This window comes from Lagenorhynchus albirostris, chromosome 13, assembly GCF_949774975.1.
Source record: "Lagenorhynchus albirostris chromosome 13, mLagAlb1.1, whole genome shotgun sequence".
NCBI classification, from domain to species: Eukaryota; Metazoa; Chordata; class Mammalia; order Artiodactyla; family Delphinidae; genus Lagenorhynchus; species Lagenorhynchus albirostris.
This window is the reverse complement of record NC_083107.1, coordinates 64,499,508-64,571,596: the sequence shown is the minus strand read 5'-3', so window position 1 is coordinate 64,571,596 and position 72,089 is coordinate 64,499,508. Positions and strand designations below refer to the sequence as shown.

The window sequence follows — 72,089 nt, the reverse complement described above, 5'->3', positions numbered from 1 at the left end:
GCAGGGAGAGGACTGGGGTTGGCGGCTTGAACATAGCCTGAACGGGTTAGTGCACCACAGCTAGCCGGGAGGGAGTCCGGGGAAAAGCCTGCACCTGCCCAAGAGGCAGGAGACTTTTCCTTCCCTCTTTGTTTCCTGGGGCGTGAGGAGAGGGGTTTAAGAACGCTGCTTAAAGGAGCTCCAGAGACGGGCGCGAGCCGCGGCTAAAAGCGCGAACCCCAGAGACGGGCGCGAGCCACGGCTGAAAGCGCGGACCCCAGAGACGGGCGCGAGCCACGGCTGAAAGCGCGGACCCCAGAGACGGGCGCGAGCCGCGGCTGAAAGCGCAGAATCCAGAGACGGGCGCGAGCCGCGGCTGAAAGCGCGGAATCAAGAGACGGGCGCGAGCCGCGGCTGAAAGCGCGGAATCCAGAGACGGGCGCAAGCCGCGGCTAAAAGCGCGGACCCCAGAGACAGGCATGAGACGCTAAGGCTGCTGCTGCCGCCACCGAGGGGCCTGTGTGCGAGCACAGGTCACTCTCCACACCCCTCTTCCGCGGAGCCTGTGCAGCCCGCCACTGCCGGGTTCCCGGGATCCAGGGACAACTTCCCCGGGAGAGCGCACAGCGCGCCTCAGGCTGGTGCAAAGTCACGCCGGCCTTTGCCACCGCAGGCCCGCCCCGCACTCTGTGCCCCTCCATCCCCGCCAGCCTGAGTGCGCCAGAGCCCCCAATCAGTGGCTCTTTTAACCCCATCCTGTCTGAGCAAAAAACAGACGCCCTCCAGCGATCTACACGCAGTGGCAGGGCCAAATCCAAAGCTTAGCCCTGGGAGCTGTGAGAAGAAAGAAGAGAAAGGGAAATCTCTCCCAGCAGCCTCAGAAGCAACGGATTAAAGCTCCACAATCAACTTGATATACCCTGCATCTGTGGAATACCTGAATAGACAACCAATCATCCCAAATTAAGGAAGTGGACTTTAGGAGCAAGATCTATGATTTTTTCCCCTTTCCTCTTTTTGTGAATGTGTATGTGTATGCTTCTGTGTGAGATCTTGTCTGTATAGTCTTGCTTCCACTATTTGTCCTAGGGTTCTATCCGTCCATGTTTTTTTTTTTAATTTTTTTTCTTAATAATTAATTTTAATAACGTTATTATACTTTACCTTCGTTCTTTCTTTCTTTCCGTCCTTCCTTCCCTCCTTTAGACAACGAATCATCCCAAATTGAGGAGGTGGTCTCTGACAGCAAGATTTAGGATTTTTCCCCATTTACCTCTTTTAGTGAGGGTGTATGTGTATGCTTCTGTGTAAGATTTTGTCTGTATAGCTTTGCTTCCAACATTTGTCCTAAGGTTCTTTCCGTCCCTTTTTTTTTTCTAAATAAGAATTTTTTAATTCAATAACTTTATTATACTTTATTTTATTTTTACTGTATCTTCTTTCTTTCTGTCTTTTTTCCTTCTTTCCCTCCTTCCTTACTTCCTCCCTCCCTCCCTCCTTTCTTTCCTTCTTGCCTTCTTTCCTTCTTTGCTTCTTTCTTTCTTTCTTCCTTCCTTCCTACCCTCCTTTCCTTCTTTCTTTCCTCATACTTCTACTAATTCCCTCTACTTTTTCTCCCTTTTATCCTGAGCCTGTGGATGAAAAGCTTTTGGTGCTCCAGCCAGGAGGCAGGGCTCTGCCTCTGAGGTAGGACAGCCAACTTCAGGACACTGATCAACAAGAGACCTCCCAGCTCCACATAATATCAAACGGCGAAAATCTCCCAGAGACCTCCATCTTAACACCAGCACCCAGCTTCACTCAACGACCAGTAAGCCACAGTGCTGGAAAACCTATGCCAAACAACTAGCAAAACAGGAACACAACCCCACCCATTAGCAGAGAGGCTGCCTAAAATCATAATAAGGCCACAGACACCCCCAAACACACCACCAGACGTGAACCTGCCCACTAGAGAGACAAGATCCAGCCTCATCCACCACAACACAGGCACTAGTCCCCTCCACCAGGAAGCCTACACAACCCACTGAACCAACCTTAGCCACTGGAGACAGACATCAAAAACAGGAGGAACTACAAACCTGCAGCCTGCAAAAAGGAGACCCCAAACACAGTAAGATAAGCAAAATGAGAAGACAGAAAAACACACAGCAGATGAAGGAGCAAGATAAAAATGCACCAGATCTAACAAATGAAGAGGAAATAGGCAGTCTACCTGAAAGAGAATTCAGAATAATGATAGTAAGGTTGATCCGAAATCTTGGAGATAGAATGGACAATAGATTGGACAAAATGCAAGAATCAGTTAACAAGGACCTAGAAGAACTAAAGATGAAACAAGCAACGATGAACAACACAATAAATGAAATTAAAAGTACTCTAGATGGGATCAATAGCAGAATAACTGAGGCAGAAGAACGGATAAGTGACCTGGAAGATAAAATAGTGGAAATAACTACTGCAGAGCAGAATAAAGAAAAAAGAATGAAAAGAAATGAGGACAGTCTCAGAGACCTCTGGGACAACATTAAACGCACCAACATTCGAATTATAGGGGTTCCAGAAGAAGAAGAGAAAAAGAAAGGGACTGAGAAAATATTTGAAGAGATTATAGTTGAAAACTTCCCTAATATGGGAAAGGAAATAGTTAATCAAGTCCAGGAAGCACAGAGAGTCCCATACAAGATAAATACAAGGAATAATACGCCAAGACACATATTAATCAAACTGTCAAAAATTAAATACAAAGAAAGCATATTAAAAGCAGCAAGGGAAAAACAACAAATAACACATAAGGGAATCCCCATAAGGTTAACAGCTGATCTCTCAGCAGAAACCCTACAAGCCAGAAGGGAGTGGCAGGACATACTGAAAGTGATGAAGGAGAAAAACATGCAGCCAAGACTACTCTACCCAGCAAGGATCTCATTCAGATTTGATGGAGAAATTAAAACCTTTACAGACAAGCAAAAGCTGAGAGAGTTCAGCACCACCAAACCAGCTTTACAACAAATGCTAAAGGATCTTCTCTAGGCAAGAAACACAAGAGAAGGAAAAGACCTACAATAACGAACCCAAAACAATTTAGAAAATGGGAATAAGAACATACATATCGATAATTACCTTAAATGTAAATGGACTAAATGCTCCCACCAAAAGACACAGATTGGCTGAATGGATACAAAAACAAGACCCTTATATATGCTGTCTACAAGAGACCCACTTCAGACCTAGAGACACATACAGACTGAAAGTAAGGGGATGGAAAAAGATATTCCATGCAAATGGAAGCCAAAAGAAAGCTGGAGTAGCAATTCTCATATCAGACAAAATAGACTTTAAAATAAGGACTATTAAAAGAGACAAAGAAGGACACTACATAATGATCAAGGGATCGATCCAAGAAGAAGATATAACAATTGTAAATATTTATGCACCCAACATAGGAGCACCTCAATACATAAGGCAAATACTAACAGCCATAAAAGGGGAAATCGACAGTAACACATTCATAGTAGGGGACTTAAACACCCCACTTTCACCCATGGACAGATCATCCAAAATGAAAATAAATAAGGAAACACAAGCTTTAAATGATACATTAAACAAGATGGACTTAATTGATATTTATAGGACACTCCATCCAAAAACAACAGAATACACATTTTTCTCAAGTGCTCATGGAACATTCTCCAGGATAGATCATATCTTGGGTCACAAATCAAGCCTTGGTAAATTTAAGAAAATTGAAATTGTATCAAGTATCTTTTCTGACCACAACGCCATGAGACTAGATATCAATTACAGGAAAAGATCTGTAAAAAATACAAACACATGGAGGCTAAACAATACACTACTTAATAATGAAGAGATCACTGAAGAAATCAAAGAGGAAATCAAAAAATACCTAGAAACAAATGACAATGGAGACACAACGACCCAAAACCTGTGGGATGCAGCAAAAGCAGTTCTAAGGGGGAAGTTTATAGCAATACAAGCCCACCTTAAGAAGCAGGAAACATCTCGAATAACCAACCTAACCTTGCACCTCAAGCAATTAGAGAAAGAAGAACAAAAAAACCCCAAAGCTAGCAGAAGGAAAGAAATCATACAAATCAGGTCAGAAATAAATGAAAAAGAAATGAAGGAAACAATAGCAAAGATCAATAAAACTAAAAGCTGGTTCTTTGAGAAGATAAACAAAATAGATAAACCACTAGCCAGACTCATCAAGAAAAAAAGGGAGAAGACTCAAATCAATAGAATTAGAAATGAAAAAGGAGAGGTAACAACTGACACTGCAGAGATAAAAGAGATCATGAGAGATTACTACAAGCAACTCTATGCCAATAAAATGGACAATCTGGAAGAAATGGACAAATTCTTAGAAATGCACAACCTGCCAAGACTGAATCAGGAAGAAATAGAAAATATGAACAGACCAATCACAAGCACTGAAATTGAAACTGTGATTAAAAATCTTCCAACAAAGAAAAGCCCAGGACCAGATGGCTTCACAGGCGAATTCTATCAAACATTTAGAGAAGAGCTAACATCTCTCCTTCTCAAACTCTTCCAAAATATAGCAGAGGGAGGACCACTCCCTAACTCCTTCTACGAGGCCACCATCACCTTGATACCAAAACCAGACAAGGATGTCACAAAGAAAGAAAACTACAGGCCAATATCACTGATGAACATAGATGCAAAAATCCTCAACAAAATACTAGCAAACAGAATCCAACAGCACATTAAAAGGATCATACACCATGATCAAGTGGGGTTTATTCCAGGAATGCAAGGATTCTTCAATATACGCAAATCTATCAATGTGATAAACCATATTAACAAATTGAAGGAGAAAAACCATATGATCATCTCAATAGATGCAGAGAAAGCTTTTGACAAAATTCAACACCCATTTATGATAAAAACCCTGCAGAAAGTAGGCATAGAGGGAAATTTCCTCAACATAATAAAGGCCATATATGACAAGCCCACAGCAAACATCATCCTCAATGGTGAAAAACTGAAAGCATTTCCACTAAGATCAGGAACAAGACAAGGTTGCCCACTCTCACCACTATTATTCAACATTGTTTTGGAAGTTTTAGCCACAGCAATCAGAGAAGAAAAGGAAATAAAAGGAATCCAAATTGGAAAAGAAGAAGTAAAGCTGTCACTGTTTGCAGATGACATGATCCTATACATAGAGAACCCTAAAGATGCTACCAGAAAACTACTAGAGCTAATCAATGAATTTGGTAAAGTGGCAGGATACGAAATTAATGCACAGAAATCTCTGGCATTCCTATATACTAATGATGAAAAATCTGAAAGTGAAATCAAGAAAACACTCCCATTTACCACTGCAACAAAAAGAATAAAATATCTAGGAATAAACCTACCTAAGGAGACAAAAGACCTGTATGCAGAAAATTATAAGACACTGATGAAACAAATTAAAGATGATACAAATAGATGGAGAGATATACCATGTTCTTGGATTGGAAGAATCAACATTGTAAAAATGACTCTACTACCCAAAGCAATCTATAGATTCAATGCAATCCCTATCAAACTACCACTGGCATTTTTCACAGAACTAGAACAAAAAATTTCACAATTTGTATGGAAACACAAAAGACCCCGAATAGCCAAAGCAATCTTGAGAACAAAAGAAGGAACTGGAGGAATCAGGCTCCCTGACTTCAGACTATACTACAAAGCTACAGTCATCAAGACGGTATGGTACTGGCACAAAAACAGAAAGATAGATCAATGGAACAGGATAGAAAGCCCAGAGATAAACCCATGCACATATGGACACCTTATCTTTGATAAAGATGGCAGTAATGTACAATGGAGAAAGGACAGCCTCTTCAATAAGTGGTGCTGGGAAAACTGGGCAGGTACATGTAAAAGTATGAGATTAGATCACTCCCTAACACCATACACAAAAATAAGCTCAAAATGGATTAAAGACCTAAATGTAAGGCCAGAAACTATCAAACTCTTAGAGGAAAACATAGGCAGAACACTCTATGACATAAATCACAGCAAGATCCTTTCTGACCCACCTCCTAGAGTAATGGGAATAAAAACAAAAATAAACAAATGGGACCTAATGAAACTTCAAAGCTTTTGCACAGCAAAGGAAACCATAAACAAGACCAAAAGACAACCCTCAGAATGGGAGAAAATATTTGCAAATGAAGCAACCGACAAAGGATTAATCTCCAAAATTTACAAGCAGCTCATGCAGCTCAATAACAAGAAAACAAACAACCCAATCCAAAAATGGGCAGAAGACCTAAATAGACATTTCTCCAAAGAAGATATACAGACTGCCAACAAACACATGAAAGAATGCTCAACATCACTAATCATTAGAGAAATGCAAATCAAAACTACAATGAGATATCATCTCACACCAGTCAGAATGGCCATCATCAAAAAATCTAGAAACAATAAATGCTGGAGAGGGTGTGGAGAAAAGGGAACCCTCTTACACTGTTGGTGGGAATGTAAATTGATACAGCCACTGTGGAGAACAGTATGGAGGTTCCTTAAAAAGCTACAAATAGAACTACCATATGACCCAGCAATCCCACTACTGGGCATATACCCTGAGAAAACCATAATTCAAAAAGAGACATGTACCAAAATGTTCATTGCAGCTCTATTTACAATAGCCCGGAGATGGAAACAACCTAAGTGCCCATCATCGGATGAATGGATAAAGAAGATGTGGCACATATATACAATGGAATATTACTCAGCCATAAAAAGAAACGAAGTTGAGCTATTTGTAATGAGGTGGATAGACCTAGAGTCTGTCATACAGAGTGAAGTAAGAAAGAGAAAGACAAATACCGTATGCTAACACATATATATGGAATTTAAGGGGAAAAAATGTCATGAAGAACCTAGGGGTAAAGCAGGAATAAAGACGCAGACCTCCTAGAGAACGGACTTGAGGTTATGGGGAGGGGGAAGGGTGAGCTGTGACAGGGCGAGAGAGGGTCATGGGCATATACACACTAACAAACGCAGTAAGGTAGATAGCTAGTGGGAAGCAGCCGCATGGCACAGGGATATTGGCTCGGTGCTTTGTGACAGCCTGGAGGGGTGGGATAGGGAGGGTGGGAGGGAGGGAGACGCAACAGGGAAGACATGTGGGAACATATGTTTATGTATGACTGATTCACTTTGTTATAAAGCAGAAACTAATACACCATTGTAAAGCAATTATACCCCAATAAAGATGTTAAAAAAATAAATAAATAAATAAAGTGATGAAGGAGAAAAACCTGCAACCAAGATTACTCTACCCAGCAAGGATCTCATTCAGATTTGATGGAGACATTAAAACCTTTACAGACAAGCGAAAGCTGAGAGAGTTCAGCACCACCAAACCAGCTCTACAACAACTGCTAAAGGAACTTCTCTAGGCAAGAAACACAAGAGAAGGAAAAGACCTACAATAACAAACCCAAAACAATTAAGAAAATGGGAATAGGAACATACATATCGATAATTACCTTAAAAGTAAATGGACTAAATGCTCCCACCAAAAGACATGGATTGGCTGAATGGATACAAAAACAAGCCCCATATATTTGCTGTCTACAAGAGACACACTTCAGACCTAGAGACACATACAGACTGAAAGTAAGGGGATGGAAAAAGATATTTCATGCAAATAGAAATCAAACGAAAGATGGAGTAGCAATTCTCATATCAGACAAAATAGACTTTAAAATAAAGACTATTAGAAGAGACAAAGAAGGACACTACATAATGATCAAGGGATCGATCCAAGGAGAAGATATAACAATTGTAAATATTTATGCACCCAACATAGGAGCACCTCAATACATAAGGCAAATACTAACAGCCATAAAAGGGGAAATCGATAGTAGCACATTCATAGTAGGGGACTTTAACACCCCACTTTCACCCATGGACAGATCATCCAAAATGAAAATAAATAAGGAAACACAAGCTTTAAATGATACATTAAACAAGATGGACTTAATTGATATTTATAGGACACTCCATCCAAAAACAACAGAATACACATTTTTCTCAAGTGCTCATGGAACATTCTCCAGGATAGATAATATCTTGGGTCACAAATCAAGCCTTGGTAAATTTAAGGAAATTGAAATTGTATCAAGTATCTTTTCCGACCACAACACTATGAGACTATATATCAATTACAGGAAAAGATCTGTAAAAAATACAAACACATGGAGGCTAAACAATACACTACTTAATAACGAAGTGATCACTGAAGAAATCAAAGAGGAAATTTTAAAAATACCTAGAAACAAATGACAATGGAGACACGACGACCCAAAATCTATGAGATGAAGCAAAAGCAGTTCTAAGAGGGAAGTTTATAGCAATACAATCCTACCTTAAGAAACAGGAAACATCTCGAATAAACAACCTAACCTTGCACCTAAAGCAATTAGAGAAACAAAAAAACCCCAAAGTTAGCAGAAGGAAAGAAATCATACAAATCAGATCAGAAATAAATGAAAAAGAAATGAAGGAAACGATAGCAACGATCAATAAAACTAAAAGCTGGTTCTTTGAGAAGATAAACAAAATTAATAAACCATTAGCCAGACTCATCAAGAAAAAAAGGGGAGAAGACTCAAATCAATAGAATGAGAAATGAAAAAGGAGAAGTAACAACTGACACTGCAGAAATACAAAAGATCATCAGACTACTACAAGCAACTCTATGCCACTAAAATGGACAACCTGGAAGAAATGGACAAATTCTTAGAAATGCACAATCTGCCAAGACTGAATCAGGAAGAAATAGAAAATATGAACAGACCAATCACAAGCACTGAAATTGAAACTGTGATTAAAAATCTTCCAACAAACAAAAGCCCAGGACCAGATGGCTTCACAGGCGAATTCTATCAAACATTTAGAGAAGAGCTAACACTTATCCTTCTCAAACTCTTCCAAAATATAGCAGAGGGAGGAAAACTCCCAAACTCACTCTACGAGCCCACCATCACCCTGATACTGAAACCAGACAAGGATGTCACAAAGAAAGAAAACTACAGGCCAATATCACTGATGAACATAGATGCAAAAATCCTCAACAAAATACTAGCAAACAGAATCTAACAGCACATTAAACGGATCATACACCATGATCAAGTGAGGTTTATTCCAGGAATGCAAGGATTCTTCAATATTCGCAAATCAATCAACGTGATACACCATATTAACAAACTGAAGGAGAAAAACCATATGATCATCTCAATAGATGCAGATAAAGCTTTCGACCAAATTCAACACCCATTTATGATAAAAACCCTGCAGAAAGTAGGCATAGAGGGAACTTTCCTCAACATAATAAAGGCCATATAGGACAAACCCACAGCCAACATCGTCCTCAATGGTGAAAAACTGAAAGCATTTCCACTAAGATCAGGAACAAGACAAGGTTGCCCACTCTCACCACTCTTATTAAACATAGTTTTGGAACTTTTAGCCACAGCAATCAGAGCAGAAAAGGAAATAAAAGGAATCCGAATCGGAAAAGAAGTAGTAAAGCTGTCACTGTTTGCAGATGACATGATACTATACTTAGAGAATCCTAAAGATGCTACCAGAAAACTACTAGAGCTAATCAATGAATCTGGTAAAGTAGCAGGATACAAAATTAATGCACAGAAATCTCTTCCATTCCTATACACTAATGATCAAAAATATGAAAGTGAAATCAAGAAAACACTCCCATTTACCACTGCAACAAAAAGAATAAAATATCTAGGAATAAACCTACCTAAGGAGACAAAAGACCTGTATGCAGAAAATTATAAGACACTGATGAAAGAAATTAAAGATGATACAAATAGATGGAGAGATATACCATGTTCTTGGATTGGAAGAATCAACATTGTAAAAATGACTCTACTGCCCAAGCAATCTACAGATTCAATGCAATCCCTATCAAACTACCACTGGCATTTTTCACAGAACTAGAACAAAAAATTTCACAATTTGTATGGAAAAACAAAAGACCCCGAATAGCCAAAGCAATCTTGAGAACGAAAAACGGACTTGGAGGAATCAGGCTCCCTGACTTCAGACTGTACTACAAAGCTACAGTAATCAAGACAGTATGGTACTGGCACAAAAACAGAAATATAGATCAATGGAACAGGATAGAAAGCCCAGAGATAAACCCACGCACATATGGTCACCTTATCTTTGATAAAGGAGGCAGGAATGTACAGTGGAGAAAGGACAGCCTCTTCAATAAGTGGTGCTGGGGAAACTGGACAGGTACATGTAAAAGTATGAGATTAGATCACTCCCTAACACCATACACAAAAATAAGCTCAAAATGGATTAAAGACCTAAAGGTAAGGCCCGAAACTATCAAACTCTTAGAGGAAAACATAGGCAGAACACTCTATGACATAAATCACAGCAAGATCCTTTTTGACCCACCTCCTAGAGAAATGGAAATAAAAACAAAAATAAACAACTGGGACCTAATGAAACTTCAAAGCTTTTGCACAGCAAAGGAAACCATAAACAAGACCAAAAGACAACCCTCAAAATGGAGAAAATATTTGCAAATGAAGCAACTGACAAAGGATTAATCTCCAAAATTTATAAGCAGCTCATGCAGCTTAATAACAAAAAAAACAAACAACCCAATCCAAAAATGGGCAGAAGACCTAAATAGACATTTCTCCGAAGAAGATATACAGACTGCCAACAAACACATGAAAGAATGCTCAACATCACTAATCATTAGAGAAATGCAAATCAAAACTACAATGAGATATCATCTCACACCAGTCAGAATGGCCATCATCAAAAAATCTAGAAACAATAAATGCTGGAGAGGGTGTGGAGAAAAGGGAACCCTCTTGCACTGTTGGTGGGAATGTAAATTGATAGAGCTACTGTGGAGAACAGTATGGAGGTTCCTTAAAAAACTACAAATAGAACTACCATATGACCCAGCAATCCCACTACTGAGCATATACCCTGAGAAAACCATAATTCAAAAAGAGTCATGTACCAAAATGTTCATTGCAGCTCTATTTACACTAGCCCGGAGATGGAAACAACCTAAGTGTACAACATTGGATGAATGGATAAAGAAGATGTGGCACATATATACAATGGAATATTACTCAGCCATAAAAAGAAACAAAATTGAGCTATTTGTAATGAGGTGGATAGACCTAGAGTCTGTCATACAGAGTGAAGTAAGTCAGAAAGAGAAAGACAAATACCGTATGCTAACACATATATATGGAATTTAAGGAAAAAAATGTCATGAAGAACCTAGGGGTAAGACAGGAATAAAGACACAGACCTACTAGAGAATGCACTTGAGGAAATGGGGAGGGGGAAGGGTAAGCTGTGACAAAGCGAGAGAGCGGCATGGACATATATACACTACCAAACGTAAAATAGATAGCTAGTGGGAAGCAGCCGCATAGCACAGGGAGATCAGCTCCGTGCTTTGTGATTGCCTGGAGGGGTGGGATAGGGAGGGTGGGAGGGAGGGAGCCGCAAGAGGGAAGAGATATGGGAACATATGTATACATATAACTGACTCATTTTGTTGTAAAGCAGAAACTAAGACACCATTGTAAAGCAATTATACTCCAATAAAGTTGTTTTTAAAAAAAGATGGATATTGCAAAACTACAGGACAGTAAAATCATACGTTTATTTATTGGCTTTTGAAAGAGTTTAAACCACCTAAGTCACTATTTAATTGCAAATTTCTCATTAGCAGTCTTTTCTCCTTCTGAACATGACAGAACCAATGTTGCTCTGTATGAAGATAAGTGTTTGGGATGAGGGGAAGTTGTGACTTAATATATTTTCCATGCTGAACACAAATGTCATCTCTACTACACCTTCATTTTATCAAATAGGTTCAAGATAAGGGCCTCAGCCAGATTCCTCCCCCACAGAGTGAAAAAAACAGTTTCCACCCAATGCCCAGGAAAATCAGTGTGTATCTGAATTGTGACACAGCACTTAAGCTCTGGCTATTTTTCTCCTGCAGGAGTTCTTCAGAAATCCAAATGGCAGCCCCTAAATGGCAAGAGTCATGTCTAATTCAACAATATCCTCCCACCCCTTACCATTTTTCACATCATAAATACTCAAAAATGATTGCTGAGTGCATGAGCATGTTCAGGCCTTAAATTCACACCTATCTGGGTAGGCTCTGCTGGGTCTCTCTTGTAAAAGTCTGCTGTGCTTTACAAAGAAAAAAAGACTTCTGATCCTTAAAGGGACAAGTTAAGACCAGCTATGCAACACCTTGGAAGGCATTTAACACTGGGTCTTAGTGTCTGCATCTGTGATACAAAGGGGTGGACCTAGCTGATGTCTTTTTTTTTTAACTATTTTGTTTTGTTTTGATTGTTTTATTTTACATTTTTTTGCCTGTTTTTATCTTTTATTTTACTTTTTATAATTTTATTACTTTATTTTTAAAAATTTTTTATTGGAGTATAGTTGATTTACAATGTTGTGTTAGTTTCAGGCGTACAGCAAAGTGAGTCAGTTATACACGTACATATGTCCACTCTTTTTTAGATTCTTTTCCCATATAGGCCATTACAGAGTATTGAGTAGAGTTCCCTGTGCTATTCAGTAGGTCCTTATTAGTTATCTATTTTATATGTAGTAGTGTGTATATGTCAATCCCAATCTTAGCTGATGTCTTAAATGTGCTTTGGCTCTTTAATTCTGAAAACAAAACATTACAGCACCTCCTACAGGCCAGTAGGAAAACATTCCCACCAGGAAAAGCCACTGTCATATTTTAGCCCCTAATTTCAAAAACCACTCCACAGAAGCCTAAATTAACCATATTTTTGCTGCACTCCAGTTTTAGGAGAAAGGGGAAATACGTTTAGGGATGAGCAAGGCTCCAGACCTTTACTGTATTCCTTCTGCATACAAATTCTGGACCTAAACAGAGAAATCGAGTTGAATAGCCATACAGCAGAGAATACCTCAGTTATCAAGAAAATATTTAAAATTACATAAAAGTTATTCTACCCTATTTTTAAATTAAGGAGGTCCACGATCATGTTAACTTGAAATGACAGTAGAATTTCTTAAATTTCCAGACATGCGTTTCCTAAGTAAATCAGGGTTGGCCTAAATAAAATTCTAGAGAGCACCCTCTAGTGGCAAAAAAATGCGATTGCTGAATAGCAGTTTCGTCCTGAGATTGCACACACTGGGCAAATAGTAGCTACCATTTGTTGAGCACTCATTACATTTCAAGGATGTTTTACATAGTAATAAGATAAAGGATTTAATAAAGGCACTTTTCAATGTCATGGAGAGAACAGGGAGTCTTTTATTTCACAGAGGCCAAGCTACACTTTAAGATTTATTTCACTGTGTTTTTCCCAATCCCCCGTGTATGCCTGAACACGAGGAGGGGCATCCAGCCTTAGCACATTCTCCTGCGCCTTTACTGCACCTGCTTGGAGTTCTTAGCTGTGTGACAAGCTCTATAAGTCATATTTCTCTTTTATTTTCAGCTCAGAGCCCTGAATTTCAAGTTGGCAAAATGAAGAGAGAAGAGAAAAAAAGGAAGCAACACTTGGAGGAAAAAAGAAATAAAGGGGGAACAAACACAGCTCAACACTTTATGAAAATCTTCGTGAGTCTGGGGATCTTTTAATTCAAAAAAATTACTTAACATCCATGATTTGAGAGGCATTTAAACAGCAAAACATGTATATATATGATTATATTTTTCAGTAATGTACATCATCTTCAGATCTTTTGAGTGTCCTGTGTGTTTTATCCTAGTGAATTTCTGCACTTAGCACTACATCTGATAAAACTGGTGCTCATTCTCAAAGGGGTTTGCTAAATATTACCAATGCTGAGTACAAACCTAGACCTACATAGACAAATATCATCATACATTCTAATTATGAATGTTCAGCCCCTTCCCTAAAGAGCCCAAAGTCTCAGCACCCATGCAAGGGTGACCCCTCCACAAGGTTGCAAATTCTGATGTCTATCAGCTGATCAGTCCCAGCTCTTAGCTGGCTCCATGGGTCCAGATCCTCCAACTTTTTAAAGGACACTAGAGAATGCAGAAACCTCCTAATTTTTAAATTTTGGAAACTTTGAATGTAAACAAAAAAAGAAAACCAGACTGGGGCTTCCCTGGCGGCGCAGTGGTTGGGAGTCCGCCTGCTGATGCAGGGGACATGGGTTTGTGCCCCGGTCCGGGAAGATCCCACATGCCGCGGAGCGGCTGGTCCCGTGAGCCATGGCCGCTAAGCCTGTGCGTCCGGAGCCTGTGCTCCGCAACGGGAGAGGCCACAACAGTGAGAGGCCCGCGTACCACAAAAAAGGAAAAGAAAAGAAAAGAAAAGAAAACCGGACTATGTGAGAAACACTGTCAGAGCCAAACAAAGCAGGTTTTCTGCCTAAAGGTGTCCCTCCGGTTGCAATTTTCAGCCTCTGCTCCCAGGACTTTTGAGAACTGATGTTCAAGGCACCCCTAGGGAACGCCTTCTTGATCAGATCCTGAGGACTGTGATGCAGAAACTCCAGAAGGGAAGAGTTGTTGGGTGCTTCTGAGATGCTTTACCATCATTGTACATGTCTTGTCCAGGCAAACAACATGTGCTCTTATTCGGCGATTTCCTTATCCGACACTCATTATTTGGATATTCCCACCAGTTTCTAAGAATATAAGAATTTGTGGTCTATTGTAAAACACTTTTCTGCTCTTTGTAGTCAACCAGAGTCATCTCTTCTTCTCTGTGGTCATTAAAATCTGACCTTCAATAAAACCCACACCAGTTTTCTGGATTAGCCTATGATATCTCTAACAGGGATTGTGGACTCTTCAGGAAGACAGAGGAACTAAGACAATGCACAAATTTGAAATGGGGTCAATGCGTTGTTGCATTTTCAGCAATATGAAGACAGAGCTCCCCTATTAAAAGTCTACGTAATCATTTCACATTTTTCACAGTTAACTAAGGAAAACCCACGTGAGTGGGTTTTCATTTGGAAGAAAAATTGCTCTGGGTCCGTGCAGCTTCAGAATTTAAATCGCTGCGGATCTGTATACGTGTCAAATGTGCACCTTTAATAAATTCTATAAGCACTGCCCTCAACTCAAAACTTTCTCAACTACCGAGCTGTCTTAGATGGATACAGAGCAGGTATAAAGCCACCTGTACTTGGGTCTTTCAAAGAAAAAAATACATAGGGAACTTTGCACTTTCTAGGAGGAATAGCTAAGTAGATGTCTTTGCGTAAAAAAAAGGGCCTTGTTGAAGCTTCAGTAGGAGATCTGGACAGGGAGGATGGGAGGAAACACTAAGGGGGCCCATGCAGAATCCTCAGGCCAGCTGCCAGAACACCAGAGGCCTCCTATTACATATACACGATGGGACTTTAAAAAGTTATAGGTTCAGGGCTTCCCTGGTGGTGCAGTGGTTGAGAGTCCGCCTGCCGATGCAGGGGACGCGGGTTCGTGCCCCGGTCTGGGAGGATCCCACATGCCGCGGAGCGGCTGGGCCCGTGAGCCATGGCCGCTGAGCCTGCGCGTCCGGAGCCTGTGTTCTGCAACGGGAGAGGCCACAACGGTGAGACGCCCGCATACCGCAAAAAAAAAAAAAAAAAAAAAAAAAAAGTTATAGGTTCAGCAGCTTGATGGTTTTCAAAAGGATTGTGGGAGCTTTGTTCCCTTTTTATTTGGTTTCTTTAAAAGATGACTGGAATGAGGGCTTTCCGAGACTTGGGGTAGTCCTCAAACATCTTGAGGTAGAATCTAAAAGACAAGAGAGGAATAATTATAAATACAACCAAGCAGTGGTCAATGACTGAGGTTTGATCTGTTTGGAATCCCTGTTACAAACCAGCCTGCAGTTGTTCAGGGTCTGACTCTTCCAGATGGCCATCTATTTATCTTCTTTCTCCCTCCTGCATCCTATCTCTTGTAGATGTTGAAGCTTCTCATGTTGAGAAATAAAAAGTAATAGCCAGAGGACAGCAGTGGTGGCTGTACAATATGATGAGTGTACCTGATGCCACTGGATTATACACTTAAAATTGTTAAAATGGTAGATTTTGTTATGTATATTTTACCCAATAAAAAATACATCATAGCCAGAAAGAAGTACTCAGTGGATTCAACTGAGAAATACAGGGAACCAGAGACCCCAAAGAGCATAGGCAACGTTAACCCTAGAGAACTGGTCATGTTCCCAGGAAAAATATCCCTTCGTGAGGCCTGGGAAACGCCAAAAAAATGTTACCTTGTATTATAGGTTGAATTGTGTTCCCCCCAAATATATGCTGAAGTTCTAACCCCCAGTTCCTGAGAATGTGACCTTATTTTGGAAATAGGGTCACTGCAAATATAATTTATTAAGATGAGGTCATACTGGAGCAGGGTGGGCCCTTAATCCAATATGACTGGTGTCCTCATGAGAAGGGGAAGAAGAGACACAGAGACACACACACATGGGAGAAGGCCACGTGAAGACAGAGGCAGGGATTAGAGTGAGGCCGCTATAAGCCATGAACACCAAAGACTGCCGGCCACTGCCAGAAGCTAGGAAAAGACAAGGAAGGATTCTTCCCTCGAGCCTCCAGAGAGAGCATGGCCCTGCCCACACCTTGATTTCAGACTTCTGCCTTCAGAACTGTGAGAGAATAAATTTCTGTTCTTTAAGCCACTCGGTTTGTGGTCATCTATTTCGGCAGCCCAGGGAGACTAATACATCTTGTAAAAAGGCTTTCCCTTTAAGTGACCAGGCTGTTCTCTTACCTAGTTGAAGCTGGCAGCTCTCAAGTTATAATTAAGATGATACACTCTGTTCAAGTACCATAGTTTGAACTGAGGGACAAATAGTATTAATATGTCACAGGAGGTGGCTGGTTTTCCGTGCTGTGATCTGGGGTCTGCTGAGCTGCCTCTCACAAACTGCAGTAAGCCCTGTGAAAAGATGCCCTCCGCCCTTCCCTCTGAAGCAGGCTGCCATAATAGGACAGGGCCTCAGTTTGGATTCTGCTGTTGTACTAGCTAGAACCCTCTGGTGGGATTGCTATCCCTCCCTGACCAAGCCCAGTGCAGGCCACCCTTCTCAGGGCCCCTCCAACTGCTGGCTGATGCCCTGTCCTCTCCCCTGCCCCTCTGACTCTGGTGGGCAACAGGCCTACCTGAATGGGGGAGAACTATTACACTGACCCCCTTCCAGGCTGGGGACCCTCCGGCGCCCTTCCCCACCAAGCAAAGGAGGGGGTAAGAATAGATCATGAGGAGTTGCTGTTTCATTCATTTCTCACAGGTCTCTGCATAAATTCCACTCCAAGGAAAAGAACACATTCTTATTTAAACCTTCAAAACTTTGAAATTCATCATTAGCGGGACTAAAACACCTATGCAGGAGTATAAGGGGTTCCTTCAGGGTCCTGGTTCCAAGCCCGTTCTCTCTTTGGGCATCCATCCCCTCTGTCACCAGTAACCACAGGCTTTCTCTTTCCTCCAGCCCCATTTCAGCAAAGGGATCTGACTTTACAGCCTGATAGCAACTTAGTATGTAACCCTTTCCCTTCCAGTGATACTTTTCCTTAACTCTTTTATCCCCACCCCATCCCAGGCTCAGGGATTGGGAGGGAGGGAGGGAGGAGTTAGTAAAGCTTTAGGCTAGACCTACAGGGGAATGGGTCTAAACCCCTGCAATTCCCAGCATTCCCCAACAGATGGCACAGTCCTGAAACTGCACCACACAAGTACATAATTGTTGACCCTATCTTCCCAGGAAGCCAGCAATAACATTGGTAATGATTTATGGAGGGTGGAGGTAGAGGAAGGAGGAGAGTACCAAAATAAGCCCTGGTATTACACAGATTCCAAGAAAATAATCCTAGAGTTTCCAGGGCTCTGTGATTACCTGAACAGTTAGCACCAAACCTAGAATTAAAAATAGTAGGCACACTAGGTACAGGGCTAGTACTTTTCCCCAGCGGTTATCCATCCTGGCTGTACCTCAGAATTACCTGTGAAGCTTTGGAAAGTGCAACCTGGGCTCCCACCTATGGAACACACTTGGAGAGATGTGGCAGAAGTGAATTGAAGCACGGAAATGGAATCTACGTCTTGTACCTCCTCTTACCTGTAGCCCACTGCCAAACAGCAGCCATTGCCAGATAAGCCTGATAGGAGGGCACAGAGCCGGGGTCAACTAACTCATGTGGACACCGAGTGCTTCTCTCTGGGAAGCCTTCTTCAACAAGGGGGCATGTGGCTTCCCAAGTCACTTTGGTGCTCCTATCTACCTGGGTTTGGTTTTGCTCATAGGAAGAAAAAAAATTGTTACTGTTACTGTCATCCAGCTAAATTTCAACTTCAGTGAAAATCCAAAAGGTCAGAATTCATCCGTCTGGATAATTGTATCAACCTTACCTTGTAAAAAAAAAAAAAATCTCTTCCGTGTCTATATCTGACTCCGTGTGTTAATAAAACCCTATTTGGAGAAGAAAGCTACATGGATGCTGCCACCTTATTTGAAAAGTTTACCTATGGTGGTGAAAAGCTCGCAGCCCAAGGAAACAAAGTGAGAAAAATGCAAATGCAAGTGCTGGGAGGGACCAAGTGGCCAGGGCATAGCCGATCCATTCAATGATCTCGCCAAGGAAATTGGCTCCAGAAACGTACGTGAACAAGCCACCTGCGTGCAGAAGAATCAACAAGTCAATCATCAGTCCTAGATCAGTGCTGCATTAAAACCCCTGTGCTTTGTTCCAAAATACATAAGGGAACCTAGGATGAATGTGGGGCTGGAGACTGCCTTCAGAGTAATGGGAGTTTGGTGGAATCCTCTTGGGGAGAAGGGAAAACAGCATCAGCATCCTGTAGCCCTCAGAACATCTGGGAATGTTCTGAGGAGTGGCCCCAACTGCTGGATGGGCTCCATCTAAATCTCCAACAACTGCTGGGCTACTGGCTCTGGACAGGACAAGGATGAGGTGCAGGAGGTTGGGGATGGTTTTGTTCTATTAAGCAACATTTCCAGCTACTACTCACTTTCTCACTCCTTCCCTGGACACCCACACAGCACGTCCACCATATACAAGTTAAAAGAACACACCACGTGAAAACAATAACAACCTGAACTGATGTGAGAATTAGTCAGATTCTCCTCTGGCATTTGCCCTCCCACTTCTGCAAAGCAGTACACTCGTTCGAGTTTAAAGTACAGAGTGGGAGCTGCAAGGGTTTTGCCCTACTGGAGGCTGGTGAAGTCTGTTTCTATTGATTTTAAAGATTTCCTTTTCTATCCAACCTCTATTTCTGACCTCAAAACTGTATCTAGAAATTAACACATTTATAATGTTAGGAAATATATCTACACTCAATATTTCTGCCCCACACTAAACTGGGAAAGTTCCACCCCAAACAATTTTTTCTTTCCATACTTATACAAAGAATATTTTGTTTTTAAGTCATTATCTAACATAACTTAACAGTTGGAGACTAACCTTGGCAATTTCACTTTTAAGAGCTTTCTCTGCTCTTCTCTATTTGTCTAGTTACTGAATGAAGACTTAAAAAATCAAAGCCCCTTAAAGCTATCTTCCTGAAGGATGATATTGCATCAGCAGTTCCTGACCTGTAACTCCCCAGGAGTTAACACTGGCCTACTGCAAAGGGTCTATAAATAGTCTGTGAATATAGCAAATGGTGTATCTCAACCTACAGTATTATTTTTGTTTGATGTAGGTACTGAAAGGATGTTAGCAACATTCAAATTCATTTAAGTGTTACCGAATTCAAAGTAGCTTTGTCATTATTTTTTTAATCAGTGGATATTAGTCTGTGCCAACATCACGTCGTAATTCAGTAATTTTTAAATGTAAATAAAGAGCTGTATTTACATCAAAAAGGGTGAGAGCCATTGACCTACACAAATACCCACCTAAAGATGTTGAAGGATGACTTGGACGAATTCACTCCCACCTGCTTATACTTGTCAACCTCACAGCTTGGTTACTTGGGAACAGTTAGGACTTCAAATATTCTGTACCTTTATCCCTGAAAATGCACTTGTACTTGTTAGACTTCCCATCCTAATTTTTGATTAAGTAAATATGGTTCCCTACACCTTTTAGAACACACGAGTGGCAGGAAATAAACAAATACTACCCCCTGACTACTCACTAGGTAAGTCTAGTGAGACTTATTGAAGAGGACCAATTTGTTGGTCATGCATGATTAGGCTTCATTTGCTAACCTAGGATCGACACTCCGTACATATGATTGTTAATTTTTTGTGTCAAGTTGACTGGCCATGGGGTGCCCAGATACTTGGTTGACCATTATTTCTGGGTGTGCCCGTGAGGGTGTTTCTGGATAAGATTAACATTTGAATCAACAGACTGAGTAAAGCAGATTGTCCTCCCCAGGGGTGATGGGCATCCAATCCACTGGAGGCCTGAATAGAACAAAAAACAGGGCAAGGGAGAATTCACGCTCTGTTTTTGAGCTGGGACATTGGTCTTCTCCTGCATTAGGACTGGAACTTACACGGAAGCTCTCCCAGTTCTCAGGCCTTGGGACTCAGACTGGAAATTGCACTGCCTACTCTCTGTGGGCTCCACCTTGTACATGGAAGATCATGGGATTTCTCAGCCTCCATAGTCATGTGAGCCAATTCCTCATAATAAATCTCTTTATTTATCAATGTCTAAATCTATATTCTATTGGTTCTGTTTCTCTGGAGAACCCCAGTACAGCACATAATAATCTTACCTACTGCAACTAAGAGGCAGCCTACTTTCACCCTACCCCAAACACCTCCCTCCCCCCACCTGCAGGGTATTGTGATCATGAACCTTCCTGGGGGCTCTTCTCTTGAACTTCCAGGTTCAGATGAGGACTGCAAATGTGCTGTGGGATAGGATGGGATGTGGAGGAGAAGTCAGGGACATATTGGGATATATTGTGTCATCTGGGCCCTCTCTGCCCCCTGTCCCTTTGTTACTCATAGTGTAATTCCTGAGACAGGCTCTCAAGGAGGAGTGGGAATCTGGAGGGCAGGGGAGACATTACCTTGTGGAATCCTATAGATGATTTCTCCAGGCTTCCTGAGCTGGCGCAATATATAGTCACTATGAATGTTGATTCCCATTCCCAAAATAAATAAGAAGACACCTTGGCAAAGAAGAGAGGGAGAAGTTAAGAATATATCCTGTTTTTGGTGTTTTTCTCACAATCTAAAGTTTTTGTTGTTGCTGTTGTTTTTCTAAAAATGAAGGGAAGGGCATTTGACTTCGAATTTTAAGAATGAAACTAAGGCAAAAAAGGGGGGGAGGGGCAACTAACCCTGGTCCTAAATTTGAATGAAGGGTCTGTGCTGTTTCATAAACCAAAGGGCTGAAAATGCACAGTGTCATGTGATAGAGGCAAGCGGGAAAGGAGAGAGGGAGGCCCTACCATCATGCAATACTTAAATAAGTAAATAAACAAATAAATGAATGAATAAATAGCAAGCTTTCAGCCCATTCACAGATAATCAAAACATGGTCGGCAAACTCAACAGCCATCTCTAATCCCTTCTCCTTTGCCACCCCCACTACAGAGGCTGAGAGACGGTCTTGTGACCTAGTTCTGCCAAGAGGATGTAAAGGGAAGTCTTCTGGAGGTTTCCTTGGAAATCTTTTGCTTTTCTGATAAAGGGGGCTAAATGGGACCAGTGTCTCTATGGCCTCCCTCTTCCTTTGTTGCCAGATGCGATGCCTTGAGCTACAGGAAATGTCTTGCAACCATGACGTGACTGTGATGAGGACTAGAAGTAAATATTCTCACAACAGTGGAGCAGAAAGTGCCTGGGATCTTAATGACACCAGCAAGCAGCTGAAGGAATGCAGAAGCCACCTACCTTTGGACAATCTTGTTATGTAGGAAATATAAATTCTTAATTATTTCACTAAGAGTTGGGTTTCTGTGACTTATTGCTGAGAGCACTACTGATTGATATACCCACGCTCATGGAAGTAATTGGAGAGCTTGGCACCTAGCAAACTGTTTTCCACCACGGCCAGTTCACACACACACTCCCTTTCCCCATTCACAGGTACGGAAAGGGCCCTGGTCTGAGATGAGGAGAGCTGGGGTCAGGGATGCTATGTATTACGTCCCAATGGGCCCAGAATCACTCACTGTTCCACACAGACGCCCAACCCCAGCTCTCAGCCAAGTGTATTTGTGCTGATCAAAATACATCAGGCAGGGGACTTCCCTGGTGGCGCAGTGGTTAAGAATCTGCCTGCTAGTGCAGGGGACATGGGTTCGATCCCTGGTCCGGGAAGATCCAACATGCCGCGGAGCAACTAAGCCCGCGAGCCACAACTACTGAGCCCGCTCACCACACTACTGAAGCCTGTGTGCCCCAGAGCCCATGTGCCGCAACTACTGAGCCCACACGCTGCAACTACTGAAGCCTGCGCACCTAGAGCCCATGCTCTGCAACAAGATAAGCCAGCACAATGAGAAGCCTGTGCACTGCAACTAAGAGTAGCCCCCGTTTGCCACAACTAGAGAAAGCACACACGCAGCAACGAAGACCCAACGCAGCCAAAAATAAAAATATAATAAAATAAATTAAAAAAAAACAAAATACATCAGGCAAGAACAGTTGAATTAAAAACAGTCACATCTACTCTCACCTCATTTGCTATGATATGAAATAATGATTGTTAATGTTGTCTTGTCAAAAGATTATTAGCCTGGAAGAAAGGAAACCTGGGAAGGGACACCAGTGGAGGGAGGACAAGGGGGTGGGAGAGGGAGGGGAGATAGCATGCACAGCAGTGGAAAAGCAGGCACCTTAGATTCGATGTCTGTGTGTCCTTGGACAAGTCACTTAACCTCTCTCAGCCTCACTTTTCTTATCTGTAAAATGTAGATTCCAACAGTACCTATCTTAAAAGGATGGTATGAGACTCATTCATGTGTTGATTCTTTCATTCATTTATTCAGATAACATGTGTTGAGGTCTTACTATGTACCAAGCACTGTCCTAAACACCAGGGATATAGTAGTGAGAAAAACAGTCAAGGTGTCTGTTCTCATAGAGCTTACATTTCAGTGGAGAAACACAGAAATGAATTAAAATAATGAAAAATTTTAAATCACATAATATCACTACAAAGCAGAAAATCAAAGTAGGATAAGGAGATAAAAAAGAATGAACTGGGGTGGGGAGGAAGTATCTCTACTTTAGATGAGGTCAATAGGGAAAGCTTTTCTGAAGATCTGGCATCTGTCCTATGATTTGAATAATGAGAATACAAAGATCTGAGGAAGAGCATTCTGGTAGAGGGACTAACAGATGCAAAGGTCCTGAGGCTAGTATAGGTTTAGCATGTCTAAGAAACAGAAGGAAGGTGCTACAGTTAATGCTTTAAGATAGATGGTGGGGGGGGCGGGGTGGTGGTGGTAATGAGGAGATGAGAAGAGGATGGAACTTTCAAAATCCCATCAAGCTCTACAGGATATGGTGAGGAGTGTGGATTTTTAACTGCAACAGGAAGCCGATGGCAGGTTTTAAGCAGGGGAGAATAGGATCTGATGTCAGTTTATTATCATTACAAAAGAAGTATATATGTTTTGTGGAAGATGAAATGCTAATTAGCAGAAATAAGAAAACCAAGACACTTTGTTCCTACCACCCAAGAACTACCACCATTAAACACTTTGGTGCATGTCCTTCCAGATCTTCATCTTAGGCATATTCCAATTTCCTCCAATGTCCCCAGAATACCACTTCTAGCTGGTTCGTGTAAACCAAAGTCCAATATAGGACCACACCCGACATCTGGTCATTACATCCTTTAAGGCCATTTTCATCTAGCCCAGACCCCTGTCTTTTTTTTTTTTTTTTAGGACACTGACTTCTTAAAAAGACCAGACAGTGGTCCCTCAGAAAGCCCCCCTTTCTAGATAAGACTGGCTTACTTCCTCACGGTGGCATCTAACTTATTTTATTCTTTGTATTTCCTGTAAACTGGCATAAATCATTTTCTTGTGTGGTTATGGGACCAGTTTAATAACTATACAGTTAGGTACATTTATTTATCTGTTCTCAGTGTTGAGCAACTTTCATTTGGATTTTTAATTAAGTTATGAAGTTTCACGATTCAAAGGACAAAACTGTATTAAAAGAAAATTTCTGCCCACCATCCCATTCTCTTTACCCCAAACCCTACAGATACCCTTTTTAAAAACAGTTTCTCTTTTAGCAGTCCAATAGTTCCTCCTCCAATTTTTTACACAAACAGCAGCACACTATACACACTGTGCACACTTTATGTTTATTTAACCTCATGCTCTAGGGATGTCTCCAGACGAGCACAGAGACAGTCCTTGCTTTTGTTCTGCTTTGTTTTTGTGGCCCAGAATACTCCACTGGGTACAGGTACCAGCATTCATACAACTAATCCTCCGGCCATTCGTGTGTTCAAATGTTCCCTCTGACCGCTGTGTGGAGAAGGAGCTACTGAGGGTCAGGACTGGAAGTAGGATGTTTAGCTTGAAGGTTACTGTGGCAGTCCAGGCAAGAGGTCATCCTGGCTCAGACCAGGATGAAGTTAGTGCAGTCATGGAGAGCTGAGCTCAGTCGGCACATGTTTTAGAACTAGAGGCAGCTGTACTAAGCTGATGGAGGGAATGTGATATGTGATGTAAGGAGAGGGATTAAGGATAATCTCTGCCTTTTTCCTTTGAGCCAAAAGAATGTACAAACAGTTGAACCTTTACTTTAGTAAAGAACTTTAGCTCCTCTTGCAGATAATGAAAAACATTCAATGGTCAGTGTTTTCTACTATTTTGGATAGGTGGTCAGGAAAAGTCTCTCTGAGGAGGTGTGAATTAATGGAGACCTAAATAAAGGGAGGGAGCAAGCTCCCCGAGTATACAGGGACTGAGCATTCTACACAGAGGGTGCAGTCTGTACGACAGCTCTGGAGCAGGACAAACTTGAGTATTCCAGGTCCAGCAGGAAAGCCACTGAGGCTACAGCACAGTGAGATGGATGGAGATAGGAAATGAAGTCAGGAAATGGGGCAGGCCAAGAACATTTGGGTTTCATAAGCAGTGGTAAGAAATTTGTATTTTATCCTGAGAGTAACAGAAATGCATTGGAGGGTTCTGAGATGGGTAATGACACGATGTTTTTCAAAGATCTCTCAGGCTGCTATACAGAGAAAAGACCAGGGTGGAGGCGGTCGCGGGGTGGGGGTGGGGGGAATGGAATCCTTGGAAGGTTATTGCAGTAGGATAGGGAGAGGTAATGGTGATTTAGCCTGTGGGAAGGGGTGTTAACTGGGGTATGGGTGAGAAGTAGTCAGATTCACTTACCCAAGCTAAACCGTATGTCTGTGTACCACTCAGCAGGGTATTCAGCACAGTAAACCAGATAGTAGCCTTGGAGGAGTCCATTTCCCATGCAGAAGACAAAGCCTCTGAAAAGGAATACAACTGGAAACGGCCTCCCTCTAGTGAGCAGTGAGTAAACAAATGTCCTAGGGTATATGGGGGAGAAAGGTCAGGATCCATTGTTAAAAAAAAAAAAAATCAATCACTGAGATGAAGCAACAGGCAATCACATCAAACCCATTTTTAAAAACCATTTCCCTTAAATGTATGCAATGAAAGGACATTATTATCTGGTTCTAGAGCAATCATTTAGGCTATTATTTGTCTTGTTTCATTAAAATGCACAGTAGCCACCATGCATTTCAAGCCACAACTGCCTTGAAAGGTAAATTTCATCCTTATAAATTTAGTTAATAAATTCAATCCTATAAACACAGGACTGGAGATCAGCTTTACATGGATCTAGAAGTGAAATCCAGATTATACTGGAAGAAAGATAAAGCCAGGCTTATCCCATGTAGCAGTGGAATGGAACTGTGATAGGAGTCGTTCAGACATATGTGGCTTTCCATATGTCTCTCTAATATGATTTAATTACTGATATTGTAGCATTCCCTAGAAGGTGGGCTGCAGAACCCCTTGAGAAAAGTGAGAGATTCCTTTAAATGCTAGGATCTATGAATCTAGAGGAATCTAGGAAGACGTTAAAAAATATAAATAATGTCAAAATTAAAATTTGCCCAAGATATAATGCTAAATACTAGACAGCAAACTATGTCCTGTTTTTGATTTTTCTTCTTTTATGGTGCAATATAACCATCATACAGGAAAGTTCATAAACCTAAGTGAATAGTTTAATGAATTACTATCAAATAAACACCCATAATGTCACTAACCCAAGTCAAGAAACGGAATATTGCCATCACCCGGAAGCCTCCTATGGGTCCCTCCTGTTCACAGTGCCACCATTACCCCAGAGGTCACCACCATCCTGATTCCTGTAATAATCATTTCCTTTTGCTTCTTTACAATTTTACCTCATTTGTATGCATCCCTAAAAACATAGTTTATTTTGCTCATATTTAATTCCATATGAAAGGAAACTCATCATGTTTCTAAGACTCAAGCATGTTCTTGTGGATGGCTATAGTTCATTTATTTTCATTGTTGTATATTATTGTCATGTATGAATATACCACATGTGCTTATCTATTTTACTTTGATGAATATTTGAGTTCCTTCCATAGTGTTTTACTTACTCAAAGATAATTTTCCCAACCCACACACAAATGGTCACCTTATTTTTGATAAAGGAGGCAAGAATATACAGTGGAGAAAAGACAGCCTCTTCAGTAAGTGGTGCTGAGAAAACTTGACAGCTACATGTAAAAGAATGCAATTAGCACACTCCCTAACACCACACACAAAAATAAACTCAAAGTGGATTAAAGACCTAAATGTAAGGCCAGACACTATCGAATTCTTAGAGGAAAACATAGGCAGAACACTCTATGACATAAATCACAGCAAGATCCTTTTTGACCCACCTCCTAGAGAAATGGAAATAAAAACAAAAATAAACAAATGGGACCTAATGAAACTTCAAAGCTTTTGCACAGCAAAGGAAACCAAAAGGCAACCCTCAGAATGGGAGAAAATATTTGCAAATGACAATGGATTAATTTCCAAAATTTACAAGCAGCTCATGCAGCTCAATAACAAAAAAACAAACAACCCAATCCAAAAATGGGCAGAAGACCTAAATAGACATTTCTCCAAAGAAGATATACAAACTGCCAACAAACACATGAAAGAATGCACAACATCATTAATCATTAGAGAAATGCAAATCAAAACTACAATGAGATGTCATCTCAGAGCAGTCAGAATGGCCATCATCAAAAAATCTAGAAACAATAAATGATGGAGAGGGTGTGGAGAAAAGGGAACACTCTTGCACTGCTGGTGGGAATGTGAATTGCTTCAGCCACTATGGAGAACAGTATGGAGGTTCCTTAAAAAACTACAAATAGAACTACCATATGACCCAGCAATCCCACTACTGGGCATATACTCTGAGAAAACCATAATTCAAAAAGAGTCATGTACCAAAATGTTTATTGCAGCTCTATTTACAATAGCCCGGAGATGGAAACAACCTAAGTGTCCATCATCGGATGAACGGATAAAGAAGATGTGGCACATATATACAATGGAATATTACTCAGCCATAAACAGAATTGAAATTGAGCTATTTGTAATGAGGTGGATAGACCTAGAGTCTGTCATATAGAGTGAAGTAAGTCAGAAAGAGAAAGACAAATACCATATGCTAACACATATATATGGAATTTAAGGGAAAAAAATGTCATAAAGAACCTAGGGATAAGACAGGAATAAAGACACAGACCTACCAGAGAACGGACTTGAGGATATGGGCAGGGGGATGGGTGAGCTGTGACAAAGCGAGAGAGAGGCATGGACATATATACACTACCAAACGTAAGGTAGATAGCTAGTGGGAAGCAGCCGCATAGCACAGGGAGATCAGCTCAGTGCTTTTTGACCACCTGGAGGGGTGGGATGGGGAGGGTGGGAGGGAGGGAGATGCAAGAGGGAAGAGATATGGGAACATATGTATATGTATAACTGATTCACTTCGTTATAAAGCAGAAACTAACACACCAGTGTAAAGCAATTATACCCCAATAAAGATGTTAAAAAAAAAGAAAAAAAAAGAATGCTCAACATCATTAATCATTAGATAAACAGAAATCCAAACTACAATGAGATATCATCTCACACCAGTTAGAATGGCCATCATCAAAAAATCTACAAACAATAAATGCTGCAGAAGGTGTGGAGAAAAGGGAACCCTCTTGCACTGTTGGTGGGTGGTGCACTGTTGCACTGTAAATTGATACAGCCACTATGGAGGTTCCTTAAAGAGCAAAATATAGAACTACCATATGACCCAGCAATCCCACTACTGGGCATATACCCTGAGAAAACCATAATTCAAAAAGAATCATGTACCAAAATGTTCATTGCAGCTCTATTTACAATAGCCAGGACATGGAAGCAACCTAAGTGCCCATCAGGAGATGAATGGATAAAGAAGATGTGGCACATATATACAATGGAATACTACTCAGCCATAAAAAGAAACAAAATTGAGTTATTTGTAGTAAGGTGGATGGACCTAGAGTCTGCCATACAGAGTGAAGTAAGTCAGAAAGAGAAAAATAAATACCATATGCTAACACACATATATGGAATCTAAGAAAAAAAATGGTCATGGAGAACCTAGTGGCAAGATGGGAATAAAGACATAGATGGACTAGAGAATGGACTTGAGGATACGGGGAGCGGGAAGGGTAAGCTGGGACAAAGTGAGAGAGTGGCATGGACATATATACACTGATAGCTAGTGGGAAGCAGCCACATGGCACAGGGAGATCAGCTCGGTGCTTTGTGACTACCTAGAGGGGTGGGATAGGGAGTGCGGGTGGAGACACAGGAGGGAAGAGATACGGGGACATATGTATATGTATAACTGCTTCACTTTGTTATAAAGCAGAAACTAACACACCATTGTAAAGCAATTATACTACAATAAAGATGTTAAAAAACAAAAGCTAAGGAAGAATATAAACAGGTCATGCAGCTCAGTATTACAAAAACAAACAACCCAATCCAAAAATGGTCAGAAGACCTGAATAGACATTTCTCCAAAGAAGACATACAGATGGCCAAGAGGCATATGAAAAGCTTCTCAACGTCACTAATTATTAGAGTAATTCAAATCAAAATGACTATGAGGTATCACTTCACACCAGTTAGAATGGGGATCATCAGAAAATCTACAAACAACAAATGCTAGAGAGGGTGTGGAGAAAAGGGAACCCTCTTGCACTGTTAGTGGGAATGTAAATTGATACAGCCACTATGGAGAACAGTATAGAGGTTTCCTAGAAAACTAAAAATAGAACTAACATACGACGCAGCAATCCCACTACTCAGCATATACCCAGAGAAAACCATAATTCAAAAAGACATATGCGCCCCAATGTTCATTGCAGCACTCTTTACAATAGCCAGGTCATGGAAACAACCTAAATGCTCATCGACCGACAAATACATAAAGAAGACGTGGTAAATATATACAATGGAATATTACTCAGCCATAAAAAGGAATGAAATTGGGTCATTTGTAGAGATGTGGATGGACCTGAGACTGTCATACAGAGTGAAGTAAGCCAGAAAGAGAAAAATAAATACTGTATGCTAACTCATGTATGTGGAATCCAGAAAAGTGGAACAGTTGAACTTGTTTGCAAGGCAGAAATAAAGACACAGATGTAGAGAACAAATGTATGGACACCAATGCGTAAAGTGGGTATGTGTGGGGGTTTGTGTGGGATGAATTGGAAGTTTGGGATTGACATATATATACTAATATGGATGAAATAGATAACTAATAGGAACATGCTGTGTAAATTAAATAATAAATAAAATTAAATTAAAAAAACAGCTAAGGAGAAAAAAATAGATATATTGGACTTCATCAAAATTAAGAACTTTTGTACAGCAAAGAACATTATTAAGAAAGTAAACTGACAATCTACAGAATGGGAGAAAGTGTTTTCAAAGCAGTATCTGATTATGGGTTTATATCCAGGTATACAAAGAACTACAACACAACAACAAAGACAAACAACTCAATTAAAAGGGCAACGGATTTGAATAGACATTACTCCGAAAAAGATAAACAAATGTTCAATAAGCAAATGAAAGGATGCTCAACATCTTTAGAGATTAGGAAAATGTCAACCAAAACCATAATGATATACCACTTTAAGGCAACTAGGAGGGCTATAATTTAAACAAAAAAGAAAAGAACAAGTGTTGGTGAGGAGAAATTAGAACTACTATACATTGTTGGTGGGAATGTAAAATGGTGTAGCCACTTCAAAAAAAAAAGCCTGACAGTTCCTCATAAAGTTAAACAGAGTTACCATATGACCCAGAAATTCCACTCCTAGGTATCTACCCTAGATAAATGAAAATGTATGTTAATACAAAACTTGTATACAAATGTTCATAGCAGCATTATTCATAGTAGCCAAAAAAATAGAAACAATGTCCATCAACTGATGAATAAACAAAAATGTTACAAATCCATACTGATGGCATATTATTAAACTATAAACCACATGGATGAACCTTGAAAACAGTATGTTAGGTGAAAGAAGCTACATATTTTATGATTCCATTTATATGAAATATGCAGAATAGGCAAGTCCTTAGAGACAGAAAGTAGATTGAAGGTTGGCAGGGGATGGGGAATTAAGGAATGGGGAGTGACTGTTACCAGGTACAGGACTTCTTTTTGGGGTGATGAAAATATTCCGGAATTAGATAGTGGTAATGATTGCACAATTTTTTGGATATACTAAAAACCAGTGAATTGTACATTTAACACGGTGCATTTTATGATATGTGAGTTACATCTCCATTTTGTAGGTTAAGTAAGAAAATTCTGGCAGTGGAGCCCAGAGGTTAAATTGTAGGGCCTCTTCCACTTACCAGATGGATGACCCTGTCACTTAACTTCAGTACGTCTGTTTCTTCCTCTGCTCATTTCATAGCATTGTAAGGATTAAGTGAATTAATATACTCAAAGTGCTTAGAACAGGACAAACAATAAAAGCTGATTAAATATGTTATTTTTGTAAACATTATCTTTATTAGGTTGTTGTTGACATTACTCTTCTATTCAGGTACAGGATGTTCCTTTCCACATATTTGGGTCTTTTTTTGTGCGTCCCTCAGTAGGTTTTAAAGTTTTTTCATATATATTTTGCAGATTTTTAATGTTTAAACCCAAGGGTTTTTTAAAAGGGTTTTAAAAAGGTTTTTTTCTTTTTAAAATTGTGTTACTGTAAATAGGATTTTCCATTTACATCTGTAACTGTTTTACATATACAAGAAGGCCTTTAACATTAATTTTGTTCCCAGCCACATCCTGAACTCCCTTATTATTTATAATACTTTTTCAGTATATTTTCCAGGTCTATCAGCATCTGCAAATAATGTTACATTCCGCTCTTTAAAAAGAATCTGGAAGCATTTGTTCTTTGACCATGCTCTGGAATGACATAAATAGCACCAGAATTACCCATATTTAAATATTTGGTAGAAGCCCTTTGTGAAATCTACCTTGGACTGTATTATTGGGAGGAGGAGTTGTTAATATTATTGATCATATTTCTATTTCTCTCATGGTAATCGGTTTGTTTAAATTATCTATGCCTTCTGGGGCATCCTAATAAATTCTAGAAAATTTATATTTTCATAGAAAATCATGCATGTTATTCAAGTTTTTGAATGCATCTGTAAAAAACTAAGATAGTATTTTATGACAATTTTAAACTTCAGTATATTTGCTTATTACTCCATCACCACAAGGATTCTACATGCTGTCTTTTCATAGCCACAGATGTATGCCTACCCTCTTCTGACCCCTGGTAACCACTAATCTGTTATCCCTTTCCATAGTTTTATCATTTCAAGAATATTATGTAAATGGACTCATACATATGTAACCTCTGAAATCAGCTTTCTTCACTCAGCATATCTCTCTCGAGATTCATCCAAGCCCTAAGACATATTTGTTAGTGAAAAAAGAAAGCTGTAAAATAGTATCTAAAATTTGGCCCCTTTTCATAATCAAGAAAGGGAACTAAGAACATATGTACAGATTTGCTTATTTTTATAAAAGCTTTATTGAGATAAAAATAACACACCTAAAATTCACCCTTTTAAAGTGCACAATTCAGTGTTTTTTAGTATATTCACAAAGCTGTGCAGCCGTCACCACTATCTAATTCCAGAACGTCTTCATTACCACAAAAAGAGGCTCCATACCTAGTGGCAGTCAACCCCAATTTCCCCCACTCCCTAGCCCCTGAAAACCAGCAATCTATTGCTAATATCTGTCTGAAAGGATTAGCCTGTTCTGAATATTTCATATAAATGGAATTATAATATGTGGTCTTTTGTGACTGACTTCTTTCATTTAGCATAATGTTTTCAAGGGTCATCCATGTTGTATCACTACTTAATTTCATTTTTATAGCCAAATAATTGTTAATTGTATGGATATATGACATTTTGTTTACCCATTTGTCAGCTGATAGAAATTTGGGTTGTTTCCACTTTTTTTTAACATCTTTATTGGAGTATAATTGCTTTACAATGTTGTGTTACTTTCTGCTGTATAACAAAGTGAATCAGCTATATGTATACATATATCCCCATATCCCCTCCCTCTTGCATCTCCCTCCCACCCTCCCTATCCCACCCCTCTAGGTGGTCACAAAGCACAGAGCTGATCTCCCTGTGCGATGCGGCCGCTTCCCACTAGCTATCTATTTTACATTTGGTAGTGTATATATGTCCATGCCACTCTCTCACTTTGTCCCAGGTTACCCTTCCCCCTCCCTGTGTCCTCAAGTGCATTCTCTACATCTGCGTCTTTATTCCTATTCTGCCCCTAAGTTCATCAGAACCTTTTTCTTTTTCTTTTAGATTCCATGTATATATATGTTAGCATACGGTATTTGTTTTCTCTTTCTGACTTACTTCACTCTGTATGACAGACTCTAGGTCCCTCCACCTCACTACAAATAACTCAATTTCGTTTCTTTTTATGGTTTAGTAATATTCCATTGTATATATATGTCACATCTTCTTTATCCATTCACCTGTCAATGGACACTTAGATTGATTCCATGTCCTGGCTACTGTAAATAGTGCTGCAGTGAACATTGTGGTATGTGTCTCTTTCTGAATTATGGTTTTCTCAGGGTATATGCCCAGTAGTGGAAATTTTTGATGATGGCCATTCGAACTGGTGTGAGGTGATACCTCATTGTAGTTTTGTTTTTTGGTTTTTGGGTTTTTTTGCGGTACGCGGGCCTCTCACTGTTGTGGCCTCTCCCGTCGTGGAGCACAGGCTCCGGATGCGCAGGCTCAGTAGCCATGGCTCACGGGCCCAGCCGCTCTGCGGCATGTGAGATCTTCCTGGACTGGGGCACGAACCCATGTCCCCTGCATCAGCAGGCGGATTCTCAACCACTGCGCCACCAGGGAAGCCCCTCATTGTAGTTTTGATTTGCATTTCTCTAATGATTACTGATGTTGAGCATCGTTTCATGTGTTTCCTGACAATCTGTATATCTTCTTTGGAGAAATGACTTTTTAAGTCTTCTGCCCGTTTTCGGATTGGGTTGTTTGTTTTTTTGATATTGAGCTGCATGAGCTGCTTGTATATTTTGGAGATTAATCCTCTGTCAGTTGCTCCGTTTGGAAATATTTTCTCCCATTCTGAGGGTTGTCTTTTCATCTTGTTTATGGTTTTCTTTGCTGTGCAAAAGCTTTTAAGTATCATTAGGTCCCATTTGTTTATTTTTGTTTTTATTTCCATTTCTCTAGGAGGTGGGTCAAAAAGGATCTTGCTGTCATTTATTTCATAGTGTTATACCTATGTTTACCTCTAAGAGTTTTATAGTGTCTGGCCTTACATTAAGGTCTTTAATCCAATTTGAGTTTATTTTTGTCTATGGTGTTAGGAAGAGTTCTAATTTCATTCTTTTACATGTAGCTGTCCACTTTTCCCAGCACCACTTATTGAAGAGGCTGTCTTTTCTCCATTGTATATTCTTGCCTCCTTTATCAAAGATAAGGTGACCATATGTGCATGGGTTTATCTCTGGGCTTTCTATCCTGTTCCATTGATCTATCTTTCTGTTTTTGTGCCAGTACCATATTGTCTTGATTACTGTAGCTTTGTAGTATATTCTGAAGTCAGGGAGCCTGATTCCTCCAGCTCCGTTTTTCTTTCTCAAGATTGCTTTGGCTATTCGGGGTCTTTTGTGTTTCCATACAAATTGTGAAATTTTTGTTCTAGTTCTGTGAAAAATGCCAGTGGTAGTTCGATAGGGATTGCATTGAATCTGTAGGTTGCTTTGGGTAGTAGAGTCATTTTCACAATATTGATTCTTCCAATCCAAGGACATGGTATATATCTCCATCAGTTTGTATCATCTTTTATTTCTTTCATCAGTGTCTTATAGTTTTCTGCATACAGGTCTTTTGTCTCCTTAGGTGGGTTTATTGCTAGGTATTTTATTCTTTTTGTTGCAATGATAAATGGGAATCTTTCCTTAATTTCTCTTTCAGATTTTTCATCATTAGTGTATAGGAATGGAAGAGATTTCTGTGCATTAATTTTGTATCCTGCTACTTTACCAAATTCACTGATTAGCTCTAGTAGTTTTCCGGTAGCATCTTTAGGATTCTCTATGTATATTATCATGTCATCTGCAAACAGGGACAGTTTTACTTCTTTTTGGATTCCTTTTATTTCTTTTTCTTCTCTGATTGCTGTGGCTAAAACTTCCAAAATTATGCTGAATAATAGTAGTGAGAGTGCACAACCTTGTCTTGTTCCTGTTCTTAGAGGAAATGGTTTCAATTTCTCACCACTGAGAACGACGTTGGCTGTGGGTTTGTCATATATGGCCTTTATGATATTGAGGTACGTTCCCCCTATGTCTACTTTCTAGAGAGTTTTTAATCATAAATGGGTGTTGAATTTTGTGGAAAACTTTTTCTGCATCTATTATATGATTTTTATCCTTCAATATGTCAATATGGTGTATCACATTGATGAATTGTGTATACTGAAGAATCCTTGCCTTCCTGGGGTAAACCCCACTTGATCATGCTGTATGATCCTTTTAATGTGCTGTTGGATTCTGTTTCCTAATATTTTGTTGAAGATTGTTGCATCTATGTTCATCAGTGATATTAGCTTGTACTTTTCTTTTTTGGGACGTCTTTGTCTGGTTTTGGTATCAGGGTGATGGTGGCCTCGTGGAATGAGTTTGGGAGTGTTCCTCCCTCTGCTAATTTTGGAAGAGTTTGAGAAGAATAGGTGTTAGCTCTTCTCTAAATGTTTGATAGAATTCGCCCATGAAGTCATCTCGTCCTGGGCTTTTGTTTTTTGCAAGATTTTTAATTACAGTTTTAATTTCAGTGCTTCTGATTGGTCTGTTTATACTTTGTATTTCTTCCTGGTTCAGTCTGGGAAAGTTGTGCTTTTCTAAGAATTTGTCCATTTCTTCCAGGTTGTCCATTTTATTGGCACAGCGTTGCTTATAGTAATCTCTCATGATCCTTTTATTTCTGCAGTGTCAGTTGCTACTTCTCCTTTTTCATTTCTACTTCTATTGATTTGAGTCTTCTCCTTTTTTTTTCTTGATTGAGTCTGGCCAATGGTTTATCAATTTTGTTTATCTTCTCAAATAACCAGCTTTTAGTTTTATTGATCTTTGTTATTGTTTCCTTCATTTCTTTTTCATTTATTTCTGATCTGATGTTTATGATTTCTTTCTTTCTGCTTATTTTGGGGGGTTTTTGTTCTTCTTCTCTAATTGCTTTAGGTCTAAGGTTGGGTTGTTTATTTGAGATGTTTCTTGTTCCTTGAGGTAGGACTGTATTGCTATAAAGTTCCCACTTAGAACTCCTTTTGCTACATCCCATTGGTTTTGGGTCACTGTGCTTTCATTGTCATTTGTTTCTAGGTATATTTTGATCTCCTCTTTGATTTTTTCAGTTATTTCTTAGTTATTTAGTAGCGTATTTTTTAGCCTTTCATGTGTGTGTGTGGTTCTTTTTTTACAGTTTTTTTCCTGTAATTGATATCTAGTGTCAAAGGGTTGTGGTTGGCAAAGATATCTTGATACGATTTCAATTTTCTTAAATCTACCAAGGCTTGATTTGTGACCCAAGACATGACCTATCCTGGAGAATGTTCCATGAGCATTTGAGAAGAAAGTGTATTCTGTTGTTTTTGGATGGAATGTCCTATAAATATCAATTAAGTCCATCTTGTCTAATGTGTCATTTAAAGCTTGTGTTTCCTTATGTATTTTCATTGTGGACGATCTTTTCATTGGTAAAAGTGGGGTATTAAAGCCCCCTACTATTATTGTGTTACTGTCGATTTCCCTTTTATGGCTGTTAGCATTTGCCTTATGTATTGACATGCTCTATGTTGGGTGCATAAATATTTACAATTGTTATATCTTCTTCTTGGATCGATCCCTTGATCATTATGTAGTGTCCTTCCTTGTCTCTTGTAACATCCTTTATTTTAAAGTCTATTTTATCTGATATGAGAATTACTACTCCAGCTTTCTTTTGATTTCCATTTGCATGGAATATCTTTTTTCAATCCCTTCACTTTCAGTCTGTATGTGTCCCTAGGTGTGAAGTGGGTCTCTTTTAAACAGAGACAGCATACATACGGTCTTGTTTTTGTGTCCATTCAGCCAGTCTATGTCTCTTGGCAGGAGCATTTAATCCATTTACATTTAAGGTAACTATCGATATATATGTTCTTATTATCATTTTCTTAATTGTTTTGGGTTTGTTTCTGTATGTCTTTTCCTTCTCTTGTGTTTCCTGCCTAGAGAAGTTCCTTTAGCATTTGTTGTAAAACATGTTTGGTGGTGCTGATTTCTCTTAACATTTGCTTGTCTGTAAAGGTTTTAATTTCTGCATTGAATCTGAATGAGATCCATGCTGGGTAATCTTGGTTGTAGGTTTTTCTCCTTCATCACTTTAAATATGTCCTGCCACTCCCTTCTGGCTTGCAGAGTTTCTACTGAAGGATCAGCTGTTAACCTTATGGGGATTCTTTTGTATGTTATTTGTTGCTTTTCCCTTGCTTTTAATATTTTTTCTTTGTATTTAATTTTTGATAGTTTGATTAATATGTGTCTTGGCATGTTTCTCCTTGAATTTATCCTGTATGGGAGTCTCTGCACTTCCTGGACTTGATTGACTATTTCCATTCCCATGTTAGGGAAGTTTTCAAGTATAATCTCTTAAAATATTTTCTCAGACTCTTTCTTTTCCTCTTCTTCTGGAACCCCTATAATTTGAATGTTGCTGCATTTAATGTTGTCCCAGAATTCTCTGAGACCATCCTAAATTCTTTTGATTCTTTTTTCTTTATTCTTCTCTATGGTAGTTTATCCACTCTTTTATCTTCAAGGTCACTTATCCATTCTTCTGCCTCAGTTATTCTGTTATTGATTCCTTTCAGAGAATTTTTAATTTCATTTATTGTGTTGTTCATTATTGTTTGTTTGCTCTTTAATCCTTCTAGGTCCTTGTTAAATGTTTCTTGTATTTTCTCCATTCTGTTTCCGAGATTTTGGATCATCTTTACTATCATTACTCTGAATTGTTTTTCAGGTAGACTGCCTATTTCTTCTTAATTTGTTTGGTCTAGTGGGTGTTTATTTTGCTCCTTCATCTGCTGCATATTTCTCTGTCTTCTCATTTTCCTTAACTTACTGTGTTTGGGGTCTCCTTTTTGCAGGCTGCAGGTTCATAGTTCCTGTTGTTTTTTGTGCCTACCCCCAGTGGGTAAGGTTGGTTCAGTGGCTTGTGTAGGCTTCCTGGTGGAAGGGATTGGTGCCTGTGGTCTGGTGGGTGGGGCTGGATCTTGTCTTTCTGTTGGGCAGGGCCACATCCGGTGGTGTGTTTTGGGATGTCTGTGAACTTAGTATGATTTTAGGAAGCCTCTCTGCTAATGGGTGAGGTTGTGTTTCTGTCTTGTTAGTTGTTTGGCATGCGGCTTCCAGCACTGGAGCTTGCTGGCTGTTGGGCGAAGCTGGGTCTTAGCGTTTAGGTGGAGATCTCTGGGAGAGCAGTTGCCAATTGATATTACATGGGGCTGGGAGGTCTCTGGTCATCCAATGTCCTGAACTCAGCTCTCCCACCTCGGAGGCTCAGGCCTGACACCAGGCCAGAGCACCAAGACTCTGTCAGCCACATGGCTCAGAGGAAAGGGTGAAAAAAAAAAAGGAAAAAAATAAAATTTAAAAAATTAAAATTTAAAAATTATTAAAAAAAAATTAAATTAAAAAAGGGCAACCAAATGAATAAACAAATCCACCAATAATAAAAAGCGCTAAAAAATAAACTAAGATAAGCATAAAAATCAGAAACAAATCAGTAGCAGACAGCAAACCCTAAGTCTACAGTTGCTCCCAAAGTCCACCACCTCAATTTTGGGACAATTCTTTGTCTATTCAGGTATTCCACAGATGCAGGGTTCATCAAGTTGATTGTGGGGATTTAATCCCTGTTCCTGAGGCTGCACTGGGAAATTCCCCTTTCTCTTCTTTGTTCGCACAGCTCCTGGGGTTCAGTTTTGGTTTTGGTCCCACCTCTGCGTGTAGGTTGCCCTCAGGCATCTGTTCCCGCCCAGACAGGAGGGGGTTAAAGCAGCAGCTGATTGTGGTGCTCTTGCTCACTCAGGCCATGGAGAGGGAGGGGTATGGTAGTCTCAATTGGAATGTGGGGCAAGCCTGCAGCATCAGAGGCTGGCATGACGTTGCAACCGCCTGAGGCTTGCCGTGTGTTCTCCTGGGGTAGTTGTCTCTAGATCATGGGACCCCGGCAGTGGCGGGCTGCACAGGCTCCAAGGGGGTGTGGATAGTGACCTGTGCTCGCACACAGGATTCTTGGTGGCAGCAGCAGCAGCGTTAGTGTTTCATGCCCGTCTCTGGGGTCCAAGCTGATAGCCACGGCTCACACCCATCTCTGGAGCTCACTTAGGCAGTGCTCTGCCTTCTGTGGGCACATGGAGGAGGAATCCTCTCTCCTCGTGCACCCCAAAACCATGGTCTCTTGCCTCTTTGGCAGGTCCAGACTTTTCCCCAGACTCCCTCCTGGCTAGCTGTGGTGCACTAGCCCCCTCAGGCTGTCTTCACACAGCCAACCCCAGTCCTCTCCCTGGAGTCTGATCTCCAAAGCCCAAGCCTCAGCTCCCAGCCTACACCCACCCCGAAGGGTGAGCAGACAAGCCTCTCGGGCTCTGAGTGCTGGTTGGCACTGATCCTCTGTGCAGGAATCTCTCCGCTTTGCCCTCTGCACCCCTGTTGTTGCACTCTCCTCTGTGGCCCCAAAGCTTCCCCCACCCACCCACCCCTCATCTCTGCCAGTGAAGGGGCTTCCTAGTGTGTGGAAACTTTTCTTCCTTCACAGCTCCCTCCCCAAGGTGCAGGTCCCTTCCCTGTTCTTTTGTCTCTGTTTTTTCTTTGTTCTTTTGCCCTACCCAGGTACATGGGACATTTCTTGCCTTTTGGGAAGTCTGAGGTCTTCTGCCATTGTTCAGTAGGTGTTCTGTAGGAGTTGTTCCACATGTAAATGTATTTTTGATGTACTTGTGGGGAGGAAGGTGATCTCCACGTCTTACTCCTCCACTATCTTGAAGGTCCCTCCCTGTTTCCACTTTTTAACTACTATGAATAATGCTGCTATGAATATTCACATCTAAGTTTTATGTGTATGTATGTTTTCATTTTTCTCAGATAGATACCTAGGAGTGGAATTTTGGGGTCTTATGGTTAACACTTTGAGGAATTGACAGAATGTTTACCAAAGTGACCATATTTGCTTACTTCCCCCCACACAAAATAATCCTAAAAGGATAAATGGGAAAGTAATTTTAAAAGATACTTACCTATAAAGGGCAGAAGGATGGGAGGGGATAAAGAGTGGAAGGGATTGACATGAAGTGAAACATTGCTGAATTTACCTTCTTCATATAGTTTTGAACTTTTGACCATGTAAATGCCTTTAAATACAAAAAAAGACATCAAATATCAAAAAGTGAAGAAAGCAAATTGTAAAACTGAAAACAAACCAAAATATCGATATGAACCCAATTGTATATAAAACCAGTAACACACAAAAAAAATAATTTCAAGTGACATTTGAACATAGTGCTCTGACCATATAGCCTCAGTGGGCTATATTCATTCTAAGCACGGAAAGAATGGCAAATATATAATAAATTTTAATTTATTCTATTTTTACCAATAATAATGGTATTGTAGCTTATAAATTATTTTATGAATATTGTCAGATAGAGAAACCAAGGAAATATGCTATGTAACTAAGAACTAAGATTTTCAGTGTAGAAGACACAAATATAAAATTAAATGAAAGTTGTAATGTTAAATTTGAATTGAAAATATCAGTATGGATCCATGACTTTTAAAACTGGCCCGCTCGAAGATCTAGGAGAAATGGCACACCAGCAACAAAAACACACTAAGCAACTGGGTCTTCATTTGTAAATACCATTACCTAAAGGAAGCAGGGCACCACAGAGAAGCAGCTCATTCTAGATCAAAGTCAGGAAAAGTACAAGGTTGAGTCAGAAATTTTTTGTGTGTTGGAAAATAAGGAAACAATTGAAGATTAAACAGGAGACAGGAGTTGTCAAAATTACATAGATGCCAACTGGAAAGGAATTCCACTGGCCAAATTTGTGACCAACTGGGTATTGAAAAGAATAATGACCATAGTTGATTATAAACATCTGTAAATGGAGGTTAATCATTACTACCTCACTGGATTCTTATAAAAATTAAATAAGATGGTGTAAGAAAAATTGCCTGACACAGGATAATTGCTAAACAATTTGTTTCTCCTCCTATTTATATAGGTTATGAAGCTTTGAGGGTGTGAAGGTGGCTTAAGTTCTTAAAGGGAAAGGGTTTTAGAAGGCTAAAGAAAGCCTATTAAAAGATAGCTGTTGGCCTCCCAATGTGGCCCTGTCAGTGCCAACAATGCCCTCAAAACAAGCCCAAAGGCAAAGTCCTTGCCTTTTGAAAACACAGGACATAGTGCATGTAGCCATTTTCCAAATTAAATCATGTATCCATCCAACCTCTACCTTCTGGATGTTATAAGTTGTTTTTTTTTTTTTGGTAATTCTTTTTTTTAATTAATTTATTTTTTTAATAGAACTTTAGTTGCGGCATGTGGGATCTAGTTCCCTGACCAGGGATCAAACCCTGGCCCCCTGCATTTGGAGCACAGAGCCTTAGCCACTGGATGACGAGGAAAGTCCCCAGACTGTCTAAGTCTGAATGCAAAGTCAGTACTCAATCACTTCTCATCCAAAGAGTATGTTCATCAAGACAGGCTCGCTACTATAATAAACAACTCCAGAGAGTTTCCATGTAATAAAAGCTCATTTCTTGCTTGTGTCAAGAACAGCACAATGCTGTTCAGGGGTGATGCTCTGCTCTATAATCATTGAGGATCCAGGCTCTTTCCATGCACCTTCCTCCTCTGGCCAACAGACAAAGACAGCGTGGAGGATTGTGTAAAGGTTTTCTTAAGGGCCAGGCTGCGGACTAGAAGTAGCACATGTAACTCCCACTTTGGCGCCACCCAACTGCAACAGCGACTGGGAAATGCAGCCTAGCTGAACAGGCAAAAGACTCTGGAAAGCCAGGAGTCCTGGAGAACAAATAAGATTCTTCTGATTGGAAAAACTTTGATATTGGAAAACTGGGAGCTGTTTAAAATAAGTGTTTCCTTGTAGAAAGATAAAAACAATGGAGAGGAAGGGGAGGAGAGTCCACCCCAGAGGCTAATAACCATTAGTGCTCTGGGGCGTTGCAGGTGAGTTTCACCTTCAGATCCCAATATGGCCTGAGACTCAGTTTCCCTGTGGTTTGGAACAAATTCCCTTTAATTCCCTCCTACACGTCTAATGTACATTTTCATTCTTCTGTGTTTGTTCTGATACAGAGCCTGATAAGCACTATGTAAATATAAAGTTTTCTATCACAGCTAAGTAAATATTCATTTGGGGGGATGCTGATTGGAAAGGGTTAACTGAAATTGCAAATCCAAATTAAACTAAAGGAAAAACCTTTAAAATTACACATCTTGCATAGACTATCTCATATTTAACTAAGTCTTCTTCAAATATAAATGCTATTGCTGAGATTATCAAGCCTATTGAAGACTTCTCACTATATTAAATTTTAGACTTCACTGTCAATCAAAATAAATTCAAGTTCTATATATAAATACAAGGCTTCCATGTATACATTTACTTGTTATGTATAGTAATAACTCCTTCCTCAACCCCATCTCCCCCTTCATCCACTACCTCATTTTCTGCTTTCCTTTACAGCAGAACTCCTCCAAAGAGTTGTCTATACTTTCCATCTGTGTCTTTTCCTCCTTATTTCCTCCCTCCCCCCCAATAGAAACTGATCTTGGCGAGACCACCACAGACCTCCACATTTCCAAATCCAAGAGCCAATTTTCAGCCCTCTTATTTGACAAGTTAATCACTCCATCCTTCTGGAAACACTGTCTTCACGCAGCTTCCAGCACACCACTTTCTCTTGATTCTTCTCCTTCCTCACTGATTTCTCTTCATTTTCGATTGCTGGTTTCTCTTCATCTCCTTGACCTCTAAATATGGGAGTACCCCAGGGCTCAGGACTCTTTCTTTCTTTATTTACAGCCATTGTAGATGTGATCACATCTAGTCTCATACCTTTTAATATCATCTGTAGAATGACAACTCCCAAATTTATGCCTCCAGGCAGGATGTCTGCTGTCCTTGAACTCAGGCTCATGTAGCCAACTTCCTACTAGACATCTAACTTAAAGGACATCTCAGACTTAATACATCCAAACCCAAACCCCTGATTCCCTACTCTTCCCCAAACCTGCACTTCCCTGAGTCTGCCCCATCTCAGTTCATTCTTCTGCTTGCTCAGACTGAGGACTTGAACCCTCACTGACTTCTCCCTCTTCTCTCTTCTTCTTCTCCTTTTCTCTCTCTCTCTCTCTCTCTCTCTCTCTCTCTCATAATCCACATAGAATCTGTTAGCAAATCCTGTCAGCTCTACCTTCAAAATATTTCCAGAATCTGGCCACCTCACACCATATCAATCAAACAGAAAGATAAGAAAATCTCCAAAACTTGGAAACTTAACATCATACTTCCAAATAATTTATGTTTCAAAGAGGAAGCCTCAAGGGAAAATTTAAAACTATATTGAACTCAATGAAAATGAAAAATACAATATATCAAAATTCGTGGGACACAGCTAAATCAGTGCTCGTAGAAAATTTTGTAGCACTAAATACATACAATAGAAAATAGGAAGGGTCTCAAAACCTCTACCTTAAGAACCTAGGGAAAAAAAAAAGAGAGAATAATAAATCCAAGGAGGCAATAAAAAAGATAAGAGCAAAAAATCAATAAAATTCAAAATAGTAAAACAATAATAAAACTAATTCTTTGAAAAGATTAATAAAATTTACCTTTAATGAGACTAATAAAGAAAAAAAGAGAAAACATAATCAGGAAAGAAACAGGGGATAACATTAGAGAACCTGCAAATAACAAAAGAATATTAATGAAATACTATGAACAACTATACATGCATAAATTTGACAGTTTAGATGAAATGGACTAATTCCTTGAAAAACACAAGCAATCATAACTCATCCTAATGAAACAGATCATTTGACTAGCCTTATAACTATTAAGGAAATTTAATTCATAATTTTAAAACTCCTCAAAAATGAGATCTCCAGGTCCAGATGGTTTCACTGGAGAATTCTACCTAACATTTAAAGAAGAATTAACACTAATTCTGCACAATCTCTTCACTTTATAAAGCTAATATTACTCTGACACAAAAACCAGACAAACACAGTACAAAGAAAAAAAACTACAAGCCACTAATGCCAAAAATTTTTAACAAACTGTTAACAAATAGAATTCAGCAATATATAAAAAGAATTATACAGCATGACCAAGTGAGGTTTATTCCAGGGCTGCAAGACTGGTTCAATATTGAAAAATCAATCAATGCAACCCAACATTTTAACAGAATAAAAAAAGAAATATTATGATCATATCAATCATTGTAAAAAAAATATGATGAAATTCAACCCCTTTAATGATAAAAGCTCTGAGAAAACAGGAATAAAGGAAAACTTTCTGAACTTGATAAAGCACATCTACAGCTAACATTATACTTAATGGTCAATGACTGAATGTTTTCCCTCTAAGATCATGAGCAAGACAAGATGTCTTTTCTCACCACTCTCACTTAACAAAGTGCTGGAAATTCTAGTCAGTGCAACAAGGCAAGAAAAAAATTAAAAGCATACAGATAAGAAATAAGAAATAAAACTGTTCCTGTTTGAAAATGACATGATTGTCTCTATAGAAAATCCCAAAGAACCATCCATAAAAGGAAAAATGCATAAATTGGACTTAACCAAAATTTTTTAAACTTTTGCTTTTTGTAAGACCCTGTTAAGAGAATGAAAAGACAAGCTACACATTGGGAAAAATATCTGGAAACCACATATCTTACAAAGAACTAGAAGTTTAGAATGCATAAAGAGCTCTCTTAACTCTCTCTTAGGTGTCATCTTTTCAAGGAAATCATATCAAAAAATATATATTTTGGGGGCTTTCCTGGTGGTGCAGTGGTTGAGAGTCCGCCTGCCGATACAGGGGACGCGGGTTCGTGCCCGGTCTGGGAAGATCCCACATGCCGCGGAGCGGCTGGGCCTGTGAGCCATGGCCACTGAGCCTGTGCGTCCGGAGCCTGTGCTCCGCAACAAGAGAGGCCACAACAGTGAGAGGCCCGAGTAACGCAAAAAAAAAAAAAAAAAAAATTATTATTTTTTTTTAACTATCACAATGACCTTGGCAACTTAACTCCTCTGAACCTCAGTTTTCCATTGGTAAAAGGAGGAGAATAATAACCAACCTCAGAAGGTTGTTGAAAGAATTAAATGACATTATTAATGTAACTGGCACATATTAAAACTTAATGACTAAGTGTTTCTTTCCCCAACCAAGGAAATATATCATTAGAGTTTCTCTGTATAAAGCCGAGGGTCAGCCTAAGCCCAATGGTGAAAATGGTCTTTGTGCCCTAGTCTTTGGGTCTGCTCAGATCATATCCCCTGTGGGGCTCTCTCCCACTGCTTCCCTCTTTGCCCTAGGTTCTCAGGATCCCAGACATGCCTGACACAGACATGAATGACCGTTCCCCAAAATGTTTATTTTTCCTGGAAATTTCCCAGTCTTCAAATCTTTTCTTTCCAGTTCCTTTATTGAAACCTACCATTCTTTTGTCCTAATCCCTCAGGATGCTCTACTTCCTATTATCTTCTAAGCAACACCTAAAACCTATGGGCAATAATCTCTCAGAAGTGGAGTTAGCACCTGCTATAAGCACATTTGTAACTGATCTTTGGTGACTAGGAAAGAGACCTAAGTATCCTTCTCAAAAACTTACACCAGGGCTTCGCTGGTGGCGCAGTGGTTAAGAATCTGCCTCCCAATGCAGGGGACATGGGTTCGAGCCCTGGTCCGGGAAGATCCCACATGCCGCGGAGCAACTAAGCCCGCGCACCACAACTACTGAGCCTGCACTCTAGAGCCTGTGAGCCACAACTACTGAAGCCCGCGCACCTGGAGCCCATGCGCTGCAACGAGAAGCCAGCACAATGAGAAGCTCGCTCGCCACAACAGAGTAGCCCCCGCTCACTGCAACTAGAAAAAGTCCGCGCACAACAACGAAGACCCATGCAGCCAAAAATAAATAAATTAAATAAATTAATTTTTAAAAAAACCTCTTATGCCAAAATAGAAGATTGAAGATAAATATTGTTTATCCCCTGAAAGAAAGTTGAGCCTGTCCCTCATTCATGCTTTGCATAAATACTTTAATCAAATAGTAATCAGATGGCACTCACCCTACCTAACATCAGTTCCAGTGTGAAAATGAGAATTGTGATTATGGAGAAGAGAGTCATTTCACAACTAGAGACACTTGGGGAAAGGAGAACACTACACAGAGTTTTTCCTTGTGGAGGTTCCCTGTGGCTTTGGGTATCGCTAGGGAACATGAAGGCCCTGCCTGAGTGAAAGGAGAAACAGTGAGAGAAGAATCCTAAAATAGATGAGGAAGGAAAAGAAAACATTTTTCTCCAGGTCTTAATTGTTGCCTTGCATGTGGCAATAAAAATCATCTCACAAGGTGACTTTCTCTGGTTCATCCCCTCCAAGACGGCAGATAAAGAGTAGTCAGTGATGCAAGATTTCCTGTTACCTCTCCTTGGGGTTTTTTTGCATTTTTTACCTGGCTCCCTGGAGACACATTGCTTTAAACCAAAGAAAACACTTGAATGGTAGGAATTTCAGACATGTTTCAGGGCCACAGAAAAGAGTTGTAGGGGCAGATGGTTTTTTGGTACCGATCAGATTGTGTTCAGGTAGGCTTATTCTGTTTATGCACCCTGCTGTCCTGATAAGAAGGCATCTATCCTGAGTGTGTGTGTGCGTGTGCGTGTACGTGTACGTGTGCGTGTGCGTGTGCGTGTGTGTGTGTGTGTTACTACTACTGGGCCAGTGAAGAATATGAAACTCACAGAGGTATGGTAATTTTCCTAGGGCCACACAGCTACAAAGGGGCAGCAGAGATGAGATTTAAATGAGGGTCTCCTGTTTCAAAACAACTCACTCATTTCCAGTTGGAAAGGAAAATTCACATCAAAACATACAATTGGAAAAAAAAAATCTCACATGCCCTTCAAAAGAATCCATGTTTGGTTTTCAGTCATTTTAGTCTAAGGATCTTGTTGCATCTCTGGTAGTGATTTGTTGTATTTGCCACCCAGCATTCATTCTTCCTTTTTATGGTAACTACCCTGGTTCTCCACTCCCTTTCCATCTTAGCCCATGAGAGGGTTCATCCTCAGTCAATCAGAACAGTGACAGCCCTATTACACTGGTTGTTTCAGAGCTGGGCACATGACCCAACAAACCCCTTATGTTTTTTTCTAGAACTGTTTTTTCCCACATGCCTTGGATCTGAGAGTACATATACTCTTAGATGTTACAGTTGTCTTGCCACCACCAAAGGACAGCCTTTCTGAAAACAGAGCCAGTAAAAGAAGTAGAGCCAAGAGTTGGAGAGAGAAACCAGGTCTTGATGGTATCTTTGGAACCACTACATCAATCTGGACCTTAAGTTAGAATTTTCCAGTCATGAGAGTTAATAAATTCAGGTTTTACTTAAACCTACTTGAATTTTCTGTCACTTGGAACTGAAAGAGTCCTGATTAATGCATCACCACACTGTTCTCTTTTGAAATAAGCATCAAACTTTTCCAAGTTTGAAACCAGACTTGGTGAAGGTTTTGAGTTGCATTTAATCATAAAACAGAGTTTCCCCAAAATTATTTTCTTGGAGCAGAACTCACCAAGAGGTCTTTCCTGTTGGAGCCTCTATGTATGCCAAAGGGCATTAGGCCAACCCGTCCTCTGAGCCCTTGGCCCACTTCCCCAAGTCCTTCCCAAGAAATAACAAACAGTGACAACGAACAGTCATTTGTCTATATACTCAGATGATATTGTAAGTATCTGTCATTGTAAGTAATGGTTTTGGACATATTAGAAAGCGGGAAGTGCAGGCCAAATGCAAAGGTGACTAAATACAGAATGAGTCAGTGGTGCATCCCATCCAAGTTTATGTTTTACTATGGACCTTGTGTTGTGGTTTGAATGGTGGCCCCCAAAATATGTTTATGCCCTAATCCCCAGAATTTGTGAATACTACTTCATTATAACAAAAGAGCGAATATTCTTACATGGCAAAAGATGAGTTTAAATGAAGGATCTTGAGAAGATGGTGTTATCCTGGATAATCTGGATAGACCCTAAATGCAATCACATGTATCCTTATACAAGAAAGGAGCAGAAGAAAAGAAAGATACACAGAGAAAAAGGCAATGTGAAGACAGAGCAGAGAGATGTAACCACAAGCCAAGGAATGCAGACAGCTACCAGAAGCTGGATGAGGCAAGGAACAGATCTTCCTTTAGAGCTTCCACAGGGACCCCTGCTGGCACCTTCTGGCCTCCAGAATGACAAGAGAAAAAATTTCAGACTTCTGGTCTCCAGCATGATGAGAGAAAAAATTTCTGTAGTTTTAAGCCACCCCATTTGTGGTAATTTATTATAGCAGCTACAGGGAACTAATACACCTTGTTAGAGTAATATTAGGTCATTGAAATTAATTTCAGTTCAGACATCCGGTAAGGGAACTGCCAGCAAAGGACCACACACAGCTAATATTTATATGTTGCTTACTATGCTCCAGGTAATGTTCTAAGTACTTTGCACACATTAACTCATTTAATCTTTATAGTAACCCTAGGAGATAGGTAATATTGTTATTATCCCCATTATACAGATAAGGAAACTGAGGCACAGTGAGATTAAATTAGCCCAAGTTGACACAGCTATGAAATGTCACAGCTGGGATCCAAGTCCAGGTGGAGCTGTTTCCAGAGTTTATGCTCTTGAGCACTTTGCTTTGCAGTCACTGTGTGAAAAACATCAGTTTCATGAGCATTTGTTTACACCAGAGGTTCTCACCTCTGGTTCCATATTCAAATCACCTAAGGGGCTTTAGGAACACTAAAGGGGAAGAGGCACACTGAGGACAAATTAATCAGAATCTTAGGCATAGGATCCTGAGCATCAGTAGCACTTACGAGTCCCCCCAGATGACTCTAATGCGCAGACAGGGTTAAAAACCACTAACAGCATAAACTTCAATGGCAAATTTAACTTTTTCAAATTGGAAGTGACCAGATGGTTTGGTTTCTCCAAAGACTATGTACACACAGAGAAATTAGACTGCCAAATCTAGTTTTTTTTAAGGGACTCAATTCAATAAAACTACATTTCTTTTTCCTGCAATAGAGTGGTTGATCATTTTCTACTAAGGGTGATACCATGGGAAAAATTCAATACAAAGTTTTCCCCAAAGCTCCTAAGACTTCTTCTTATCTTGCTCTGATGCCCTGGAAGTGAGGACAGACAGGCCCCATTGTCAACCCCTTGCAGACGTCATCCGGTGTGAACCACCTGGTGGTCATGATCCAGTAGATATATTAAAATTATTGAGATGATTAGCTCATGAAGATCTAAAATACAGTACACCATTTTTAACCTTCCTGTATTATTTCTTCATCTTTGTGTCCTGGTAGTATTGGGAGACCCTGGGACTGCTCACTCACTCAATTTTCCTCTTTCTTCCCACCTCTGCATCAAAGCAGAATTCAGTCTGAACATCCAATGAATTACTAAGGTTTTAAGAAACTTTGAGGATCTTCTGAATGATGGAAAGAGTAATCATCGAGGCTACAACCTCCTACAAGAGACAGGTTACAGACCACTGACCCTATTTATTTGTTTGTTTGCTTGCTTCCTTATTTATTTATACCCTAGAAGATCAAAATCTTAGTGTACAAATAGAACCAGATCAATCTCTCGGCCTGAGTAACTAATCAATTAATTTGAATAACTAGTTTACCTTTTCTTTTTCTTTAAGTTGATTGCTTTGGTGTGGGTTTTGGCATGGTGTAGACACATCTCCTCAGCCACTCATGCTAACTGGTCATGACCAAGTTAATAAATTATAAATTGTGACATGGGGTGGTCTTCAGCTTGAAGTACAAAGTTCAGCAAGGCTACTAAGGTAAGATAAGGACAAGACACATTCACTGTTGGACACAAATACATAATTTCTCTAAGCTGTAATTTTGTCTCCTTTATTTTTCATTATTTGCAAAAATGATGCTGTGGTTTTCTAATTCTAGTTGTTTGGCTTTATACTGCAGCCTAGCTTTAGAGGGATCCTGATGTCACTTGGAATGGGCCAGGAATAGAACCCATTCCCACCAGCCAGACTGAAAAACTCACAATACATGGGACATTGGGTAGAGTACTCAGAAAGGTCTTAGCTCAGAGGAGGGGATTAATTAGCCCTTGCACTAGCACTCTTCTAGAACCACCTAATAAACCACATTAAGACCTGAAAGGGCCAAATTACTTCCAAGTAATTTAACTGCACCCCGGAACAAAGCTCAAGAATATTTATAGGAATACAAAAATATCCAACAGCCAGCAAGGTACAATGTCTGACCATCCAATCAAAGATTACCAGGCAGGGCTTCCCTGGTGGTGCAGTGGTTGAGAGTCTGCCTGCCGATGCAGGGGACACGGGTTTGTGCCCCGGTCCGGGAAGATCCCACATGCCGCGGAGCGGCTGGGCCCGTGAGCCATGGCCGCTGAGCCTGCGCGTCCGGAGCCTGTGCTCCACAATGGGAGAGGCCACAATGGTGAGAGGCCTGCATACAGCAAAAAAAATAAAAGCAGCCAGAGATCAAAGACATATGTACAGAGGAACAAAGATAAGGAAAACGACAGGTTTCTTTTTGGAAACAATGCAAGCTAGATAACAGTGGAGCAACACCTTTAAAGTACTGAAAGAAAATAACTGTCAATCTGAATGCTATGTCTAGAATTATATACCTTCAGAAACAAAGGAGACATAAAGACATTTTCAGAGATTCAAAATACGAAAAAACTGTTCTAACAAAATTAATTTCTTCAGACAAAAGAAAGAATAATATCAGATAGAAGTATAGATCAACCTCCAAAAGTAAAGAGAATCAGAAATGGCAAATACATGGGCAAATACATGTTTTTTATTATTTGAATCTCTATAAAAGATAATTGTTTAAACAAAAATAACAGCAATAGGTTGAAGCTTTTTATGGCATGTGTATAAGTAAAACAAATAACAACAATAGCATAAAGGTCAAGAGGGAAGAAAGGGAAGTATATTATTTCACATTCCTACAGTACACATGAAGTGGTATGACATCACTTGAAAATAAATAGTGATAAATTTAAGATACGTGCTTTAAAGCTTTAATCAAACTAACAAAAGAAAGAGTTATAGCTAATAATCCAACAAAAGCTATAAAATGGAATAAAATAACACTCAATTCAAAAGATGGAAGATAAAGGGAAAATGAACGCAAGTAACAGAGAGACAAAAAGACACAAATAGCAATGTGATAGATTTAAACCAAACTACATAAATAATCCCATTAGCTATAAACATTCTAAAAGTCCCAATTAAAAAGCAGAGATTGTCAGTATTGAGCAAAAAGCAAGACTTGACCATATACTGCCTTCAAGAAACATACAGTGAATTTAAACACAGAGACAGATTCAAAGTAAAATGTTGAAAAAATATGCCATGCCAACCCTCAGAAAAAGAAAACCATAGTGACTACATTAATATTAGATAAAAGTAGATTTCAGAGCAAAGAATATTATCAGGAATAAGGGTAATGATAATGAAGTAGTGATAATAAAGGAATAATGATAAAAAGGATCAATTCATCAAGGACATAGCAATCCTAAATGCTCATGCATCTAATAACAGAGCTTCAAAATACATGAAAAACACCTGATAGAACTTTGAGGAGAAACAGGGAAGTCCTATTTTAATCAGACATAAATCAATACTCCTCTCTCAGTACTTAGAGAAAAAGTAGACAGAAAATCAGCAGGATATAGAAGATCTGAAAAGCACTTTCAATCAAATTAACCTATAGACAGTTTTAGAAGACTCCTCCTTACAGCAGAATACCTATTCTTTTCAAGTTTAAAGAGCACATTTACCAAGACAGACCAAATTCTGGGCCATAAAACAAGTTTTAATTCAACAAGTAAAAGGCTTTAAGTCATATAAAGTATGTTCTCTGTCCATGATGAAATTATATTAGAAATTGATAACAGAATATATCTGGAAAATCCCTAACATTTGGAAACTAAATAGTACCGTTCCAAATAACCCATGGATCAGAGAAGAAATCAAAAGAGAAATATCAGTATTTTGAAATGAATTAGAACAAAAACAACATATTAGAATTTGTGAGGTGCCAAAAGCAGTATTTTGTGATTTTCATAGCAATATATGCCAAATCAGAAAAAGGAGGTCTTAATGCATAACCTCAGCTTCTGCCTTAAAAAGCTAGAAAAAGGAGAGCAAATTAAACCCAAAGTAAGAAGAAGGAAGGAAATAATAAAGATCAAATCAGAAAACAAACAGGAAACATAAAAATCAATAGAGAAACTCAACGAAGCCAAAATCTGGTTCCTTGAAAATATCAATAAAGTTGATAAAACTCTAGCTAGACAGAGTAGGGGAAAAAGTGAGAAGACATACATTACTATTATCAAGAATCAGACAGGTGACATCCCCATGTATTCTATACATATTAAAAGGATATCTGTGTATTGACACTTTACCAGGTAACATCTGCCTTTTAAGGGATCTTCAACATCCTAACTCAAAGGATCAATATGAAAGACGACAATTTCAGAAGTTAGTGATATCACAGTGGCTTAGTGGGAGAGATCTTATACATTAATGGTGACTTTTCCCTCAAGGCAGTGCTTATTTGTAGAAATGTCTTGATCTCTATTGGCATTTAATTGCATGCTCAGTTTGCGAGGTAATTCTTAAAATCTTGTAATGTCAGTATTATTTCTTCTATTAGGTATAGTGGGAGTTATGCCATTAAACACTTTGAAAATATTACATAAAAATCTAGAAACCAGGGATTTCCCTGGTGGCACAGTGGTTAAGAATCCGCCTGCCAATGCAGGGGACATGGGTTCGAGCCCTGGTCCGGGAAGATCCTACATGCTGCAGAGCAACTAAGCCCGTGCACCACAACTACTGAGCCTGCGCTCTAGAGCCCATGAGCCACACTACTGAGCCCATGAGCCACAACAACTGAAGCCCGCATGCCTAGAGCCCGTGCTCTGCAACAAGAGAAGCCACTGCAATGAGAAGCAAGTGTACCACAGCGAAGAGTAGCCCCCGCTTGCTGCAATAAGAAAAAGCTCGCTCACAGCAATGAAGACCCAACACAGACAAAAATAAATTTAAAACTTTATTTTAAAAAATCTATAAACCAAAAGTATCAGCTATTCATATCACTTTATATTCTAACCATTATCTATATTAATTCATATGGGTTGATGTGGACTTATTTAGAGCATACTCATTGTGTGCTATTTTTTCACTAAATAACTTTATATTATTTCCATCACAGATATAGATCCAAGAAGGTAATATTTTTGAATTATATGTAATATTCAATCATACTGATTACAATCAGCCCTTAATAGTAGAGCATTTAAGTAACTTCCAGTGTTCTACAATTGTGAATAGTAACACTATAACTTTGTGTAAATTGATTTCTTTCTTTTGGACTATTGCCCTTGAGTATTCTACCTAAGTGAAATTCCTGGGGGAAAAAAGTGAACTGCTTTTCAGCTATTGTTAAACATTGCCAGATTAGCTTCACAGAAAGTTTGAACAATTCTCAGTGACACAGGGCCACACATACAACGATTTTTTCAAAGGCCTACCTATAGTTTTTTTTTTTAATCTTTACTGAGGTATAATTAACAATCAACTGCATGTATTTAAAGTATGCAATTTGATAAATTTTAAAACCATCATGATATCAAAATAACATATCCATCTCTACCAAAATTTTGCTCATACTCTTCGTGATCTCATCCTTCTGTCTCTCCCTTTGTCCCCAGGAAACCCCTGATGTACTTCATGTACCATAGGTTAGTTTGAATTCCATAGAATTTTATACAAATGGAGTCATAAAGCATGTACTGGGCTTCCCTGGTGGCGCAGTCGTTAAGAATCCGCCTGTCAATGCAGGGGACACTGGTTCGAGCCCTGGTCCGGGAAGATCCCAAATACTGCAGAGAAACTAAGCCCATGTGCTGCAACTACTGAGCCTGTGCTCTAGAGCCCACAAGCCACAACAACTGAGGCTGCGTGCCACAACTACTGAAGCCCACACACCTAGAGCCCATGCTCTGCAACGAGAAGCCACCACAATGAGAAGCCCACACATTGCAACAAAGAGTAGCCCCTGCTTGCCGCAACTAGAGAAAGCCTGTGCACAGCAATGAAGACACAATGCAGCCAAAAATAAATAAATTTATTAAAAAAAAAATGCATGCAGTATTTTTTTTGCTTGGCTTCTTTACACAGAATAATTATTTTGACTTTCATCTTAGTGTAGTTCACATCAATAGTTCACTCATTTTTATTGCTGAGTAGTATTCTATTATATGGTTATACCACAATTTGTTTACTCATTCACTTTTTGACGGACATTTGGGTTGTTTCTGGTTTTTGGCTGCTACAAATAAACCTGCTAAAAACATCTGTATAGCAGTCTTTGTGTCGACATGTGCTTTTTTTTTTGCGGTACGCGGGCCTCTCACTGTTGTGGCCTCTCCCGTTGCGGAGCACAGGCTCCGGACACACAGGCTCAGCGGCCATGGCTCACGGGCCTAGCCGCTCCGCGGCACGTGGGGTCTTTCTGGACCGGGGCACGAACCCATGTCCCCTGCATCGGCAGCCGGACTCTCAACCACTGCGCCACCAGGGAAGCCCCAGACATGTGCTTTTACTTTGCTTGGAAAAGAGCTAGCAATGGAATGGGTAGGTCACATGGTATGTTTATGTTTAACTTTTTAAGAGACTTCAAAATGTTTTCCAAAGTGGTAGTCATTTTACATTCCTATCAACAATGTATAAGAATTCTAGTCTTCCACATCCTCAGTAGCACTTGGTATGTTCAGTCTTTTTATTCTAGCCATTCTAATGGAGGCATAGTAGTATCCCACTGTGGTTTAATTAGCATTTCCCTAATGACTAATGATGTTGAGCATCTTTCCCTGTTTTTATTTGCCATTCATATGTTTTCTTTAGCAAAGTATCTGTTCATATCATGAGGTGCAGGAGCAATTTCATTAGAGAAAGAAAAGTATTTTCAACAAATGGTACTGGAACAATTGGCTATCTATAGGCAAAAGAAAGAACTTTGATTCATATTTCTAACCCCATATAAGAATTAACTCAAAATAGATAATAGACATAAATGTAAAACCTAAAATAATAAAACTTTTATAAGAAAACGTAAGGAAAAAACCCATGTGACTTTAGACTAGGCAAAGATTTCTTAGATTTAATTGCATGAAAACAAATAGAAAAATTGGACTTCATCAAAATTAAAAACCTCTGCTTTTCAAAAGATATGGTTAAAAGAATGAAAAAGACAAGCCACACAGAGTAGGAGAAATTATTTGCAAAGTATATATCTGGTAAAGAATTTGTATCTAGAATATATAAAGAACTTTCAAAACTTAATAATAAGAAAACAAAGGACCCAAAACACTAGTATTTAGATTTGTTTATCAGATAGTAACTTTGGGTAAGTAAAGAACATTCACTGGGAGACTGAAGTGAGACCAAGTACTGCTGTTGAAAGAGGACAGATAGAGCAGAAGAGAAAAACAGAGACTGTACACAGAAAGGGAGTTGCGGGTTTTTCATGGTCAAATAGAAAAAATATCAAAAGCAAATTGCCTTATTTTCTTCACAGTAACTCTTAGGATCAGCCTTGACAACATGAAGCAAGTAAATGGAAGAATTTTGAAAATGGCCCAGACCTGATTTAAGGCTTGGATAGTAGGATCAGATATTATGGCATAGATACAAAAGATATTTGGTATTGTGGGAAGCAGCCGCATAGCACAGGGAGATCAGCTCCGTGCTTTGTGACCATCTAGAAGCGTGGGATAGGGAGGGTGGGAGGGAGACACAAGAGGGAGGAGATATGGGGATATATGTATATGTATAGCTGATTCACTTTGTTATAAAGCAGAAACTAACACACCATTGTAAAGCAATTATACTCCAATAAAGATGTTAAAAGAAACAAAAGATATTTGGTATTAAAAAGGTATTCTAAGACGGAGTACATATGGAGCACAGGGCAATTTTAAGTCATAGGTCACCAAACAGACCCCTTTTCCCGACTGAACATCTCATTCCCACCCACATAGACCATCTTTAGAGGACCAGCTAAGTGCTTAGTCATCACTCCCCCTCACTCCCACCAATTACTGCAATCAGACAGAGTGCAGTTATTTGTGAAATTGCATTAATAACAGCGATTGTCTCAAGGATGACATGAGATAACTGATATAAAACACGTAACATAATTCCTGGAACACCTGGAGCTCAATAAATATTGGTTTCTCCTTCCCATATCCCCCCTTCCATAACCAAATGGAAGGCAAATTGCATTGTTGGCCCTGGTTCAGAGGGTTTTAAAATTTAGAGCTCCTATGATGAGTCTCCTTAAAGGCTGCTGGGTTGAGCCCAGCAACTTTTTAAACATCTTGAGTCCAGCCTTTAATGTCTCCAATGCCATATGTGGCAAGGAGTCAAAAAGCAGAAAGGGAAGTGCCCCAGGTTCCAGAACCAAGTTGCCAGACTCTGGCAAAAATCAACATGTAGACAACTTTCATATTCTATCTTGTAACAGAAAACATTAATATTCTCCCTCCTGCTGGCCGAGGACCTTTCATCTGAGTATACCTCCTTGCCTTTCCACTCTCCCTCACTCATTGCTCCTCAGGAAAGGAGGAGTAAATTACCCAATTGGTAAATTTGAAAGCAGGACCTCTCAAGGGGTGTGTGCAGCTCAGCCCTTCTTCCGTTCTGCTATCTTTCCAAAACAGTCACCACTGGGTAAGGCCCGTAGTATTCAGCCATCGTTGTCACTGAGTTTTTCTGAGGGACAGTGTTAGGATCCAAAAGGGAAGCCATGTTGCCCCAAACCAGCTTTACCACTAATAAGGGTAGTAATTTGTCTCTAGTTGCCTAATTCCTGGATCTGTCTCTCAGTTGATTATGAACTTGGGTGGGGGAAGAAGGGTGCCATTTATTGGGTTCCCTCAAAACCCACCCACCCATCTGCCCACTCTTCCATGCACACTCAAACACAGACAGGCACCAGAGACCTCAGCATGTTCAGTGGCATGACCATGGTCCCCCTTGTGGACCATGGCCCACATGTCCCTCAATTTGCATTTTCCCACCTGTCCTGAGCTTCTCACACTGACATTACCACCACCAAACTTTCACACCAGAAAGAGTGTCAGACACACTATGATGCTTTTTCCTGCCTTTCTCCTGGAGGGCAAGCACCAGCTTTGTGTTTCTTTTGTGTGCTCCCCTAGGACCCAGCACAGTTCTGAGCATGTGGAACTCTGATAAAGAATTAGGACACCTAAGTTCAAGCCCCACTCTGCCCCTTCCTCACCATGTAACTTCATACACATCACTTAACCAGCTTGGATCACTGTTTCCTTATCTTGTTTGTTAAGTGACATTAAATTAGATTTAAAATGAGCAATAAGTTGGACTTTTCTTCAGTGTGGTAAAAGTGGTCAAGATCTCTAAATCTTGTTTACATTTTTGGCAAACATAGCTGTATATGTTTCAAATGTGCTTATGATGTCATCCCATTTAGAATGTAAACTCCAAGAGTCCTACTATTTCCCACAAAGGATCAAATAAATGACTTGCAACCCAGGAATTCACAGAAAATCAGATTTACTACCAAATTCCTATTTAAATGTAGCAGAAATTTTCTAGATTATGCCCAGTACTTTACTATAGGATTTAACAAAATTTTATAATAGAACTACCAGAGCACTGAATGTAAAGCTATGCCACACATGGTTTTCTTAAGCAGAGGCTAGCAAACTATGACCCACAGGCCAAATACAGCCCAATACCTGTTTTTGTAAATAAAGTTTTATTGGAACATTACCTCACTCATTTGTCTACATAATTGTCTGTGCTGTTTTCATGCTACAAGAGCAGAGCTGAGTAGTTGTGACAGAGACTGTATTACTACAAAGCCTAAAACAGCTACTATCTGGCTTTTCTACAGAAAAATGTTTGCTGACCCCCATTTTAATTGATCCAAATTATGCCTCATGAATGTCCTTAACACATGAATAAGTGACCACAAGAATTCAGTTTATTCTGCCTGGGACTTCCTTCTCAGTGTGTAAGAGGAGAGATTTTTCTAGGTGGTTTCCAATGTCCGTATTAATCATCCTCCTGATTCTCAGCCAATGAATAATTTCCTTCATGAGGTTTGATTACTTCTGAATATTTGACACATCTGCAGGTCTTATAAGATTGGAGAAGCAGTGACATGGCACATGATGAGACTCAAGTTCCAGTGCCCTCTTTGCCCCTAATTGTCTTAACTTTGTGGTGCTCTGCTTCTATAAAATGAGGAGGCTAGACAGATGTGACGTTTCCTTAAAATAGAGAATTATGATCCAGTGTGTGAAGTACCTCATGGAAGGCCACACTGGCTGCTATGAAAACCACACCTTGACTTACAAAAGGAGAAAGGACACAGAGAAGCCTTCTTGGAGGAAGTGATGCCCGATCTGAGTCTTGAAGGATGGGGAAGAATTCATGGTGCTGGAGAATGAACTGAGCAATCGAGCAAAAAGGCCTCTTATTGAGAGATTCATTCAAGATGGCGGAGTAGAAGGACGTAGGTGCACTCCCTCTTGGGAGAGCACTGGAATCACAACTAACTTCTGAGCAATCATCGACACGAAGACACTGGAACTCACCAAAAAAGATACCCCACATCCAAAGACAAAGGAGAAGCCACAATGAGACAGTAGGAGGGGCGCAATCACAACAAAATCAAATCCCATAACGGCTGGGTGGGTGACTCACAAACTGGAGAACACTTATACCACAGAAGTCCACCCACTGGAGTGAAGGTTCTGAGCCCCACGTCAGGCGTTCCAACCTGGGGGTCCAGCAACAGGAGGAGGAATTCCTAGAGAATCAGACTTTGAAGGCTAGTGGGATTTGATTGCAGGACTTTGACAGGACTGGGGAAAACAGAGACTCCACTCTTGGAGGGCACACACAAAGTAGTGTGCGCATCGGAACCCAGGGGAAGGAGCAGTGACCCCGTAGGAGACTGAACCAGACCTACCTGCAAGTGTTGCAGGGTCTCCTGCAGAGGCGGGGGGTGGCTGTGGCTCACCCTGGGGACAAGGACACCGGCAGCAGAAGTTCTGGGAAGTACTCCTTGGCATGAGCCCTCCCAGAGTCTGCCATTAGCCCCAACAAAGAGCCCAGGTAGGCTCCAGTGTTGGGTTGCCTCAGGCCAAACAACCAACAGGGAGGGAACCCAGCCCCACCCAACAGCAGTCAAGCAGATTAAAGTTTTCCTGAGCTCTGCCCACCAGAGCAACACCCAGCTCTACCTACCACCAGTCCCACCCATCAGGAAACCTGCACAAGCCTCTTAGATAGCCTCATCCACTAGAGGACAGACAGCAGAAGCAAGAACTACAATCCTACAGCCTGTGGAACAAAAACCACATTCACAGAAAGATAGACAAGATGAAAAGGCAGAGGGCTACATACCACATGAATGAACAAGATAAAACCCCAGAAAAACAACTAAATGAAGTAGAGAAAGGCAACCTTCCAGAAAAAGAATTCAGAATAATGATAGTGAAGATGATCCAGGACCTCGGAAAAACAATAGAGGCAAAGATGGAGAAGATGCAAGAAATGTTTAACAAAGACCTAGAAAAATTAAAGAACAAACAGAGATGAACAATACAATAACTGAAATGAAAACTACACTAGAAGGAATCAATAGCAGAATAACTGAGGCAGAAGAAAGGAAAAGTGACCTGGAAGACAGAATGGTGGAATTCACTGCTGCAGAACAGAATAAAGAAAAAAGAATGAAAAGAAGTGAAGACAGCCTAAGAGACCTCTGGGACAACATTAAATGCAAAAACATTCACATTATAGGGGTCCCAGAAGGAGAAGAGAGAGACAAAGGACCCGAGAAAAAATTTGAAGAGATTATAGTCGAAAACTTCCCTAACATGGGAAAGGAAATAGGCACCCAAGTACAGGAAGCACAGTGAGTCCCATACAGGATAAACCCAAGGAGAAACACACCAAGACACATAGTAATCAATTTGGCAAAAATTAAAGACAAAGAAAAATTATTGAAAGCAGCAAGGGAAAAACGACAAATAACATACAAGGGAACTCCCATAAGGTTAACAGCTGATTTCTCAGCAGAAACTCTACAAGCCAGAAGGGAGTGGCATGATACACTTAAAGTGATGAAAGGGAAGAACCTATAACCAAGAATACTCTACCCAGCAAGGATCTCATTCAGATTCGATGGAGAAATCAAAAGCTTTACAGACAAGCAAAAGCTAAGAGAAATCAGCACCACCAAACCAGCTCTACAACAAATGCTAAAGGAACTTCTCTAAGTGGGAAACACAAGGGAAGAAAAGGACCTACAAAAACAAACACAAAACAATTAAGAAAATGGTCATAGGAACATACATATTGATAATTACCTTAAACGTGAATGGAAAAATGCTCCAACCAAATGACACAGGCTGGCTGAATGGATACAAAAACAAGACCCATATATATGCTGTCTACAAGAGACCCATTTCAGACCTAGGGATACATACAGACTGAAAGTGAGGGGATGGAAAAAGATATTCCATGCAAATGGAAATCAAAAGAGTAGCAATACTCATATCAGATAAAATAGACTTTAAAATAAAGAATGTTACAAGAGACAAGGAAGGACACTACATAATGATCAAGTGATCAATCCAAGAAGAAGGTTTAACAATTATAAACATATGTGCACCCAACATAGGAGCACATCAATACATAAGGCAACTGCTAACAGCTGTAAAAGAAAAAATCGACAGTAACACAATAATAGTGGGGGACTTTAACACCTCACTTACACCAATGGACGGATCATCCAAAATGAAAATAAATAAGGAAACAGAAGCTTTAAATGACACAATAGACCAGATAGATTTAATATTTATAAGACATTCCATCCAAAAACAGCAGATTACACTTTCTTCTCAAGTGTGCACGGAACATTCTCCAGGATTGATCACATCTTGGTTCACAAATCAAGCCTCAGTAACTTGAAGAAAATTGAAATCATATCAAGCACCTTTTCTGACCACAACACTATGAGATTAGAATGAATTACAGGGGAAAAAAACGTAAAAAACAAAAACACATGGAGGCTAAACACTACGTTACTAAATAACCAGGAGATCACTACAGAAATCAAAGAGGAAATCAAAAAATACCTAGAGACAAATGACAATGAATACACGACAATCCAAAACCTATGGGATGCAGCAAAAGCAGTTCTAAAGGGAAGTTTATAGCTCTACAAGCCTACCTCAAGAAACAAGAAAAATATCAAATAAATAATCTAACCTTACACCTAAAGGAATTAGAGAAAGAAGAACAAAGAAAACCCAAAGTTAGCAGAAGGAAAGAAATCATAAAGATCAGAGCAGAAATAAATGAAATAGAAACAGAGAACAATAGCAAAGATCAATAAAACTAAAAGCTGGTTCATTGAGAAGATAAACAAAATTGATAAACCATTAGCCAGATTCATCAAGAAAAAGAGGGAGAGGACACAAATCAATAAAATTAGAAATGAAAAAGGAGAATTACAACAGACACCACAGAAATACAAAGCATCCTAAGAGATTACTACAAGCAACTCTATGCAAATAAAATGGACAACCTGGAAGAAACGGACAAAGTCTTAGAAAGGTATAACCTTCCAAGACTGAACCAGGAAGAAATACAAATTATGAACAGACCAATCACGAGTAATGAAATTCAAACTGTGATTAAAAATCTTCCAAAAAACAAAAGTCCATGACCCGATGGCTTCACAGGTAAATTCTATCAAGCATTTAGAGAAGAGCTAACACCCATCCTTCTCTAACACTTCCAAAAAATTGCAGAGGAAGGAACACTCCCAAACCCATTGTACGAGGCCACCATTACCCTGATACCAAAACCAGACAAAGATACTACAAAAAAAGAAAATTACAATCCAATATCACTGAGTGATGAATACAGATGCAAAAATCATCAACGAAATACTAGCAAACAGAATCCAACAACACATTCAAAGGATCATACACCACGATTAAGTGGGTTTTATCCCAGGGATGTAAGGATTCTTCAATATACTCAAATCAATCAATGTGATACACCATATTAACAAATTGAAGAATAAAAACCATATGATCAACTCAATAAATGCAAAAAAAGCTTTTGACAAAATTCAACACCCATTTATGATAAAAACTCTCCAGAGAGTGGGCACAGAAGGAACCTACCTCAACATATTAAAGGCCATATACGACAAACCCACAACAAACATTATTCTCAATGGTGAAAAACTGAAAGCATTTCCTCCAAGATCAGGAACAAGACAAGGATGTGCACTCTTGCCACTATTATTCAACATAGTTTTGGAAGTCCTAGCCACGGCAATCAGAGAAGAAAAAGAAATAAATTAATACAAATTGGAAAATAAGTAAAACTGTTACTGTTTGCAGATGACATGATACTATACATAGAGAATCCTAACGATGCTACCAGAAAACTACTAGAGCTAATCAATGAATTTGGTAAAGTTGCAGGATACAAAATTAATGCGCAGAAATCCCTTGCATTCCTATATACTAATAATGAAAAATCTGAAAGAGATACTAAGGAAACACTCCCATTTACCATTGCAACAAACAGAGTAAAATACCTAGGAACAAACCTACCTAGGGAGACAGAATACCTGTATACAGAAAACTATAAGACACTGTTGAAATAAATTAAAGATGATAGAAACAGATGGAGAGATATACCATGTTCTTGGATTGGAAGAATCAATATTGTGAAACTGACTATACTATCCAAAGGAATCTACAGATTCAATGCAATCCCTATCAAATTACCAAAGGCATATTTTACAGAACTAGAACAAAAAAATCTTAAAATTTGTATGTAGACACAAAAGACCCCAAATAGCCAATGCAGTCTTGAGGGAAAAAAATGGAGCTGGAGGAATCAGACTATAGCCTGACTTCAGACTATACTACAAAGCTACAGTAATCAAGACAATATGGTACACAACACGAAAAACAGAAATATAGATCAATGGAACAGGATAGAAAGCCCAGAGGTAAACCCACACACCTATGGTCAACTAATCTATGACAAAGGAGGCAAGGATATACAATGGACAAAAGACAGTCTCTTCAGTAAGTGGTGCAGGGAAAACTGGACAGCTACATGTAAAAGAATGAAATTAGCACACTCCCTAACACCATACACAAAAATAAACTCAAAATGGATTAGAGACCTAAATGTAAGACCAGACACAATAAAACTCTTAGAGGAAAATATAGGAAGAACACTCTTTGACATAAATTACAGCAAGATCTTTTTTGATCTGCCTCCTAGAGTAATGGAAATAAAAACAAAAATAAACAAATGGGACCTAATGAAACTTAAAAGCTTTTATAAAGCAAAAGAAACTACAAACAAGACGAAAAGACAACCCTCAGAATGGAAGAAAATATTTGCAAGTGAATCATCGGACAAAGGATTAATCTCCAAAATATATAAACAGCTCATGCAGCTCAATATTAAGAAAACAAACAACCCAATCAAAAAATGGGCAGAAGACCTAAACAGACATTTCTCCAAAGAAGACATACAGATGGGCAAGAAGCACATGAAAAGCTGCTCAACATCACTAATTATTAGAGAAATGCAAATCAAAACTACAAGTTTTCACCTCACACCAGTTAGAATGGGCGTCATCAGAAAATTTACAGACAACAAATGCTGGAGAGGGTGTGGAGAAAAGGGAACCCTCTTGTACTGTTGGCAGGCATGTAAATTGATACAGCCAGTATATAGAACAGTATGGATGTTCCTTAAATGACTAAAAATAGAAGTACCATATCACCCAGCAAACCCAGTACTGGGCATATACTCAAGAGAAAACCATAATTCAAAAAGACACATGCACACCAATATTCACTGCAGCACCATGTACAATAGCCAGGTCATGGAAGCAACCTAAATGCCCATCAACGGACAAATGGATAAAGAAGATGTGGGGGCTTCCCTGGTGGCGCAGTGGTTGAGAGTCCACCTGCCGATGCAGGGGACACGGGTTCATGCCCCGGTCTGGGAAGATCCCACATGCCACAGAGCGGCTAGGCCTGTGAGCCATGGCTGCTGAGCCTGTGTGTCCAGAGCCTGTGCTCCACAACAGGAGAGGTCACACAACAGTGAGAGGCCCGCGTACCGCAAAAAAAAAAAAAAAAAAAGAAGATGTGGTACATATATACAATGGAATATTACTCAGCCATAAAAAGGAACGAAATTGGCTCATTTTGTAGAGACGTGGATGGATCTAGAGACTGTTATACAGAGTGAAGTACGTCAGAAAGAGAAAAACAAATATCATATATTAACGCATATATGTGAAACCCAGAAAAATGGTACAGACGAACCTGTTTCCAGGGCAGAAATAGAGACACAGATGTAGAGAACAAACGTATGGACACAAAGGGGGAAAAGTGGTGGGGGGGCGGGGTGTGGTGTGATGAACTGGGAAATTGTGATTGACATATATACACTGATATGTATAAAATGGATAACTAATAATAACCTGCTGTATAAAAAAATAAATAAAATAAAATTCAAAGTAAGAAAAAAAAGACCTCCCATTTAATCCATCATTTTATTAGGCTGAATAGAAAATGTCATTATTTTCAGCATCTAAACCCCAGGAAAGTTCTTTCCAAATTCAAACAGACTCTAATGTGTGCATTGCCGTCTGCTTCTGCATGTGCATCAAGGAAGGTCACACTGCCAGCAACTTTTTACAGAATAGTCACCTTTATTTGAAAACAGTTTTCTTTTTCATCTAAATACCAAGGTCACACCCAAGTCTTGAAAAAACATAAGCTCCCACAGGCATAGGTGTTGTGATGACCATTGCGTGAGACACCAAGGCATCTTGAGAAAATGATGAATCAGAGAGTGGGGGGAAAGGATCATTCCAGGCCGTAGTCAAGGTCAACAAGAGGTGAGATAACTCTGACTTCAAACAACTCTAGATGTGAGATTAGGCAACATGCTTACACAGCAGTCATTTTCATGTAGCTAAACCAACCAAATATCCACAACAATAGATTCTGAAGGGAAGAGAATTATCTGAGTTGACCTAGCCATGCAATCTCAGCAACGATTCCTAAGTAATTGCTAGCCCTCCCACAATTCTGACTGCCTGTACTAATGTCAGAAGTAGAGTTCATTCATGCATTCAACAAATGTTAGTGAGTAACAAATATGTACTGGCACTTTTCTATACACTGAGGACACAGCCATGAACAAATGAGATAAAAATCCTTGCCCTGGGCTTCCCTGGTGGCGCAGTGGTTGAGAGTCCGCCTGCCGATGCAGGGGACACGGGTTCGTGCCCCGGTCCGGGAAGATCCCACATGCCACGGAGCGGCTGGACCCGTGAGCCATGGCCGCTGAGCCTGCGCATCCGGAGCCCGTGCTCCGCAATGGGAGAGGCCACAACAGTGAGAGGCCCGCGTAACGCAAAAAAAAAAAAAAAAAAAAAAAAAAAAAAAATCCTTGCCCTTGTGGGACTCACATTCTAGCATGTCACCCTTGTATGGAGAAAAGTGCAGAGTTTCACCTTCTATCCAATGGGACATATTGCTTTTCTGAATAGCCCCCAAGGGACATTTTGCAAAAGAGTCTAAGCCACAGCTGAGCCAGCTTTCTCCTGAACCCCTGTTCCTCCATCGTATACTCTGTGTCATAGCTACGCACAGCACAGGGTAAAGCCAAGGCAGCCTGGAGCTTTTTCCTTAATGTGCCCTCACTATCAAGCCTAATGACTCCTAAAACCTCAAGGCAAAAATGCTCATAACTTTGAACCACTTCTGGGAATCCTGGCTAAGAGAATAGTGATGACTTCTGAAAAAAATTTAGGTGCAAAAATGTACATCATAACCTTATTTAGCCAAAATAAAAAGACAAGTTAAATGTCCAATTTAATATAAATTATATTTTTAAAATATTAAAATTATCAAAAAACTATAGATTAATGGATAAATTATTGTTTTTAGATGAAATAACAAGCAGCCACTAAGATGATATTTACTAAGATTCTATGATAATGTGGAAAAATATTTATTATAGACAGTAATCAAGCAGAACTAAAACCTACATATATTCAATATAGCAAGCATGTATAAAAATTGACCAAGAAAAATTAGAACCTTGATGGAGGGAGACGCAAGAGGGAAGAGATATGGGAACATATGTATATGTATAACTGAGTCACTTTGTTATAAAGCAGAAACTAACACACCATTGTAAAGCAATTATACCCCAATAAAGATAAAAAAAAAAAAGAACCTTGATGGAAATGTTCCAAAACATTAACAATTAATGTACTTAAGTGTTGAAATTATGGGAATTTTTCTACTTTTGTACTTTTCATTTTTTCTTTAGTAAACATTCATTATTTTTATAATTAAAAAATAATTTTAAGCCTAAATATAGTTTTTAAAAGGCAAGAACAAGGCAGCAAGAACAAATATAAAACAGTTTATCATGGTAGCTAAGAGCCTAAGATCTGGATTCAGATTCCCTGGATCTGAACCCTGGCTCCCTGGTTACTTTGTGACCTTGGGCAAGTTATTTAAGCTTTTCTCACCCCAGTTTCCCACCTGCAAAATGGGGGTGATAATAGTGCTTCCTCAATGGGCTGGTATGAGGATTAGTAGATAACTCACATAGTGTTTAGCACAGAGCGTAACCCCTTGTAAGCACTCAAAATGATAATAGATTCAACAGTCCAGTGGCCACAAAGAAAGAGTTCACACAAAGGGAATGGTGGACAAACATCACATCTTCATTCCTTAGGGACAACTCACTCACCCTGAGTTGTGTTTTCTGTGGGGAATTTTCCCTCAGGCAGAATCAATCCCCAAATCCTCTAAATTTTACATTTTAAATTTTGGTGGACAGTATGTTGATATTCATTTTATGAGTAATTACTTCCTTGGTTTTTTAAATGTACTTGTCATAATTTACTAAGGCAAAGTACCTTTTGGCTTTAAAAACAAGTCTAAAACTTATGTTAATAGGAGTGTCAGAAAGCACTAATCAATACTGTAAGATGAAATGAACTCATAAAAATATTGTTTATGGTGCTAATAGACAGTAGTTTTAGAAGTTAAAAGTAATTGCCTGATAAAATCACATTTTTCTGTCAAATGTCTTTTCCAAAAACAGTGAAATCAAAAGCTGGTCTCTTATCTCCTACACCCAACATCCTTCTTTCTGTGCAAATTAAACCACCTAAATCTGGATAAAATAAAATGGTTAGTAAATAACTCCAGAAAGGACACCCATTTATGAAATGGTTGCTTGGCAATAATTATTAAAAGAGTGAGAATCCAGTTAAAATTGCATAAATATTAAATCTTGACCAATAAAAAAGATCCAGAAGATAAGAAGGGATTATATGGAAAGAGAGGTTAAAACTTGTTTCTCTACACTTCCTTTTCCCAAAATGAGGCATCACTTTTCCCTTATGATCCTTATGAGAGAGGATCATGCCTTTCAGCTTCCAGAGGAATTCTTTACCCTAATTTCTAATCTAGATTTCCTTGATTTTTTTTACCCCATAAATTCTCTACGCAAAATAAGGCTGTGCCTCTGTTCCAGTTCTTGATTTGGTTTGGCAACTTTTCTCTGTCCATGGATTCTGTTTTCTCCTTGCAGAGTATCGGCCTGCTTAACATGGTGGGAAAATCTTAAACCATGGAGTTTCACAGGCTTAGATTTGAATTTGGCTGGGCACTAGCTGTATCATCTTCATTCAGTCACTTAACCTTACACAGCCTCAGTTCCTTTGTCTATAAAGTGGGCACAGTAAATACATATCTCACAAGGTTACTATGGGGCTACATGGGACGACAGACAGTAAATGACTAGGCATGGTAGGCAACTGAATCTTAAGCTCTTCTCTTCTCCTAGGAGTCTCTTTTGAACATCTATTCTCCGAATCTTGAAAGCCCTTGGTTTCTTTCCTGTCTTTCCTTCTCAGAGCAGAAGGTAAAGTTCTCCTGAATTTGGGATTTTTAATTCAGAACATTTGAGCTCTAAGTTAACTTCAACCCATCCACACTTTAGTGCCAGTGGAATTTGCAACGAGTTGGTGGTGAGTGCGGTCCCTTTTCGGTGGTTCCTGAGAAGTGGGACTCTGCTCAGGTCAGTGGGTCCCCATCACGTTCTCTTTTTCACCGTTAAGTCCAGGGTCTGGGTCTGCCCATCTCCCTGCGGAGATACGTTGATCCAGTCCCTCTGAGCCGAGTTTCCTTCGGGAGATGCCAATACTTAGACTCTCTCAAGATCTCAGAACCAGCCCGCCCCCACCCTGCAAAGGAAAGGTGAAGGAAGAACGAGAAGGGGTGGTGGGCAAGACGCCACAGGTGACGCGGGACGGCGCGGAGTTGGAGAGGTAACTGTCTGAGCCAAGAGCTCTGCCCAGCTTGAGCTTTCCAGCTTGCCTCCCGCCCCGCTCCACCGCTTTCCCCGGAGCAGGCCAAGGATTCGAAGCGGACCCGAGACGCGCGCGGAGCCGTGGAGAGTGAAGGCGGCGTCTGCCCGCGATCGCTCCTCCACTAGCCCGCGTCTGGCCCGCAGCCCCGGCCCGGCCAGGTGCTCCCTCGCGCGGCACTCCGCGTTCCTTGCAGCGGCTCGCGCCGTGCGCTGCGCTCCTGGACGCCGGGAGCCTGGCAGTGCGCTGCGCTCCGCACCCTCAAGGGAAAACGCTATGCTACCTGTGGAAGTAATGTGCGCAGAAGAGGCCCAGAAGCACAGTCGCAGGCTGGCCGAAGAGAGAGCGGGGCTGCCCGGCGAGGATCCCCGCGGGCACCGCGAAGGAGGGCAGCTCCTGCAGGAACCAGGCGGCGCGGGCGGACAGGCGGGTAGCCACGGGCATCCGGCTCTCCGTGTACTTCCCGTAGCCGGCGGGCTCCGCGAGGCACAGAACCAGTGCCCCCAGGACAGCCAAAGTGGCGCTGCCTGCCAGCACCGGACTCTCCTGGCAGCGAACGGACATTGCGCCCTGTTCCCCGCTGGTGGCCGCTGCCAGCGCAGAAGAGAGTGCGGCCCTCGCCGCCCCTTTATGGAGAGCTAGACGCCACCCCGTGTCCGCCCCTTCGGCCTTGGCTCCCGCCCCTCTATCCTACCTCCCATCTCAGAGCGGCCAGCCCTGGCTAGGCTCAGCAGCGATGCCCCTTTCGCAGGGCTGGCACTTCGGAAAGCAGCCAGGCGGAGAGTGGATGAAGGCTTTCGTGGAGCCAACTTAGTGTCCTGCGCCCTTCCTTTAGCCCATATTCGCGCCGTCGCCCGCGCGTCCGCCCCTCTCCACATCCTGCCACTGTTCTCTCCTTCTAACTACCCTTCGAAGATTTGTTCTTCACCCATCAACCTCTGATGCTGCAACTTCTGGGACTAGGAAATAGAAAACTACAGGTACGACTTAGCCAGGGTAGTTCTTCCGCTCTAACACACACCCTCTGTGGTGGCCACGCAGTTCCCACCCTCTGACCATCCGCAGCCAGAATCTCCCCAACCCCTCCGGTTCCCTGTGCTCCTTCACTCTCCGCCAGCTTCCACTCAACCCTGAATCCTTCCTTCGACTCTGGGCCCAGCCTCCAGCCACTTCCCGCGTCCCCCAGGCCTTCTGCGCTGGGGCGCCGCTCTCCTTGGCCACTTTCGTCATTAGTGGCCCCTCCACACCACCTCGCCCCCAGGCAGGTACCAGCCTCTCCCCACCCTTATTTCTCCTGCTTTCTCTCTGCTTTGAAGAGACGAGTCGACTGAGCGTGGGCGTGGAAGCACGGATTTCGACCCTGAGTAGTGATCCTGTCTGTCTGCCCTAGCCTCTCCTCTTCCCGAGCTGGTCCAGATTCAGGCTCATGTCTAGGGCTTCAGCCTCCTGGAGCGGATGAATCGAGTCCCATATGATGTTGCCCTTTAAAGGGCAGCTGGGCTCTAGAACACCTAAGACGCGGTTCTTTCTCTCTCCCTTCTATTTGCTGCCCTCCTGTCATTCTTCACCCCCTCGTTCATTATCTGTTTCCTCTTCCCTTCTCTGATTCAGTATCCAGACTTGCTTAACTGCCTTCTTCATATATTTTGTACCCCTTTTTCCCTCTTCTTTCTTTAATCCAGTTTTCTCCTCCCAGGTTGGCCTCCTCTTCCCACCTGCTGTTTGCCTCCTCATCTTCTTGTCCCACCTCCCTTGATTGCTTCATCCCTGTTAATTCTCTTCTCTTGTCCCTACTTCAGGCTCCACCCATCTTTCCCTTGCTCTCCCTCCCCTTTCTTGGGCGCTTTCTTCATCCTTCGCCCTTTGTTCCCACTAACTGCCGCTCAGGAGCCCCACTCAGTATCACTCCATCCACTCCTGCCCTGTCCTACCAGCTATTCCAATGAAAGGTACATAGTGTTTCACCTGCCCAGTTTGAGATTGTTTCCTGATTCCTGGGACACGGTGGTGTATGGTGATGCCCTCTGCTTGCTGAAGAGGTATTCACCACTTTCCTGTTGGGTTAAAAATTAAATTGTAAATAGGCTTCAGTTTTCAGTTGACCACCTGTAGGAACCACCCATATTGGCTGAAGCACTCTCCATGGAGTGGCCAGGCTCAGCTCTCACAGATACCTAGAGCCGTATTTGCACTGGCTTTCCAGTTCCAGTCCCAGATTCCTTATTTACTACTTGCTAGTTGAGAACACCCAAATCTAGCTCCAGCAAAGACTGGAGCTTCTCATCTGCGTTTCCTCCCTGCTGGACAACTCTACTTGGATGTCCTTCAGAGACCTCAAATTCAACCCTACCCAAAACTAAACCCATTTATCTTCCCCTCCACTCTCCTCCACCCACACCCAGATCCTCCCTGTGTGTTCTTGGTTACCTCTTCTCTGTCCAAAATAGCCATAGCCTCCCTGGGAGGCTGGCTTGCAGACTCAGGAAATTCTAGATTTCTTTTTTTTTTTTTTAAGATTTTTTTGATGTGGACCCTTCTAAAGTTTTTACTGAATTTGTTACAGTATTGCTTCTTTTATTTTATGCTTTGGTTTTTGGCCATGAGGCATGTGGGATCTTAGCTCCCAGACCAGGGATCAAACCCGCACCCCCTGCATTGGAAGGTGAAGTCTTAACCACTGGACTGCCAGGGAAGTCCCTATATTTCTTGATAACATACAGTATCAGGATAATAGGCAGTGTGACATTTCAAACCCAACTTGATGGAATACTTTTTTTTTAATGAAATTTCTCCTGTCCCAATTCTCTCCTCTCTTTTCTTACAACTTTGCCCAATTTTAGTCCTCATCATCTTTTTTCCACTACTGTATCAGTTAGCTTTTGCTGCATAACAAACTACCCTAAAAGTCAGTTATCTTCAGATTATGCATCTGTGAGTCAGCTGGAGGTCAGGTCCTAGGCTAGGCTTGGCTGATCTTGCCTATGCTCACTCATTCATCTGCTGAGCAACTGAGAGGCCTGCTCCAGGCTGGGTTTGGATGGAGAAACTTAGCTGAGCCAGCTCTGTTCCACATGGCTCTGGTCCTAGCATAAGTGAGCTAGCCCCACCATATCTATACAGTCTCAATAACAGAAGTACAAGAGGACAAGAAACACAAAAGACCTCTTGAGGCTCAGGCCAAGAACTAGTACACTCTTATTTTGTACTTTTTCTGTTGTCCAAATCAAGTCACATCGTGGATTCCACAATCAGAATAGGAAAGTATTGCAAAGTTACATGGCAAAGGACAGGGATACAGGGAGAGGTAGAGAACTGGAACCAGTAATGCAACTGCTCTGAATTACATGCATAAAGAAAGTGCTCAGATTGGAAATATACAACTTGATTGATTTGCACAACC

At 40.4% G+C, this 72,089-nt stretch overlaps 1 protein-coding gene across 1 annotated transcript; it reads right to left on the bottom strand.

Moving 5' to 3' along the window:
- Nucleotides 1-15,693: 15,693 nt before the first annotated feature.
- SRD5A2 (steroid 5 alpha-reductase 2) lies at nucleotides 15,694-69,253 on the bottom strand. Its single transcript, XM_060169643.1, has 5 exons — nucleotides 68,973-69,253; nucleotides 25,421-25,584; nucleotides 21,113-21,214; nucleotides 18,581-18,731; nucleotides 15,694-15,826 (listed from the first exon to the last, which is right to left on the bottom strand). Exons 1-5 carry the CDS (start codon nucleotides 69,251-69,253, stop codon nucleotides 15,760-15,762), a joined length of 765 nt encoding a protein of 254 aa, XP_060025626.1. The 3' UTR covers nucleotides 15,694-15,759.
- Between the last annotated feature and the right edge of the window lie 2,836 nt (nucleotides 69,254-72,089).

What these genes read in the sequence shown, in the direction of transcription:
- SRD5A2 (XM_060169643.1), bottom strand. Translation starts at nt 69,253, where the DNA reads ATGTCCGTTCGCTGCCAGGAGAGTCCGGTGCTGGCAGGCAGCGCCACT. An exon ending in TGCGCACATTACTTCCACAG is followed by an intron (nt 25,585 to 68,972) that starts GTAGCATAGCGT and finishes CATATACCCTAG; the next exon opens with GACATTTGTTTACTCACTGC. An exon ending in AGACATACGGTTTAGCTTGG is followed by an intron (nt 21,215 to 25,420) that starts GTAAGTGAATCT and finishes TTCTTTGCCAAG; the next exon opens with GTGTCTTCTTATTTATTTTG.